Below are 72,089 nucleotides of genomic sequence, written 5' to 3'. Positions count from 1 at the left end.
AAACCATTTCCTTTTTCTTTGATATCTTTGAATTAGATCTGTCCACAGAATCGTCTTAAAAACCTTCCTCTGAATCTCTTAATTATCTGGATACCAGTGAAATCTTTGTGGTCCGTTATTCTTCATTATGTGAACAACTCAAATCTTTGAGGCTATTCATGTCTATTTACCTGATAAAATACTACCACCTGCTAGCAACCACTCTAAAATTTACATTGTCCTTTTAGCAAACCAGATATTGTAACCAACCTGAGTAGAGCTGCTTGTTCCTGACTGTTTTTTTCCTTGATCACACGCATTTGGCTTCTGAGCAGTTCAGAGCATAGCTGTACTTACCAATTGTTAACAAAGACAGGCAACTTTGTTTAGCTGAGGTTACCTTAAATATCTTAAGATATATTCTTTCAGTTCCTTATGGGCTGCAGCTGCCTAAGAATCAGAATTGATTGGGTTTTATCTTAAGGCATCTTATTATTTGTGCAACTTATCTAGATTCTTATCTCTAACTCCTCCCCCTACAATTTCAGCACGAGTCCTGGTTACACCCACTATAGACATCCATATGTCTGTAAATTTATATCAAATTTGTATTCCAAAAGAGGACCAACAAAATTACATCAAGTCAGATATCCTGTGTACTAAGAGAACTGTAATAAAAGGACCTTGATTTTTTTTCCTTTTTCATACTTTAGTGGATCTGAAATCTCATGAATTATACACATGCATATATATATATATATATATATATATATGTACACATAAACTCCCAGTGATGCAGCACAAACCCCATCTTTGCCAACTCCCCCTCTTTTCCATCTATGCCCTCCCTCTTCTCCATGCTTCCCACCCTTGGACAGGGCTGAGGGGCTTTCTTTGGATCTCCTGATAGGCGATGACTCCTTGGGTGGTCTTACGATCTGACTTTATATTCATACATTTCTCTAATGACATCCTTGACCCCCTCTGCCTGTCAGATCTAGATAGAGCTAGAAAGGACCACATAATTTAGCTATCGTTTTATAGAGGAAGGAACAGACAGAAAGATATAACAATATGTCCCTGAGGTTTCACAGATTCATGAGAACTCCAGGTTTTCTTTTTGTTGTTGTTGCTTTTTGATTTTTAATAACCCACTAGAACTTAATCTCCATCTAGATGAATACTAATTTTTCTTTTTTGAAGATTTTATTTTGAATTTTACAGTTTTTCCCCTAATCTTCCTTCCTTTCCCCCTCACCCCCACAGAAGGCAGTTTGCCAGTCTTTACATTGTTTCCATGTTGTACATTGATCTAAGTTGAATGTGATGAGAAATTATATCCTTAAGGAAGAAACATAAAGTAAAATAGATAGCAAGATCAGACAATAAGATATCAGTTTTTTTTCCTAAATTAAAGTTTATAGTCCTTGGTCTTTGTTCAAACTCCACAATTCTTTCTCTTATACAGATAGTATTCTCTATCGCAGACAACCCCAAATTGTCCTTGATTGTTGTGCAATTGGAATGAAAAAGTCCAGCAAGGTTGATCATCACCCCCATTTTGCTGTTAGGGTAGACAGTGTTTTTCTGGTTCTGCTCATCTCATTCAGCATCAGTTCATGCAAATTTCTCCAGGCTTCTCTGAATTCCCATCCCTACTGGTTTCTAATAGAACAATAGTGTTCCATGACATACCTGCACCACAGCTTGCTAAGCCATTCCCCAATTAAAGGACATTTACTTGATTTCCAATTCTTTGCCACCACAAACAGGGCTGCTATGAATATTTTTGTACAAATGATGTTTTTACCCCTTTTCATCATCACTTCAGAGTATAGACCCAGTAGTGATATTGCTGGATTGAAGGGTATGCACATTTTTGTTGCCCTTCGGGCATAGTTCCAGACTGCTCTCCAGAAAGGTTGAATGAGTTCACAGCTCCACCAACAATATATTAGTGTCCCAGATTTCCTACAACCCTTCCAACAATGATCATTGTCATATTGGCCAGTCGGGAGAGGTGAGGTGATACCCCAGAGATGCTTTAATTTCTATTTCTCTAATAAGTAGTGATTTAGAGCAATTTTTCATGACTATGGATATGGATCACTTTGATCTCCTCACCTTTGCCTTTGCATATCCTTTGAGCATTTGTCAATTGGGGAATGGCTTCTTTTTTAGGTTTTTGCAAGGCAATGGGGTTAAGTGACTTGCCCAAGGCCACACAGCTAGGTAATTATTAAGTGTCCGAGGCCGGATTTGAACTCAGGTACTCCTGACTCCAGGGCTAGTGTTCTGTCCACTGCGCCACCTAGCTGCCCCCAATGGCTTTTTTTTTATTTGACTCAGTTCTTTGTATATTTTAGAAATGAGTCCTTTGTCAGAAATACTAGTTGTAAAGATTGTTTCTCAGTTTACTACATTTATTTTGATCTTGATTATAGTGTTTTTTGTCTGCAAAATCTTTTTAATTTAATATAATCAAAATCATCTAGTTTGTGTTTAGTGATGTTCTCCATTTCTTCCTTAGTCATAAACTGCTTCCCTTTCCATAGATCTGACAGACTACACCTTGATCTTCTAGTTTGCTCATAATATTGTTTTTTATGTCTAAATCCTGTATCCATTTTGCTCTTCTCTTGATATAGGGCCAGGTAGGTTCTCTAAAGGTATGCTAACCTTACCTGTCCTCAGAGCTCTTCACTAGCCCTATGTGGCATCCATCACCTGCCTATATTTCCCTTTGGGTGACATCACTTTGACTTCTCCAGATATTCTGGTTCTTGATGATATGAAGCTATCTAGCATCTCTAGAAGAATTCGGATACTCTAAGCATGGGTCTTGATTTCAAGAAGCCTAGGAGCATTAAACATGTATGCAGTTTCCCTGAGATAATTCAGCCAATTCTGGTCAGTTTGGGGACAGCTACTGCCATCTGACAGTTAGGCAGTGTCTGCAACACTGGACCTAGAGTCAAGAAGATATGAGTTCAAATCCAGACTGAAACTTAGTAGCTCTGTGACTAGGAAAATCACGACTTCTAACTGTCTGCCTTAGTTTCCTTATCTGTAAAATGGGAATGATAGCAAAAACCCATACCCAGATAAGAATCTTCTTGGTGTATCTGAAATGTGCTTAAAAGACCTACAAATAAGAAAGTTGTGCACTTGATGTGTTTTGGTCAGGAAGACCTGAGTTTATATACTTTGAAGAAGTCACAATTTCTCTATGCCTTAGTTTCCTCATTTATAAATAAAAGAGCTGGTTTCAGTGGCCTCGAGGTTCCTTCTAGCTCTAAACCCAATCATCTGATTTTACTTCTTCCCAAGGTCATGCTTTTCACTTGGATACCTCTAATCTTTTTAAAATTTATTTATTTTCATCCCTATGCATATGTTTATTTTTAAGGTACATAATTTCCTTCCACTCTCCCTTCAGTGGCAAACAGTCAGGTTAGCATTGTACATATTTTGATAAACATGTTTACAAGTTAGTAATTTTCAGTATGAGGAATTAGGATTAAGGGAAAGATAATTTTTATAAAGTGTTATCAGATTCAGAAGGGTTTCTTTTTGTGTGTGTTTTGCTCTATTTTGTTTTTCTTCATCTGGATGGGAATAATATAGTCCATAGCTTATTCAAATACAGTTGTCCTAGCTCTCTGGACTGCTGAGAGGAGCTGCTTCCATCATGGTTATTCATCTCACAGTGTTAATATGTACATTGTTCTGTTGGTTCTGCTCCCTTTTCTCGGCATCAGATCCCATAAGTCATTCCATACTTCTCTGGAGTTCAACCATTTATGGTTTCTTATGGAAAAATAGTATTCGTGTGCCATAACTCGTTTAGCCATTCCCCAAATGATGAGGGATACCTCTAATATTTAGGAAATCTTTCTTTACATCAAGCCTAAATTTGCCTCTTTGTAACAACCCATTCCTCTCAGACCCAGAAGAACAGGGCTGATTAATCCTATTACTTGAAAGCCCAATCTGTACTTGGAGATAGCTGTCACATTCCTCAAACCTAAGCACTACCACTCCTTCTTCCATAACATGAATTCACAGTCAGGCCTTTTACCCTCCTGTTTGCCATATCAGTGTTTTTTTTTTTTTTCCTAAAATGAATGGTTCAGAACTTAGTCATTAAAGACTTGATACCCACTTTCAAGACTTGATACCATTTTCTATAGTGGGTGTAGCCAGGAGTTGTGCTAGCTGGCCACCAAGGTCCCATTCAACTCTGAAATTCTAGAAAATAACTTTGAATTTAACTATTTAGCCAGGTCCATAACCCTCCATGTTTTCAACAAGAATGATATGAGACACTGTCAAATGAGATAATGTCTGTAAAGAACCATATAAATATCAGTCAGATAAGTATAAGTGTACACACTTATAGTTAGATGAAAAAAGAAAATGAGGCCATCCAGTGTGACTCCCTCATTTTGTGGATAAGAAAACCAAGGTTGAAAAATACTAATATAGCCAAGGTCACATAAATAGTAAAGGAGGTAGGATTTGCTCCAGAGCTATCTAAATGGTTATTTCATTCCCTTCTGCTTTGCCCAAAGGTATATTAATCAGCATCATAGAGAGCCTATTTTAAGGGAAGGTTTGCAGATTATAGGGCAGGCATAAGTTTGTTGAAAATGACCTGTAGAAGGGATGCCTGGCTTTGTGAAAGGACCTGAAGATCATGTCAAATGAATGTTGAGGTAGCTGTTGATACATACCTTGGAGAAGAGAAGCCTTAAGTGGATGAGCTAACAATTGGAGTTGTGTAAAAGTAGAATGGATTGTATAGAAGTTGTTGACTTCCTCCTTTTAATGGAGATCTCCAAGCTCCTCTTGGGGATTCTCATTTGGGTATGTTGTAAGCTCTGTGGCCTCTGGTCCCTCCTCCAGTTCCGTAATTCTTCCAGTGCTGTCAATGGACAGGCAAAGAGGGGAAGAAGAAAAAGTATTCTATGTATTTGGTAATCCACTTTGGCTGGAGCAGAGATAGATGGAAGGAATGTGAGCCGAGCCCAGACAGAAAGATTGGGACAAACTAGAGAACTCTGACTACTGAGTTCAGTAGGGAGTCACTTAAAGAATTTTGAGCAGAAAAAAGACTTGACAAGATTTGTATATAAGAAAGGTCATTCTGGAGGTGTTATGCGGAATAGATTGAGGGATGGGAAGTTACTAGTAGGGTAGTAGCAGTGGGAACAAAGCTGAAGGGAAAGTATCCTATTTCTTTTTTGGGGGGCCTATTAAGTGATTTGCCCAAGGTCACACAGTATCAAGTATCTTATACTGAATTATAACTATTAAGGTTGCCTTTATTGTGCTGCAAATTTGATAAATCTAACAGGAATTATTACATGAAATTAAAGCTATCATACAGTGGCCAGGATCTCTCAAAATGGAGAAATTCAACCAAATTCTGGGCCCAAATTCTCTTCCTTCAAGGCCCAGAGTAGGTAACCACCTCCTGGTAGAAGCTTTCCCTGCTCCACCCTTTAAGATTATATGTCGCATTTTTTTCCCTTCTTTTTTTTCCCCCAATTAAATGTATAGTTTTCAATATTCATTTTAAGTTTCACATTTTTCTATCTCCCATTGGCATCAAGTAAGGTTATAGGTTATATATAATCATATTGAACATATTTCCATATTAGTCATATTGTGAAAGAAGAATTAGAACGAAAGGGGAAGAAAACCAAAGGAAGGGAAAAAAATTTTAAGTGAAAATAGTAAACTGTGGTCTACATTCAGACTCCGTATTCTTTCTCTGAATGCGAATGGCATTTTCCATTACAAGTCCCTCAGAATTTGTCTTGGATCATTGTACTACTGAGAAGAACTAAGTCTAATATAGTTGATCTTCACAGTGTTGATTTTAAGATATGTTGCTTTTAATGTTCACTTTGCATCAAAAGTCTCTAGGTTCTGAAATAATCTCATCATTTCTTACAGAACAGTAGTTCTCCATTACTTTCATATACTACAGTTTGTTCAGCCATTCCCCAATTGTCAACAATCCTCACATTTTTTTAAAATTTTATTTTTTATTTAAGGCAATGAAGTTAAGTGGCTTGCCCAAGGTCACACAGCTAGTAATTAAGTGTCTGAGGTCTGATTTGAACTCAGGTCCTCCTAACTCCAGGGCTGGCGCCACCTAGCTACCCTCCACATGTTTTTAAAGTATCTACAATTCCTTCTTGTCCCCCCCCCACACACACACACACTTTTTTGTAACATAACTATTTGTGCTTGCCCCATAGTGAGTCTTAAGAAGTTCTTTTACATTCATTCATTCATTCATTCATTCATTCATTGATATGGATCCCTTTAGATTTTAATTGAGGACAAGTATTATCATTTTTCATCTTTATATTCCCCACCCCAATGTCTTACACATTGCCAACATCTAATAAATGTTTGTTGGAAGTAATTGTAGAAAAAAATATATTTAAAAATTATTTTAATTAAAAAAATTTCTTTTGCAATATTATTTTAAAACATTAGCATAATCTTTCATTTATCCATAATTGTAAAAGTTACCCTTGAATTTAAAAAAATGGGTGTGTGGAGGTCTTTTTTGTTTGTTTGTTTAGGTTTTTGCAAGGCAAACAGGGTTAAGTGTCTTGCCCAAGGCCACACAGCTAGGTAATTATTAAGTGTCTGAGGCCGGATTTGAACCCAGGTGCTCCCGACTCCAGGGCCGGTGCTTTATCCACTACGCCACCTAGCCGCTCCTGGAGGTCTTTTTCTTTGAAGACAACAAGAAAACAAAAATTAATACTACCACTTCAGTGTTACTTAAAAATGTTAAAAAAAAAATTTTTTTTCATGAGTATTGAAGTACATGATAGAGGTGGGCCAAGCTTCAGTATCATTATAGAAGAGGGTGTTAAGATCCTTAAAGGCAAGGACCTCCTCCACCTGTCTTACCACTCCTTGGTCTTTCTTGGCTTTCCCCCTACCCTCCCTACCTACTCCCACCCCCCAGTGCTCTTCCAACAGTGTTTGTGGGGTATTGGTTTGAGCACCAACCTGAATCAGGAAACCCACAGCCCAAACCCTGCTACAAATCAGTGTGACCCTAGGCAAGTTATTTTTAATTTTAATTTCTACCTCTGAGGCCTCAATATCCTTCACTATAAAATTAAAAGGTTGACCTCCATGATCTCCAAAGTCGTGGTTTAGGGTTGGTGTTTGGACAAAATCAGGAGAAGAGTGTGAATGAAGCTGAGCCATAGAAATGAGAAAGTCACTTGATTTTTCTGCCACTAGAGGATATTTAAGCCCCAAGACCCCTTGTTCACCTTGGATACATTGGATTTTCTGATGTTAAGAAGAAAAAAAAAAGCAAACAAAAAAATCAAGAGACACAGTGTGTCAGAAGTTGAGGAATTGAATGGCACTGAGGTAGGGTAGCATGGTAGGGAGAGCCCTGAATTTGGAATCAGGAGACCTTGGGTTTAAGTTCTGCATCTGACATTTATTAGCTACATGACCATGGACCATCACTACTGTCCCCATCTATAAAATGAAAAAGTTGGACTAGTTGGACTACTTTTGTATCATGGATCCTTTTAGCAATCTGGTGAAGACTGAACTCTTTCTCAGCATAATTTTTTACATAATTGAATGAAAATTTTAAATTTTGGTTAGATGTTAGGAAAAATAAAGGTGTATTTCTTTCTCATTCAAGATCACAGATCCCTTAAAATCTATTCATGGAGTTCTAAGGGGTCTGTGGATCTCACATGGACTAAATGAGAACCAAAGTCTTTTCAAGCTCTTGCTATTCGATAATGTTGCAGTAATTTGACTCAGAAAATTCCAGATGGCCACAGAGATAACAGGGTAATTGCTGAAATTGTCCCTCCTCAGGGAAGAGCAGAAATTTCCATCTGTAGTCCAAGGGCTATTGGTGTGGTTTGCCATGGGTTGTGGGCTGATTAAGAATTAACAGTATGACAAAATCTCTACTTTTGTTGCTGGCTTTCCAGAAGCAGCCCACCTTCCCTTTTAATTCTGAAGATTATTTTTAATGTGTATGCATTTTTTCTTAGAGGACAGGCAAGAGGCAAATGATTACAAGGCCTCCATCTGGACTTGGTAGTCCTAGAGCAGGAGTCTGTTGACTGAAGGAGATTGAGGGTTACACTTTAATACCTTTTTAGGATTTTTACCTTTCAAGGAAAAGCTGTCTCTTATTTCATTCAAGGTTCAGAACAATCCTGGCTGGAGAGAGAAGTTGAAGAGGTATTTCTGCCCATTTGTCAGATGAATAAACCAAAATCTCCAGATGTATGAAAATTGTTTGCCCAGGATCATACAGGAGTGAACAGTGGGGTGACACTTGAGAACCCCCTCACCCCTCAACCTCGAGTTTAGTGTGATCACTAAGGATTCACTACTTCTAGGATGGAGCCCCAGCATCTAGGTCTTCAAAGAAGGAAAGTATGGCCAGAGAATGTTGGCTTCTTGAAAAGGGGGATGGATAGATCCATTTAATTAATAACTATTTTTTGATGTGTAGTAATTTCAGTCATGTCTGACTCTTTGTGGCTCCATTTGGGGTTTTCTTGGCAAAGATACCAGAGTGGTTTGCCATTTCCTTCTTCAGTTCAGATGAGGAAACTGAGGCAAAGAGAGTTAAGTGACTTGCCTCAGGTTTGAGGCCAGATTTAAACTCAGATGAGGTTTCCTGCCTCCAAACTGGGTGCTCCATTGCACCAACTAGCTGCCCCATTTATTAAACATTGATTAATTGCCTATGATGTACTAACTTCTGGGAATACAACTACAGAAAAGATATGCAAGGAGCTTAGAGTTTAGTGGGAGATAATAGGTAAATAAATACCAAATATATACAAAACAAGCTACATAAAGGATAAATGGGGAAATAAGAAAAGGGATAGCATTAGAATTAAGAAGCATTGGAAAAAGATTGGATGTTGGTCAGGACTTAGAGGATGCCAGAAAGGTCAGTAGTGGGAGCAGAGGAGAGAGAGCATTCTAAGCATGGGGGTGAGGGGCAACAGCCTCGGAAAATGCTAGCATTTGAGAGATGGTTTGTGGTATGAGCTGCTGGGGAACATCCTGGAGGAGGCCAATGACAATGCATCAAAGTTGGATTGTGAAGGAAGGTATAAGAAAGCTGGAAAGCTAGGAGGGGGTTAGCTTAGGAAGGACTTTAAATGCCAAACCAAAGTTTTTAATCCTGGAATCAGTGGAAGCTGCTGGAGTTTGTTGAGTGGAGTGTAACCTGGTTGGGCCTTCAGTTTCAGAAAATTGCTTTGGCCTCTAAATGGAGGAGGGATTGTAGTGAGGAGTCTTGAGATGAGCAGATCTGCCAGCAGGCTATTGCTGAGGTGATGAGGACCCACAGCCAAGGGGTGGCCAGGTCAGAGGTGAGATGTGACAAAGGTGCAATCAAGAGGTCTTGGCAATAGATTGGATAACTCAGTGAGGGCAGTGTTAAAAGGAAAGGTTAGATCAGTCTTTAGGGGGAAACGAGAATGAGTTTCATACTGAACGTAATGAGTTTAAGATGTCTAGTCTAGTGGAGATCCAGTTCAAGATGTCTAAGAGGCAGTTGGAGATGGAAGACTGTGTGTCAGAAGAGAGACTGGGGCAGGAAAGGTAGATTTGAAAATTATCAGCATAGAGATAAGATAAAACCCCATAGATGCTTGGTTGAAGTGAAGGGGTAGAGATGGAGAGGACCCAGGACAGAAACCCTAAGGGACGCCTTTGGTTGGAGGGCATGATTGGGAAGAGGATCTAGTGGTCAGAGAGGTAGGAGAAGACGTAGGAGACACTGGTGCCCTGCAGACCCAGGCAGAAGTCAGTATCCAAGAGGAGTAATAAACCTGCAGAAGGAGGCAGATATGAAATCATTGATACCTTTGGAGAGAGCAGTTTGGGAGGGATGATTAAATTGGAAGTTGGATTGTAAGGGGTTAAAAAGAGAGGGAGAGGAGAGAAAGTGGAGCTACCCAATCCTTTGACAGGACCCTCAAGGCCAAGGCTATGGTGTGAAAGTCTTGAATATCCTTGGGCTTGACAGGGATGGGGCCATGTTTGAAAGTATCTGTGCCTCAGCTTCCTCACCCATAAACTGAAGGATTAGTTTATCCTGTAATATAAGAGGTCAAAAATAACTAAGTGCTGGAATACTATGTTTCTGGAGAAATATCCCCATCTTGTGGAATATCGTGATATTGCCAGAGTGACTTTTACTAGCAAATATTTTTTTAGATATAGTTTTAAAAGCTACCTCCAAATTCCACTCAGGATAAGAAGGAGAAAGGTAGAAGCCTAAAAAGCAGTGGACCCCAGAGTCAGGACATTCTGCCATGCCCCTCTACTGTGTGTCTTTAGCCAAGTCACCTAACCTTTCTAAGTTTCCTCATCTCTGAAATGAAGAGATTAGACTTGATCTCAGGGCTCTTTCAGCTCTAACATTCTGGGTTCTATAATTTCTGTGATATGTGCAGAAAGATCCTAAGAACAGAAAGGCACTGTAGATTGTAAATTTGGATTTTTTGGCTGAAGAGTTCACTCAATCCCGCAGAAGGCTTTGGGAAAGGCATTAACATACAGAAGGTTAATAATGACAACATTATTATTACTAGATAGCCTCTATGTAATGCTTATTATGTTTTAGGAACTCTGGTAAGTGCTTTATAAATATGATCATATTTTGATCCTTATAACCCCTGGGAGGTAGGGATAATTTTTATTCCCCATTTTACAGTTGAGTTAAAGTAAACGGAGGTTAAGAGATTTACCCAGGATTACACAGCTAGTAAATGTCTGAGGATGGATTTGAACTTTGGTCTTCCTGAATCCAAGGACATCACTTAGGAATTGTGAGGCTGATACGTGGTGTAGATTGTGTTCCCTTCTAGAAGGGAGAATTTTGCAGAAGATAGTTGCCTGCCTTCTTAACTAACATGCCAGATGCAAAAGTTTCAGAGTGGAAGTGATTGGTGCTTAAGTTTTGATGATCCTATGGAAAAGAAATATTGAATTTTAGGTCTGAAGGGACCTGGGATTTTTGTTGTTGTTGTTATTCAATTGTTTCAGGCAAGTTAACCCCATTTTGGGGATTTCTTTGCAAAGATTCTAGAGTTCATGACATTTGAAGGAACCAAAGCAAACAGGGTTAAGTGACAAGTCCAGGATCACACAGCTAGTAAGTGACTGAGGCTGGATTGGAACTCGGGAGGAGGAGTCTTCCTAACCCCAGGCTGGGTGCTCTATCCATTGCATCACCAGCTGCCCCAGGGGTTAAAAAGACAGAAATCTGGGGTCCCTGGGGGGAGGGGGTTGAAAATGTAACTCTTATTATTGGTGTAAGGGTAAAAACTTGGTCTCCAGGGATAGTACAATATGGAAAGCTCCTGAAGGAACAAGACTTGCTGAGGTGGAGCAGAATCCTCCAAAAGAGGTTTAAACTAGGATTGTTATTCATCAGACAAATATGTATCAAGTGTCTACTGATAAACTCTCATCAAGTGCCTACTCTGTGCTGGGCACCAATACATGCTTATCAAGTGCCTACTGTATGTCAGGCACCAATACATGTTTATTGAGGGCCTTCTGTGTGCTGGGTACTGATAAACACTCATCAAGTGCCTACTCTGTATGCTGGGCACCAGAACACACTTATCAAGCACCTATAGTTCTGGACACACCATCCAAGCCCTCAAGGGGTTTACGCTCTAACAAGTTCACAGTTAAATGTACTGTATATACCTAACACAGAGAGATAAGGAACATTAACAAGGGAGGAAATCAAGATAAGTTGTCTTGAAGGAGGTGGCCCTAGAGCTGAGAAGGTGAAGCAGGAGAGCATTCCAGGCATGGGGAGCTTGTGGGAAGGTACCGGAGGTGGGGGGGGGGATGTCCTAGGAGGAAATGACTGGACCATAGAGGTAGTGACTTTTACATTCTTGTAACAGATGAACTGGAGTCAGATTTTTTTTTTAATTTTTGCAAGGCAATGGGGTTAAGTGATATGCCCAAGGTCACACAGCTTAAGTTATTATTAAGTGTCTGAGGTTGGATTTGAACTCAGGTCCTCCTGAGCCAGGGTTCTTTCCACTGGGCCACCTAGCTGCCCCTTGAAGTCAGATTTTGAATCACTTTTGATGCCAAAGAGACTTTTGTATTTTAACCTAAAACCAGAGAAGTTCCTAAGTAGAATACTGTATTCCTAGATGAAGACAAGCCCTTGCATGTAGGAAGCACACATCTGATCACGTCGCTCTTGTATTCTAAAAGTTTTCAGTGGTTCATTCCCCAATTGACAAATGGTCAAAGGGTATGCAAAGGCAATTTACAGATGAGATCAAAGCAACCCATAACCATATGAAAAATTGCTCTAAATCATTACTTATTAGAGAAATGCAAATTAAAGCATCTCTGAGGTACTGCCTCATACCTCTCAGACTGGCCAATATGACCAGAAAAGATAATGATCATTGTTGGAAGGGAAATCTGGGACACTACACTGTTGGTAGAGCTGTGAACTCATCCAACCTTTCTGGAGAGAAATTTGGATCTACGCCCAAAGGGCAACAAAACTGCGCATACCCTTTGACCCAGCAATACCACTACTAGGTCTATACCCTGAAGAGATGATGAAAAAGGGTAAAAACATCACTTGTACAAAAACATTTATAGCAGCCCTGTTTGTTGTGGCAAAGAATTGGAAATCAAGTAAATGTCCTTCAATTGGGGAATGGCTTAGCAAATTGTGGTATATGTATGTCATGGAACACTATTAGATTAGGGGAAAATGTAAAACTCAAAATAAATAAAATCTTTAATAAATAAAAAAGAAAATAAAAAGAAAAAAGTTTCAGTGACTCCCCCATTGCCTTTAGGTTAAAAATATAAATTCTTCTTTGACATTTAAAAGCCCTTCTCATTTCTGGAGCCAGCTCAGCTTTCTGGCATCTCGCATAAGTTTTAGCCAAACTGTTTGTTAAACAAGAAGAAAAAAGTCCATTGGAGGGACCTACCTTAAGTTCAAAAACAGAATGAAGTCAAGAAGACTAGAGGGAAGAGAAGGTGCAAGGCAGATTGTCCACTATGGGCAGAACATGGAAATTGTTAAGGGCAGTAGTAGGAATTAGGGTGGAAAAGGAAGTTGGTACCAGATTGTGGAAATCTTTAAAGCCAGTACTGGGAGTTTATGTTTGACTTAGAGGCTATAAGTGACCACTGAAGATCCTTGAGTTAAGAAGACCATGCTGAGAGGGCCCTCAGAAGGATGCTCAGTAAAGATTGCATAGAGGAGCAGAGTAGAGGCAGGGAGACCACCAAAAAGATGAGCACCAGAAAAAAAAGGTTTTAGTCAAGGTGGAGAGACTGGAAAGAATCTAAAGGATTCTTGAATACATAATGAGAAAAATCAAAACTATTAAACCTTGGTCCTGGAGAGGGAGAACATTGCTGTCAACAACCAAATCAGACAAGGAAGATTGGAGCTCCACTTGGGGCATGTTAAGTTTGAGATATAATGGGTATCCTGGAATCAGAGGGGTGATTTCAGAGGACCATGAGGTGATGAGTCTCTATTCTTCATTCTCTCAATATTTAGCAGCAAATGCTCTCTCCATGGCCACCATGACATTTACAGGGAAAGCAGATCAGGTGTATAATTTAGTCCCAGAGTTGGGGTTTATTGATGTTTAAAGATTATCTGGTTAAGGGACAGTGATGGCGCAGTGGATAGAGCACTGGCCCTGGAGTCAGGAGTACCTGAGTTCAAATCTGGTCTCAACACTTAATAATGACCTAGCTGTGTGGCCTTGGGCAAGCCATTTCACACCATTGCCTTTCAAAAACTAAAGAAAAAAAGAGAAAAAAGATTATCTGGTTAGGATCCAAGAGGAGGGACAAGGGTGCTGGAAGATGACAACCTCCAACGTTCCTCCTGGTTCTGGGTTGTGTTTTCATTTTTCACCTCTTGGATCTGTGGAGAGTAGGCAGCCATGGTCTTTGGCAGCTGTGTATTTTCTAGCCAGGTGTATTGTTAAGCAGTGTGATTTGAAGCTGATATAAAGGGAAAAAACCCTGTGCTTCTGATTTAAATATAATTTTTTTTCTTTGTTATAGTCTTAAACATCCACAAACATGGGTAATTCATATAAAAATAACAAAAACTAAAGATTGAATATGAAACTGAACTTAATTTCAATAGTTTTTAAGAATACATAAAATTTAACATAGTAACATTTGCTTGTAAGTTTCCTTCTGAATTTTATTCTGCTCTCTAATGTGTATTTTTAAAAAAATCAACACTCTTTATTTCCTTTTTTTTTCCTGATGACCCACCAATCCCATCACCCTCACAAGTATGAGCCTTCCCTATAAGAAATAAGAACAGTCAAGGAAAACAAATCAATACAATGGCCATGTCTGAAAATGTTTTATATCATCCTACTGTAGTAGTCCACCCTGTCTCTGCTAATGGGTGAGAAGCATGTTTCATCATTATCTTCTGAAATTAATATTGGTAATTGCATTGATCAGAGTTCTCAAGGCCTTCAGTTATTTTTTTCCTTTACTTTATTGCAGTCAATGTCAAAATTGTTCTTAGTTCTGCTCATTTCATTCTATATCAGTTCATACAAGTCTTCCCAGATTTCTCTGAAATCATTTAACTCATTTCTTACATGGTAATGTTCCATTAAATTCACATGAAATTTGTAGTTAGGAATAAACACTACTAAAAATTTCCATACATTGGTCTTTTCTGTCAGTAACATGTAAAATGGGTATCATATTGCTTGTCTTCTCAATGGGTAGAGAAGGGGCTAAGAGGAGAGAAAAAATTTGGAACTGAATTTTTTTCATGTTAAAATTTTTTAAAATGTTTAAGGGGATGATGGTTTCAGAGAAACTGGGAAGACTTGTAAAAAGTGATACCTTTAAATTTTTTGGGCGGGGTGGCTAGGTGGCATAGTGGATAAAGCACTGGCCTTGGAGTCAGGAGTACCTGGGTTCAAATCCAGTCTCAGACACTTAATAATTACCTAGCTGTGTGGCCTTGGGCAAGCCACTTAACCCCATTTGCCTTGCAAAAACCTAAAAAAAAACCCAAAACAAAACCAATCTTTTGGGGACAAGAAATGGGGGGGAGAATTGGAACTGAAAATAATAAAAAAATTTTAAAATATTAAACTAGTGTGACTTTTGACTCTAATATTCTCATCAAGATCATCAAATGTTTGGTGGCTGTGGTAGTTTTTCAGGAAACTTCTGATCTCAGTAGAAATTGCTCTCCATTATTCATCCTCCTGTAACAAATGCTGATTAAACAGTCTGAATGATTTTCTACTTATTTTTCATCTCCAGTAGCTTATCTGAATAGGTAAAGTTGTAACTGTGAAAATGATGTGGAGTCTTCTCATCTTTCTTCTAACTTGGTATTGATGTTGATCCTCACTTGAACACATTTGTTTGACTATACAGATACAGTTAAAAAAAAAGTGATATCTACCTAAGTAAGTAGTTGCTCTATGTTTGAGGCTTTCCATATCTAGCTTTCTGCATTTTCATTCTCCTCTTTAGGGCATGCATATATATTATATAGACCAAACTTTATGAAAGTTTACAAGTCTTTGGCCTTTCATTTCTTAATACAAAGTCATATTTTCCAACTTTTTGTTATTCTTTACATCAAGGTAAATGAGTATTATTGTAAATTTTAACTTTGATGTTTGAAGTTCTCAAGTTGTCAAAGTAATTCTTAATTTCTACTGTGTAGAATTTTTCTACTTCATCCTCTGTAGCATATACAATTATCTTTATAGGTTATCCTTTTACTTTTGCTCATCATTGAGCACCATAAAATAAGATGACCTAATTTCCCATGAAATGATGCTTTTTTTTCATTGTTTTTTGAGTTTTACAATTTTCCCCCCAAATCTTGCTTCCCTCTCCACCCCCCCAAGAAGGAAGTCTGATAGTCTTTACATTGTTTCCATGCTATACAATGATCAAAATTGAATGTGTTGAGAGAGAAATCTTATCCTTAAGGGGAAAAAAAACATAAGAGACAGCAAAATTACATGATACCTTTATTAAAAAAATTTAAATTAAAGGTAATCGTCTTTGGTCTTTGTTCAAACTACACAGTTCTTTCTCTGAATGCAGATGGTATTCTCCATTGCAGAGAGCCTCAAAATTGTCCCTGATTGTTGCATTGGAAATGATGCTTTTTTTGCTAGGGACATTATCAAGTCAACTCCACCAATTTCATTTGCCTAAGAAGGATCTGTAAGCCTCCCTTCATCTAACTACATCCTCCTCCTAATTTTGGTTTAGTTAATTATAAAAAATATCAATAATGAGAAAACTCATTTCCTTTAAGCATATGTCCATTTATTGGCTATTTAGAGTTCCCAGTATGAAAATAATGATTACAGACTGTCTAAAAACTGCAATTCCTATTCTTAGCTTCTCTTTTCCTTTTTCTACTCCTCTGCCACTATAACTACAAAAGTGAAAAAAGAATATGTGCCCTATAAACTGAACAGTGATGTGTCAATTTAATAGAACACCACCTAGTGTAAGGAATTATGAGGAAATGGGAGAGCTATAAAAAGATATGTATAATGTGATTCAGAATAAAAGAACAAAATACAGGACAATTACATTGTAAATAACTTAAAAGGCAATAAAACTGGTCAAATACAGCAGCTAAAGTTGGAACTTTTCTACCAAAGTTGAAGTACAAGTATGCAATTAGCAAACTGCAAAAGTAAAAAGTGAGATATATACTATCAATTACATCGTTTGATTTTTGTTTTAACACATTTGTGGAAAATCAGCTTTGTAAGAGTCATCAGAGTGATTCCTAGGAAGGGGAGGTTCAATTAAAACCACTTTTTTAAGTAGGAGGGAACCAGACAATACTGAAGCCCATTTTGCATTTTATTTCATAGGTTGCTATGACCAAAAAATATATAACCCAGTGGCCAACCTACTGAGTAATGCAAACCTCTCTTTATGTTTCTATGGTCTGGTACTCAAGTAACAGACAATAGATATTGCTGGACCACCTTTACAGCCCTTCTGTCCCAGTAGAACCTGACACAGCTGGCACTTCTCTAGCATTGCTTTCAAGGTCACCTCCATAAACATGAGACCCTAAGGTAGAACTTTTGTAGCAGTATTATTACCAGAAATTATGGATGGCATCTCTCTCCCAAAGACAATGGAGAACATCTCAACTCCTAATCTAAATACTTTCTCATGTAATCCATATGAAAACTATCTGGGGGAGGGGCGGAGCCAAGATTGCATGAAGATAGAAATGCTCTTCCAAAATACTCCAAAAATCTTATGACCCAAATATAATTTTAGAGAGGCAGAAACCACAGAAACACTCAGTGAAACAATTTTTCCAGTCCAAGATAACTTGGTGGGAAGGAACAGATGGGGGTGGGGCTGCTTGGTGGCAGGAGAAGTTTCTAGACCTCCCAACCCAGCACAGCCCCACCCTGGGAAATGGAAGCAGGGCTGTGGAATCACCCCACAGGGAGCTGCCACCCCCCTCACAGCTGCTTCCAATGTTCAGCCCACCAAAGATAAGGGTTGGGGGGGGGGGGATTTAGTCTCTCTGCTATCCCTGGGACAGAACTCTGGTGCTTTATCCATACTCAGACCCTTATTGCAGTCTGGGGACCCTCCTCACAGCTCCAGGGCAGAGGGGCATGCTTGTAGTCATCCACAATCCAGAGCACAGACCAGGAGAGCAGTCAGAGCCTCTCTTGGGACCTAGAAGAACCTGACCATAGGTAAATATTTTGGTCCTGTGGAAGATCAAAACACAGTCAGATGATGTCAAAGTCAAAGTTTCTGTATCCAAAGCCTCCAAGAAAAATAGGTTATAGAAGAGCTCAAAAAAGATTTTGAAAATCAAGTAAGGGAGGTAGAGGAAAAACTGGGAAGAGAAATGAGAGAGATGCAGGAAAAACATGAAAACCAAGTTGGCAGCTTGGTGAAGGAAATACAAAAAAAAAAAAAAGAAAATAACATGTTAAAAACCAGTTTAGGTGAACTGGAAAAAGCAGTCCAAAAAGCAGAATTGGTCAAATGGAAAAAGGGATAAGAAAGCTCTCTGAAGAAAACAAATCCTTCAAATGTAGAATGGAGCTAAAGGAAGCTGATGACTTTGCAGGGAATCAAGAATAAAACAAAACCAAAAGAATAAAAAATTAGAAGAAAATGTGAAATAATCTTACTGGAAAAATGAGGAGGGAAGGAGTTGTAGGTGATAGATTGGGAAGATTGTGGGAGAGAGTAGTCAGATACAACATACTTTTTGTTTTTTTGCAAGGTGGTGGGGTTGGGGGCCTGCTTGGGACCATGCAACTGGTGATTGTTGGGCATCTGGGGCAAAATTTTGGCTCAGGTCCTCCTGGTTTCAGGGTCAGGGCTCTGTCCAATACACAACTTGGCTGTCCCACAACACTTTTAAGGAGGGACAAAGTAAAAGAAGAGAGAATAGGATAAATGGAAGTGGGGAAGAATGAATGGATGGAAATACAATTAGCAGGGGGGCAGCTAGGTGGCACAGTGGATAGAGCACTGACCCTGGAGTCAGGAGGACTTGAGTTCAAAGCCAGACTCAGATATTTAAAAATTGCCTAGCTGTGTGACCTTAGGCAAGTCACTTAACCCCACTGCCTTGCAAAAACAAACAAAAAAAGTACAATTAGCAATAGCAACTATGGGGAAAAAATATTGAAGCAACTTCTCTGATGGACTTGTGATGAAGAATGTGATCCACCCCAGAGACGGAGCTGATGGTATTTGAACACAGACTGAACTACAATTTTTTTTCTCTTACTTTATTTATTTATTAAGCTTTTTCTATTTTTGTTGGGGAAGGGGGGATTATGTTTACTCTTATAACAAGACTATTTCAGTAATGTGTAAATAATAAATAAACAAATAAAGTTTTAAAAAAAGATTTACTATGAAATTAAATGGAAGAAAAAAATACACAAACTTTTACATGCCAGCTTGCCTGTACCCCCTTTGTAACTTTTGGTAGGATATGTTCAGAAATCATGGGAAGAGGGCTACAGAAGTCATATTCACCCCAATCATGAAAATAAAACTGGTATATAGAGGTCAATAAAATTCCGTACTATTTATTGGGTACACTTGTATGACAATTGCCACCTGAGGAAAAAAAAGAAAATGATCTACACATATGTCACAGATTATCCTTGAAAATAGAACAAAAGAGTTAGGCTTGTACAACTTTCTATAGCAGCCACAATGTTGACTGAAAGTTATCAAGACTTATATAAGATCTTCAGAAAAACCCAAGTTGAAATCTTACCTCCAACACTTTTTAACTGTGGAGCCCTGGAGGAGCCACTTAATCTCTCTCTCATTTTCCTCATCTATAAAATAGGGATAATATAATTGTCTACTTCAAAGGGCTGTGATGAGAATCAAGTGAGATAAAATATGCAGTGCTGTGAAAAACTTTGAAGTGCAATATAAATGCTAACTTATTTTTAAGAATGTATAAGATCCTGTGTACTTACTGTTTGTTAATTATAATAAAAGTTCTGACTTGGAAAAATGTAGTCTTAAAAGCTCTCTCTCCCAGTAAGTTGAAGGGATAGTCAATCAGTACATATATTGTGGACAGAAAATACAGATGGATGAGTTGGGCCCCAATTGAAGAGAGCAAACTGGTTTGCATTGGAGAAACTACACAATGTTTTTGACCCTAAGTTGCTCCCTAAAACAAAAACCCAACTTATTAGCATCAATGTTCTCCTGCAAAACTAAATGTTAAGTGATAACAATCAACATTTTTGTGGTGCTTTAGAGGTTTCAATGCACTATATTACTCTCATTTGAACTTTACAATCATCCCTTCAGGTATTATTCCAGAGGGACAATTAGGACTCTGAGGTTAAGGGACTCGTTCATGGTTCTACAGTTGATACCTGTTAGGGGTAGAACTTGGAATCCAAGTTTCTTCTAGCTCCAAGTCTAGAACTCTCCATTAGACAATACTGCTTTGAAAAAAAGAAAATGAAATGAGCCTAGCATAAGGCCCAACTTCCTTGAGTGCTAACAAGCCATTGATTAGGATAATAATACAGTTGAAAATCTAAGTCAGGCTCGGCAGCCAAGCGTATAAAGAATCCATCGTTCTGAAATTGGGATATTTGGCAGGCTTTAGTTTCTGGCACACCTCTTATTTGCAACTATTTCTAAAAAAGATTAATCAAGAAATCAAATCCAAAAACTTGTACAATAAACTGGGATACTGTTGGTCAGGACCAGAAGATCTGAACTCATTCAAATACCAAAGTCCTCTTTCACTAGTTTCTTTTTTTCAACTGCCTTAGGTTTCAATTCAATATAAGCCGAGTGTGTTTTTTTGCCTTTCAGTTAATCATCAAACACTTATAGTGTCAGGACACATCCTGGAAATACAAGGACAAAAAGGACACCCTCTACTATTGAGAAGTTTACATTCTATCTCAGTGTAAATTGAGCAAGAACAAAGAGATTCTAAGAGGTAGAGAAGAGGCGTGGGAGGTCATTCCTAGCATGGGAGGCAGTCAAGGCAATGGCAAGGTTATCCATGTTAGATATTGCCACGGTGCTTTAGGCAGGCAGGGTGTTTGGGGTCAAACAACTCCAGAAGAAATGCCTGGAGCAGAAGAGAGGTCTGCATGCAATGTTCATGGCCCAGATGCTGCTAGTCGGGAGGGCTTGTGGAAGATCAAGCACCAAATTGAATTGCCTGGTATCATACACTCATATTGAATGCCCATTTCATGACCCCAGGATTTCACAGGTCCAGGTTTTGGATAAAGGATGATGATTCCCCACTTATTGGACACTGAGGTCCTCCCTTGGGCTGAACAGTCAAATCATTCAAACTACAACAGAGAGTGCAACTCTGATGGGCCAACCAGAGAACTCATGTCATACACATATTTACCTAAAAGATTATTTCAGAGATCCCACCCAAGAAGTCAGAAGCAACAGTACAAGGGTACTTCCCAGTTTTCTCTGAAAAACTTTATCAGTTATGAGACATGGGAGATGGTTGGCAAAGGACTGCCCAACAAGGCATGCCTGCATCAAAGAAGACTCTGGGAGTCTTGAGTAAAGCAGTTTTGTGCAGTTGCACAAAGGAAACGTGAGATGTGGAAATCTAGAGAGCTCTCCATCACGAAGTTCAAACAGATTCTTTGTTTCAGACCTATTAGAGCATACACTATACCTTGACCCCCCCTAAGATCTTGATATCAAGTACAAAAGATGAACAAGAACATATTTCACAGTAAACCATCCACTTCAAGCAATGGACTTATCTTTTTATTGTTCTTGCTTGTGACTTTTATGAATCTCTTTCTTATATGATGTCAATATACCTGAATTTTTTCTTTTGATGATGCTGCTTTAAGTCGTAGGAGAAAGAAAGCTAAATGTATAATCAAGGATTTTAAAATTAAGTCCCTCTATCAACTTGCTTGTATTTTACCTCTTCCTCTATAGATGGAAAAATGTAGAAACAATTCCAGCTGAGTGTTTTTCATTTAATTAGGACTTGCCTAATTGCTTTGTTTTCCCCTCAAAGATTTATTTCCTCAAATAGATCTAACTTGAATTATAATAATTAAAGTTAATTTGCATTTTCTACAAGACCAACTTTCAGATATGTAAGGAAACCAATGTGTGAGTTAAAAATTACTACAGTTATTGAGAGCCCAAAGAGAAGATGACAATTGAAGTTGGCTTGCCATGTATCACTTTACATTTCTGGTTTAGAAGGTCTTCACTAAAAAAGATAAATGATAGTCTTGTTCCTCTTGATGTGTAATAGATTTAAAAATCATGCTAAAGGATTTTATGTTATTCATAAGTACATAGAGAGAAATGATGATGCTTTATATAAATACCTTCTCATCTTTATAGGTTTTTAAATAAAACCAATCTTAGTAAAGAAAAGGCTGATAAATGTGGTTCACACAAATTAATCTATAAAACTGAACAGTAAAAATAAATTTTCCTTTGATTCTAAAAAGATTAATTAGGTAAGACTATAATATAACCCATGTGCCAGGAAGGAAGGCACTAGCAATACCTTATAATAATGTTACCCTATAATCCAAGAGTTTTTTAAATAAAAAATTTATTTCTGTGCATTTTTCTAAAAACATATCAGATGGGCCATTACAATGAACAACTCTTTTTCATTCAATTTTATGAAATACAAACCCACCACTGATTAATACCATAAAAATCTAATTGCTGGGCTGCAGGCCTTTCACTGTTTCACTGTGATGCTAATATTGCTTTTGTGGTGCTGAATGTTGAGAACAATCTCTTGTCCAATTTCAGCTGGGATGGGATTATCTAATACAACCGCAGCTTGTTTCCAGTGTGAGGTTTCACTTGATGTGTCCAGGCTAATCTCTTCATCAAGATAGACATGATACCAAAATGGAATGGCAGTCACTTGTCCAGATTTACAAATCTGCACCTAAAAACATTAATTAATTAATAAATTTTAATAGTTTAAAAAATGAAAATTCCTAATATATAATTCTCAGGATACTGACAATAATTTTAAATTGGCATACTTTGATTTTTTTGTTAGTTATCAACTTAAAAAAATACAAAAGTCATTGAAGGGCTTACAGTTTTAATGTGAGTTACAAGACAGAAAAGAACTAAAGCAGGGCTATAGTTAGGTAAGGCAAGCAATGAGCTATGGGGAAATGGAGAGAGACTGCAATGAAAGCAAGAATTTTACTTTTTAAAAAATTAATACATATTTTTAATCAAGAACATTCTCTCTTCAGGGCATATTAGAAATTTATTTTGTATAAATTTTCACCAGTCATAGTGAAAGTTCAAAGTCTTTAATGGACAAGTGAACAATAAACATACTAAGGAGACACCTCCAAAATCAACTGGCATGAGATGAGGATAAGAGAAGAGGGTACAATTTTCAGACCTTGACTAAATGTATACAAATTCCTCTGATAAAAAAACAATACTATATCATTCATTAAGATTAATATTACTGTAAACTGCTATGTACATAATTGTATTTTCTATTAAGCTTTTAACAGAAGAAATAACAATCACCTGTAAAACATATAAAATTTATATTCTTTCTCTTGACGGGAAAGCTAGAATAAGAGAGGATAAAGGGAACTCAATTCTCCTAGCTCACCTGGACCAGAAGTGTGACAGCTCTTAACATGTCCAATCTCAATGCTGATCATTAAGGAAGATTTAATTAATTTTCACCATTTTCCCGCCCTTGACAGTTTGGTGACCTTCAATGCCTGGGTATCAGTGGTTTTAGCATGGATATCCAATTGGCTTTAGCCCTACTCTAGTTCAAGAATGGAGTTCAATGACTCTCCAGCCTCAGCTTTCTCTAGTGACAAAGATTAGCATTAGGTGCCACCACACTCAGCAAAAGGGAAATTTTTTTTTCCCCACAGAAAGCAAGACTACCTGATAGGAAACTTTTCAAAATATCATTCTGCAAAACAACTTAACCTAAACCTGGAGAAAGAATTCAAATTTCTGAACAAAACAAGCAGTGACTACTTAGTCATTTTGCCCTTACCTTCACTTCTCTGCTAGAATTGTTCAAATACGGATTCATCAAATCTAATCTTAGCAGTTCAGTTGGCTTGCTTAAAGGAATACAGGGCAAAGTGGAAAGGTCCAAAAATACCCGTACAGGAACCTATAGAAAGAACAGAGAAATTCCAAGAAATGAATGTAATAACCTTCAATATGAAAAGATTTACTATTACCTTAAGGAAACTTAAAAACTTGGAAAAAAAACATTGGGGGAGGGGGAACTTCAGCAATTAACAGGACCAAAGGTATCCATAAACTCTGTCAGTCTTGTATACAATTTGTAGAGAAAGCTTACTTTATGATTAGAAAGCCAAGCAAAGAGAATATTATTTTATGCCAGTAAGAAATATTACCACATGTTCATCTATCAATTATCAATCAGAAAGTAAAAAATCAATAGGCAGCTATGGCTAGGATTAGCCTCTTTCTTTAAAAAAAATATTTTTTCTAAAAATTTAATAGCCTTGGAAATCTCCTATATAAGAAAAGTAACAGATGGATTAAAAAGAAAATTTTCTAACAATCTCCTATGCAACCTTTAGCCAAGTAATTTAGAATTATTTCCCAAAAACTAAATATCAAACTGTAAATTAATGACTTTTCTGACTTCTTACAGATTTTATTTAGAGTTTTATATTTTCCCCCTCAATCTTATTCCCCCCCCCCACAGAAGGCAATTTGCCAGTCTTTACATTGTTTCCATGGTATACATTGATCCAAATTGAATGTGAGGAGAAAGAAATCATATCCTTAAGGAAGAAACATAAAGTATAAGAGATAATAGCAAGACCAGAAAATAAGATATCAGGTTTTTCCCCCCTAAAGTTAATAGTCCTTGGGTCTTTGTTCAAACTCCACAATTCTATCTCTGGATACAGATGGTATTCTCCATCACAGAGAGCCCCAAATTGTCCCTGATTGTTGCACTGATGGAATGAGCAAGTCCATCAAGGTTGATCATCACCCCCATGCTGCTGTTAGGGTGTACAGTGTTTTTCTGGTTCTGCTCATCTCACTCAGCATCAGTTCATGCAAATCCCTCCAGGCTTCCCTGAATTCCCATCCCTCCTGGTTTCTAATAGAACATTGTTCCATGACATACATATACCACAGTTAAGCCATTCCCCAAATGAAGGACATTTACTTGATTTCCAATTCTTTGCCACCACAAACAGGGCTGCTATGAATATTTTTGTACAATGTTTTTACCCTTTTTCATTATCTCTTCAGGGTATAGACCCAGTAGTGGTATTGCTGGGTCAAAGGGTATGCACATTTTTGTTGCCCTTTGGGCGTAGTTCCAAACTGCTCTCCAGAAAGGTTGGATGAGTTCACAGCTCCACCAACAATTTAATAGTATCCCAGGATTTCCCACAACCCTTCCAACAAGGATCATTATCCTTTCTAGTCATATTGCCAGTCTGAGAGGTATAAGGTAGTACCTCAGAGATGCTTTAATTTGCATTTCTCCAATAAGTAATTATTTGGAGCATGACTATGGACTGGTTTGATTTCCTCATCTGTAATTTGCATATCCTTTGACCATTTGTTATTGAAGCTTTTTTAAGCAGTGTTGGATTGGAGATTGAGAAGGAAATCTCATTAGTTTATCTTGAAGAAACAGCAAATATATTATTTCTTTATTAGTAATTTAGCCATTATAACCTCCTTTATTCTCACCCAACTATGAAGTACCATAAACATTTATTAGGGAACCAGTTAAAGTGCCCCATGAAATGCAAAGATAAGGAATACACTGGGAATGCATACCACCAAAACTAATCCCCAGATCTGACCCCAAAACTTCCTTACGCTAATAGTCCTTCTCCTTCAGAGAGCCTCATGCCTTCCTTCTCTATATCAGCTTACTTGCACTACAAGGAATCCTCCCTCTTTCACCATTTCTTCCCTTTCTTGTAACCCTAGCTTAGTTGCTTGAAGAGAATCATATAACTTCCTTCACTTCATCTTTTCCATGAGGCCGCAAAAGATCATGGTAAATGAAGAAAGCCTTAAGAGTGTGCAGAAGTGCTACTTGGAATCAAAGTCTGCATCTTCTTTCTTTTTATTCTCCTGATTAATCATTTCTCCCCACTTAAGTATTAATAATGTGATAGCATTGTCTTCTGTTATTTTTCCCGAAACTATATTTTCAGGGGCTGATATGGGACTCTTATGATCCATAGATTTTTTTTAAGGGTTCCTGATTTATTTTTAAAAGTATTTTATTTTTTCCAATTACATTCTTTAAAAAAAATTTTGAGTTCCAAATTTTCTTTCTTCTCTCCTTCCATTCCCCTCCCTAAAAAAAAAACGTTTAAATAAACATTCTAATACATTCATATAACACAACTTGTTCAGCCAATCCCCTCAATTTCCAGTTCTTTGCCACCACAAAAAGAACTGCTATAAATATTTTGGTCCTTTTCCCTTTGTAATCTCTTTAGGATATAGATCTAGTAGTGGTATTTCTGATCAAAGGGTATGCAGTTTTATTGCCCTTTAGCCATGGTTCTAAATTGTTCTCCAAAATACTTGAGTCAATTCATAACTCCACCAATAATGCATTAGTGTTCAGCTTTCCCACAACCCCTTCAACACATCATTTTCTTTTTCTGTCTGATAGGTGTGAGGTGAGCCCTCTGAGTTGTTTTAATTTCCATTTCTCTAAATAATAGTGATTTAGAGTTTTTTCATATGATTATAGATAGCTTTAATTTCTTCAACTGAAACCTGCCTATTCATCTCTTTGACCAATTATCAAGTGGGGAATGACTTACCATCTTATAAATGTGACTCAGTTCTCTACATATTTTAGAAATGAGGTCTTTATCAGAGACAGTAAAAATTATTTCACAGCTTTCTGCTTTTCTTCTAATTTTGGCTGCATGGGTTTTGTGAAAAACTTTTCAATTTAATGTAATCAAAATTATTCATTTTGCATTTTGTAATATATCTCTTCTTTGGTCATAAATTCTTCCTTCCATAGATGTGATAAACTATTCCCTGTTCTCCTAATTGGCTTATGGCATTGCCATTTATGTCCAAATCATTTCAATTTTATCTTGGTAAAGGGTATGAGATGATAGTCTATGCCTAATTTCTGCCATATTGTTTTCCAGTTTTCCCAGCAGTTTTTGTCAAACAGTGAGCTCTTATCCCAGAAGCTGGAGTCTTTAAACAATAGAGTATCTGCTACATTTCTTGATCTTCACTGATCCACTACTCTATTTTTAAGGCAGTATCAAACAGTTCTGATGACTGCTGCTGATACAACTAGGTCACCTTCCATTCCATTTTTCCCCCCATTAATTCCCTATGTGCTTGACTTTTCATTTCTCCAGAAGTTTGATTGTTATAGCACTGAATAAGTACAGTAATTTAGGTAGAATTGCCATTTTTATTAATATTAGCTCAGCTACTCATAAGCAATTGGCATTTTTCCAATTTTTTAATCTGACTTTGTATAAAATGTGTTTTGTAATTATGTTCCTATAGTTCCTGGATTTGCTTTGGCAGGTAGACTCTCAAGGATTTTATTCTGTCCATAGTTATTTTATTTATTGTTTTTTCAATTACATGCAAAGGTAGTTTTCAATATTCATCCATTTTACAAACTTATGAGTTCCACATTTTTCTATCCCTCTCCCTTCCCCAAAGTCAGCAATAAATCAAATCTAGCTTTCCACAGTAGTCATGTGAAAAGGAATTAGAATGGGGGGGGCAGAGCCATGAGAAAGAAAAAAACATAAATTAAGTTTTAAAAGTGAAAATAGTGTGCTTTGGTCTGCATTCAGACTCCATAGTTTTACCTCTAGATACAGATGGTATTCTTCCATAAAAGGTCTCTTAGGATTTTCCTTGATCACTGAATTGTTGAGAAGAGCTGCATTCATCATAGTTGATCATCTCACAATGTTGCTTCTAAAGCTGTTTTAAAAGAAATTTCTCTTTCCATCTCTTGCTGCTGGGTTTGTAGGTAATACCTTGAAATGCTAATAATTTATGTGAGTTTATTTTTTATCTTACAGCTTTGCTGAATTTGTTAATTATTTCACGTAATTTTTTAGTTAATTCACTGGAATTTTCCAAATAAATCATCATATCATCTGCAAAGAAAATTTGTTTTGTTTCTTCAGTACCTCTTCTAATTCTTTCCATTTTTTTTCTTCTCTTATTGCTATTAGCTAACATTTCTGGTCGATTGGTTCTTTGTTACTGAAGACCATCAAAATGACACCACTATGTTTGAGATAAAATAGTGTATCCAACTGTCGCAGATCAGACCAATACAAGCTTGGAATGCCCATTGGGCACACAGGTTGGGCACACCTGGGATGGGTACTCTAAACTTAGGTATGTAACATGTCCTTTGAACTGCTTCAATTCTGCCTCTCTCATAGAGCGCAATACCCTCACTTATTAGGGCACACCATGCTGGGTGGTCCTGTGCCAGTGTCTCCCATGCTGCACAATCAATTCTAAAGTTCTTCAATGGGGCCTTCAGGGCGTCTCAGTTATCTCTTCTTCTGACCCCCATGAGTGCTTGCCCTGTGTGAGTTCTCCATAAAATAGTCTTTTTGACAAATGCATGTCTGGCATTCTGACAATGTGCCCAATCCATCGTAGTTACACTCTCTGTAGTAATGTTGGAATGCTAGGTAGCTGAGCTCCAGAAAGGACCTCAGTGTCTGGTATCTTCTCCTGCTAGGTGATCTTCAGGATCTTCCTAAGACAAATTAAATGGAAGCGATTCCATTTCCTGACATAGCGCTGGTAGACTGTCCAGGTTTCACAGGCATATATAGCAATGTGGTCAGCACAACAGCACTATAGACCTTCAATTTGGTAGTCAGTCTAATACCTCTTCTCCCCCACACTTTCTTTTGGAGATTCCCAAATACCAAGTTAGCTCTGGCAATGAGTGTGTCAATCTCATTGTCAATGTGTACTTCCCTGGAGAGGTCACTACCAAGGTAAGTGAACTTGTCCACAGTACTCCAAACTTCTCCATTTGTTGTAATTGATGGTTCCACATATGGATAGAGTACTGCTGACTGATGGAGCACCTGTGTTTTCTTGTTGTTCAATGTCACACCAAAATGAGCACAAGCAGCAGAGAACTGATCAATACTTTATTGCATCTTAGCTTCAGGGGCTGCATTGAATTCACAATCATCTGCAAACAGAAGATTAGGCACCAACACTCCCTCCTGGTCTTGGTTCATAGCTTTTTAAAGTTGAAGGATTTGCCATCAGTGAGGTAGCTGATCTTGAGGCCATGTTCATCCTCAGTGAAGTTTGATAACATGGCTGAAAACATCATGCTAACATTTCTGGTACAATATTGAATAAAAGTGGTGATGATAGGCATCCTTGTGTCATGCATTATCTTACTGGGAAGGTTTGTAGCTTATCCCCATCACAAATTATGCTTCCTAATGGTTCAAAATAGATACTACTTAACAATTTAGGAAAATTTCCATTTAGTCTTAAGTTTTCCAAATTTTTAGGTTTTTGGTTTGTTTTTGTTTTTTTTGCAAGTCAATGGGGTTAAGTGGCTTGCCCAAGGACACACAGCTAGGTATTTATTAAGTGTCTGGGGCCGGATTTGAACTCAGGGACTCCTGACTTCAGGGCTGGTTGCTCTATTCAGTGCATCACCTAGCTGCCCCCCCAAGTTCTCTAATTTTTTAATAGAAATGGTACTATATTTTGCCAAAAGCTTTTTTAGCATCTTTTGAGATAAATATATGATTTCTGGTGGTTTTGTTATGGATATTGTCAATCAGGCTGATACTTTTCCTAATATTGAACCAACCTTGCATTCCTAGCAAATTCTACCTGATCAGGGGTATATATGGTCCTGGTGATATACTGCTGTAATCTCACTGCTAGTATTTTATTTAAAATTTCCCACTGCTTTGGCTGCATCCCAGGAATTTTGATATGTTATCTAATTATGCCAATTCTCTTTGATGAAATTACTGTTTTTATGATTTGTTGTTTTACCCAATCATTCTTTAGGATTAGATTATTTAGTTTCCAATTAATTTTTAACTGATTTTTTCATGGCCATTTATCGAATACAATTTTTATTGCATCATAATCAGAAAAGGATGAATTTAACATTTTTGCCTTTCCGCATTTGATTTTTGAGGTTTTTAATGCCCATTAGGGCATGATCAGTTTTTGTGTAGGTGCCATGTACTTTTGAGAAAAGTTATATTCTTTTCCATCCCCATTCAATTTTCTCCAGAGGTCTAACATAACTAACTTTTCTAAAATTCCAACTCAGCTCTTTAACTTCTTTTTTTGTTTCTTTTGTGGTTAGATTTATCTAGTTCTGAGAAGGTGAAGTTGAGATTCCCCAATCAATTTAGGTTGACTGTCTATTTTCTCACATCTCCTTTAGAAATTTGGATGCTATCACGTGTACAAAAATATTCATAACAGCCCTGTTTGTGGTAGCAAAGGATTGGAAATTGAATGAATGTCTATCGACTGGGTAATGGCTTAATAAACTGTGGTATATGTTTGTGATGGAGCACCATTGTTCTATTAGAAACCAGGAGGGATGAGAATTCAGGAAAGCCTGGAAGGATTTGCATGAACTGATGCTGAGCGAGATGAGCAGAATCAGAAGAACATTGTACACCCTAACAGCAACATGGGGGTGATGACCAACCTTAATGGACCTGCTCATTCCATCAGTGCATCAATCAGGCACAATTTGAGGCTATCTGCAATGGAGAATACCATCTGTATCCAGAGAAAGAATTGTGGAATTTGAACAAAGACCAAAGACTATTACCTTTAAATTAAAAAAAAAAAATTTTTATTTGCTATCTCTTATGTTTTATTTTTTTCCTTTAAGGATTTGATTTCTCTCTCATCACATTCAACTTAGATCAATGTATACCATGGAAACAATGTAAAGACTAACAGACTGCCTTCTGAGGGGGTGGGGGAGGGAAGTGAGATTAGGGGAAAAATTGTAAAATACAAAGTAAATATTTTTTTTAAAAAGAAATTTGACTGGTATATATTTAATGCATATATATTTAGTCTTGTTATTACTTCTCTATGGCATGTTTTAGCCTGGGTTGCTTTTGAAAGTGTGTAAATTAAGTTTTTATTGAAGGACAGCTGTATTCAACCCATGTTAATTAACTGAGACTTTAAATATTCTCTTGAGTCTAGAAAAATGTAGCTAATTGTTGTCTTATTGTTTCATTTGTCCTGGAAATAAATGCTAAATTATTTTGGTAATCCTGCCCTCAAGATGCTTTAGGCTTTTGATAGGAAAGGTCTTCCCCTTGGGGTTAAAAAAAGAAAACTGCTGGGGTTTACCTAGCTGTGTGGCCTTGGGCAAGCCACTTAACCCTATTGCCTTGCAAAAAAAAAAAAAATCTAAAAAAACCCTACTAAATTGGAGAGTATTTCTTTTGGGGAAGAGGAATAGTGTTCTAAATTCTGTAATATTTGTTCTGATGTTAAAGTAATATTGATAACATATTATCAACACTCTCACAAGACCTTTTGTTAATAAAAAAATCAGTACACATGTTTATGGAAGGCAATATAAAAATGTATATATATATATATATATATATAATATATATATATATATATGACTAAAAGTAAAATTTGCTTAACATCTGTTATTTGAAAATAAGAAAATTGGTCAGTTTGAAATCTCATTTGAGGTCAGTGTAACACTGCCTAGCATCCATAGCATAAGAATTAATTGGGGGTTTAAAATTATCACATATATTAAGATTGAATTGAAATATTACTAAATAATGTATAATAAAATAATAGAAATATTATTTTTATAAAATTTGATAATTCATGTGTTAATTGACTTGATACTTCGTTGTTCTTATTACTGTTTTATTACACTGGAATTAATAACACATGTTGGAAATTTAAGTCACCTAAGATGTTCTAATGATTTTAAAGAATTCTGAAAGTAATAATTTGCATTTTGCATATGGCTAGTAATTAAACAGGATTAATGTGAAGTTGTCTTTACAGAAGTTTCTAGTTTATATAAAATAACTATTTTGAATACATACATATATATATATATATGTATATATCCCAAAACATTAGATGTTTGCTTTGATGTAAAAGCACCTATATTAATATGAGAATGATAAAATAATAGGATAATTTGAGATTTCTCTGTGACAGTCTCTAGTTAATTGTTATGTGAGAAGTCTGGGAATGATGGGCAATCTCCTAAACAAAGGAGATGTTTAGTTATGTTAAACAGTTAAACAGTTAACTAAATTGACTCAAAGCAAAAAAGTTACTTTTATAAAAAAAAGTTCTAATTGTGAATTAGGATTATTGTATTTTTACATCTCAAATTCTGCTTATTGTATTTCATTTACAGCACTGTCCTTATGTACATGAGCAACAACTGAATTATGATTTTTCTCTAAATCTCTTCTTACTAAACTATGGCCTGGCACACTCTAATTCCTTAGTAGACAAGTTACCTGAAGCTCTGATTATAGGTATAATTGCTATCTTAAAATATACTGAAAATTAGTCTGTCTGACATCAGGTATGTTAAAATAGAAAGACATCAATATGCCAGTGAAGCCTATGAGGTTTGGCATTAATACTGAGGTGGAGTGAATGGCCTTTGAAAGAATGATCTCAGCCTCAGTTGCGGTAGGATTCTCTTAAAGGAAGCCGTATCCTGGTAGACCTGGAAACTGAAAAGGATTGTCTGGAACCTCTGCCTGTAACTGGACATCTTATACATAAGGGAACATGTTATTCTGTCCCTCTCTGCTTTTTAATAGCAAATTGCCATAATCATGCTAAGTGGTATGAGAGTGAGTGAGCCATTGGAACTCAATTATCTTCTACATCTTTAATAATTGACAAGTATTTAGTCTTAGCACTCTTTTTAACATAGGATGTGACTCTTTGTCACAAGTTTCCTTAAGGAAAAGAAATATCAGCATGGCTGCTTATATCAGGAAAAAATCTATTAGTCTGTTTTTGTTTTTGTTGTTGTTGTTTTAGTTTTTACAAGGCAATGGGGTTAAGTGGCTTGCGCAAGGCCACGTGGCTAGGTAATTATTAAGTGTCTGAGGCCAGATCTGAACTCCTGACTCCAAGGCCAGTGTTCTATCCACTGCGCCACCTAGCAGCCCCCAGTCTGTTCTTTTTAACTGCTTTAAAGGAGAGATTAAATCTTCAACTAGAATTTTTGTTCATTCTAAACATGGCTAAAGTCAAGACAGAAAATTTTTGATGCAAATTACTTACTGGCCACATGCAGTTCTAAAATGATTATTCAGTACATTTGTTTATACTATTCTTGAACTCTCTTGGGTTCAACCTAATATGGCATCCACTAATAAATCTGTGTTATATAGGAACCCATATTCTTATGAAAGTATTCTGATGCTGACTTAAAATTATAAAGTATAATTTTTGCTCTTTATAGACTTCTAATTTTTTTAATGATTGGGCCTCTATTAAATAGCTCTGTTAAAATCTCTCTCTCTGATCTTGCCTGCATAAATTTTTTTCCTAAGTTTCATTTCTCTAGGCTACCAGCTGTATATCTTCAATAGCAGCCTCTGCAGGATGCCAGTCAGCTGTGCCAGTCCCTATAGCAATCATTCTCTGGACCCTGCCTCAATGGAGTTCTCACTGCAATGCATTCATTTCCAAATGGACCTTGAAAGGCCCAGAAGAATCTAGATCTTGAATAATTTTGAGGAAGGAAATGCTGCAGAGAATTTTTAATGCTGTTAAAACTGGTAATCTTGGTTAAGGGTGTGGAAGGCTCTTTGCTCTTGAGGCATAAATTGACTCCTACTGTTTCATTGTTTAATATACAATTTGTATCCTGTCTCTTCATTCCCAACCCCCAGCCTTCAACCTTCTACCTGGTTTGGTCATGTTCCCTTTTGCCCTCAGTGAGTGCCCAGCTAAGGGGCAAGGTCATAAAACCTGGGCTGGACCTCCACTGGGGTGGTCCACTCTCTCTGGCCCAGTCAGCATTCCCTGTCTTGCTTCCTCTCTTTTTCTTTCTCTATCTCTGTCTCCCAAGCAACCATGCCTAGCCTTTTGTTATTCACCCCGAGCTAAAGTGCTTGTTGACCCTTTGGGAGGAGGAAAGGTTTTTTAACCTGCTTACTTTGCTTTATTTTATAATAAAATCCTGAGCAGTTTTAAAATCTCAGAGAGCACACAAGTTCTTTCGTTATTTAGTATTCCAAATATCCCAGCGGCAACACAAATACCAACAAAAATTCTTTCCTGTAGGAGGCATACTATTTTCCTAAAACAGAAGATCAGTAGAGTGCCTAAATGGTTTCCAAGGAATACCGATGTGGATAAATGGAAATTGATAGTATCTTGTTCTCTACTGTCCTTGTTTATGAGAAGCCTAGGTTTTAAAATAAAAAAAAAATAAGAAACCTACCTGGAACTGGTTAATGAAAGGTGCTATATTCAGTCCAAGAGTTGGCTCAGTCCCTTGAACAGCATTCTCTTCCACCAGTGACTGTGATTCCACAAGCATCCCCAACATTAGGACATACTGAGGAAAGATTTTACCTCCAGACTGTAATAAACATCTGTAAAAGATAGAAATTTTTAAAGAAAAATTGAACTATTGAGATATATATATATATATTTCTAAATACCAACAGGAAGAATAAACATGTGAATTTAAGAGCTATTTGTTGTTCAAAGGTGAAAACAACAATTCAAATAAACACTATCTACATCTAAAAACATATATGAAGAATTATGCAACCTTTCTGCCATCTATAGGACCATCATCTCTATGACCATGGAACTAAATTGTAATTTTGCTCAATAAACTCAGGGCAAATGACAAGAGATATTCAACTAGATATTCCAATGTGAACCAAATTGTGGGAATAATAAATTTGCATTAGGGGGAGGGAGAGGCCTGCCCTAGGTTCCTAGGCCCACCCACAAAGATGAAAGAGGATTATGAAATTGAGACAGGTAAAAAAAACTGAGAGTAAAAACTGAAGATATACTTACTAAATGCTAGAATAATGAAAATAATTCATTTCTTTAATTCAGAATTATCTAATTTAAATGAAAACGTTTCCCTCAATCTCTTTAATTTCTTATGTACCAAATTTCTTCTGAAAGAAAAATTGCCAGTGACAAAAGTCTATGATTACTGAGATACAGACAAACAAAAAAATTAAATAACATTTATAAACAGTCTAACAGGACTATCACTTAACTGCTATTGGCTAGCAATCTAATCCAAAAATATTCATTTCACCATTTGTATGAAACAAACAGCATGAAAGTCATTCTGAGTTTCCTAAAGCTATGCCAGCAGGTCCTTTACCAAACTAAAAAGACTTCAAGTACAGACTTGGCCAAAGTGTGGTGTCTCTGTCAACTCCTGAAAAATTTAGCAGTATTTTAGTGAGACTCATCACCGAAATCTGTACTACTGGGTAATGAATTTTATATTTGTTACAACTCATAAAGATCACTGGCTAGAGAAAATCAGTCTGATGAAATCAAATATTAAATTATTCTGAGGACATCGGTAGAAAGAAAATGCTCCAATCTTCACGTCATTATGAACTGATTAAACTTATATATGCATTAACAAGATTGGTGATGGTTCATGGAATGAAGATGGAAATTTGATTAAAAAAACTTGAACAAAGGTCTTTTTTTTTAAATAAAAAAAGAAGACGAGGCAAGGAAACAGAACCCTGAAGAACAAAGTAAGAAAGTGATGGATACAGAGAACTAAGGAAAGATTTGTATGAATTAATGAAGAGTCAGGGGAATAATTTATATGATGACTACAATATTATAAACCTCAACAACTGGATGACTTAAAAACTATAATGAATGTAATGACCAACCATGACTCTAGAAGATAGTTGATAAAGCATTCTACACAACTCCTGAAAGGAAGATGATGAAAGAGTGGTGCAAAATAATATAGACATTTTTAGATAAGGCCAACTGGGGATTTGTTTTGTTTGACTAGGATTAGCAAATTTACAAAGGAAGGTCTTGGTAGTTTTATCTTTTCAGTAAATAGTGAAGGGGTAAATAATAAGGTAGGAAATGGAGACAAGTGATAGAGCTGTTAAAAAATATTCAAATTACAAAAAAGTTAAAATGATAAAAAATAAAATCTTTTCCCTTGCCCCAATCAGTCTTACATATAGATATATATATGTGTGTGTGTGTGTGTATATATATATATATATATATATATATACATATATATATAAAAAAAGGCTGGATAAGTTCTCATTTTCATTAGTATTCTCAAGTTTTTACATATATATATATATATATATATATATATATATATATATATATATATATACACACACACACACACATATATAAAGTCACATCCCAGTTAATAGATATATTTATCTAGGCAATGATTCCTCAAACAGCTAGTCTGGGGAAGTTCTAACCAAAGTAAAATCAAAATCTGCCAATTCTAACCAGAAGTCAAATCAAAATTTGCCAACCAATCATCAGATATAAGAAAATATTTAGGTAAATTTGAAATAAATAAACACACACACACACACACACACACACACACACGCACACAGACACACATAAATTGACAAACAGGGTGTTACTACTCTACTAAGGAATTTTGTTGCTAATAATTACACTGTTTTTCAACTAAATGTCTAATTCCAGGTGACTTTGAAGCTTTTTACCTTTTGGATATTATTGCAAAAGTTGTTCTCAAAGCCAACTTAACATCTTATTATGAAAGATCTCTTTCAAAATGTGTGGACACTGCTAATATTAAAGATGTACTTTTCATAAAATTCCCAGATTCTAAAAATGCCGAATTGGAAGAGTAAATAAAACACCTCAAGAAAACTGACCCAAGGGTCTAGAAATTTGCTTTTGAGCAGTTTCACATTAAAAAATATTTTAATTCTTGATTAATTAGAAAAAATTTATTAATTTTATTAAATTAAATGTTGTATTTCCCTAAACAGGCATTTTCATGCAAATATAGATGCTAATTTTCAATGATTAATTTACAAAACTGAGCATTTTACCGTCTTACCCACTAAATAAGCAGAAGCAAAAAACGTCTTTCATCTGAGTATTTTTCTGAACTAAGTTGACAAAAGCTTTGAATCTCTAAATATGTAGCATTTAAGATGTAATTTTAATACCCTCATAAATAACTGGCATGGTCAAATTCATTTATTGTTAAAGGATAATTATAAGTTTTTATTAACTATTCCTAGTCAAAGGTCCATGTATCTTAGCTATTGTGAGGAATGAAATGTGTTCTTAAGAGTTTGAAAGGAAGATTAGTCCTACCCTCCTTAGTCTAGAAAAGAATTGCTTCCTCCTTTATAATTTGAACAGAGTACTTGCCCTGCCTTCCAGTTACTTAAACTCAAAAAAATGCTACTTCTCTCTGGCAAAATAGAATTGTAGAAGGATGATTCTCTTTGGTATCAAATAACAGAATGGTCTCCAGTCAAGCTGAAGGTTTTTTCCTACTCTCCTTATGTAGATTCTGTTCCCCTCCCCTTGTTGTTGTATAAATTTTCTGATCTCCCTCAGCTTGGTGTGGTCATTGCTAGAATGGCCTCCACCTAACAGTAATGGTAAATCTCTGAGAATAAAACTTAATGTCTAATCTATTTTTGTTGTTGCTGTTATTATATTATTTTAATCCTATGTTTTAAGGTTCTTAATTTTAGAGTTCACAATGTATAATACAACATTATAAAATTTCATTAAATGCATCAGAACAGATAAAATTATCTGTGAAAAAAATATTCATTTTAAAAGAAAAAAATTAATCTAATTTTCTTAAAAGTACAGATATCTCAGAAATAGACTATCCTCTGTTTGCTATTTTTATCTACATTCAAAGATATAATTTATGGTTGCCACAAGAGGGTGCCATTCCATGAATATAAGGGAAACATTAACTAGGTTAAAAAAGCAAGTACAAAACGGTGAGTGACCCACTAAAATTTGCAGTAACAAGAAAGAGAATTGTAAATCAGTTACTCCACAAACAACTGGGTGAACAGGTTATCAAAAACTGAATTGTCATTAAAAATCTCTAGGCACTGAGACAAAAAAATAGAAGAACTAGTAAATATGATTAGATAGTGGATGGAAAATCTTGTGTATTCCATGTTATTTTCAAGCTAAAATATCCCAGAAATCATTCATGGTCTCAGTATTCTATTAAGCAAAATAATATTCTTCAGCTGTGTTCGGAAGATAAAATTTAAAAAAACCCTTTCATATCTGTTTAGATTTGCTGGCATTAAGAGTGTTTTGTTGCTGTTCATACCACTGCTGTTGCCAGACTTCTCAAAGGAATCCTTTGCAAGGCCAAATGTTACTTCAGAGCCATCTGTGCCTTTGATGGTGAAAATATGTTCTAATTCCAAAGACTAGCCAAAAAAGGCAAAAGTTCTAAAATGGCGAAACTCTTTTTTGGAAATAGAGGGAGATTGGATTTATACCATCTCTTCTCCCTAAATTTATGTCATTCTTCCCCTTTCCTTTTTTTTTTGGAAGACTTAAAGTATAGCAACAGAGAATCTTAAGTAAGAAAAGCTTTCATGCACACTGCACAAACAAAATCCATGGGAAAATAAGGAGGCATGGGGGGGGGGGAATGACAGGCCTTAGCAAGTGATCAGGACACTCAGAAAAGAATGCAGTGGACAATGGATATGAAATATACCCCTGAGGATGGTTGGCTCTGAACTACCTTGTTCCTCATACATTCATTCCCTTTTATCTAGTTTCTCCCATATGCCAATCTCTGATCTCTATAAAATCTTTATGAGAATGATATATACCCATATCAAGGGTATTCTAGATGAACATATGAGATGAGAATAAAAGGCCTTTCACAATTTTCTACAACAGACTGTAGGTTTACAAATCTAATAATGCAAAATCTCACTGTGTTTATTGTTGGTTGATTATGAAAAAACATTTTTACTAAGTCAACTCTTAAATGTTCTCCAGCAAATATCTCCCAGGTGTAGCTTAAGATCATACAAGATTGCTGATACATCCAGAGAAATAACTTTATTCAACTATACCCTGATCTTCAATATCAAGCAAGGCATCAAACAGGAAGATGTAAACTTGCCAAAAGATATTTTCACAATAATGGAGAATAATACCCTATGCAGAGTCCAAGTGGAAGATGGGTTCCACAGAGGTAGTTAGTCCTCCAGATGCTTCTGTTTGCCATGTGGATCGCTCCAAGACAGAATACTACAGAACCTTCTCAATGAGATCCACAACCTTTCAAAAGAGATTGATCTAATGATCCATAAAAAAAAATAAAAATGGATAAAGAATATATATATATATATTATTCATACTAAGATAAGCAGTTAAGACTACAACCCATTTAGACAGCCAATGTGATAATTATATATCTTGTACAGACACTGACAATTAGCTAAGCCCATAACTGAACAGGTAAAAGAGAGCAGGCTGTGTTGAACTTTCAAAATTGCAAAGCATTCTCAACATTCCCGTGCTGTTCCCTTTTTAGCACTGTTATTCTTTCAGTGATGCTTCACAGCGATAAATCATGCAATTTCACAAGATCAAGAACTGAAACTGTGGATGACCCCAAAAGTGGTGAAGGAACATATACTGAATCATATCAACAAAGATGATATAAATATGTAAATATGCATGTTAAATAGGGTTAAAAGTATCCCCTAGAAAAGGTCTGATCAGAAGATGAAAAGAGGGCCAGTTGTACAAAAAGAGCAAGAGGTAAGAGACAGGCAGCCAAGTGCTGTACTTTTACCCAGAAAACGTGAGAAGACTTGGAGGTAGGCTTCCACCATTTGGGGTACATCTTCGTAGGATTTATAGGAGAACAAGAATCATATAGAATGAAAAGCAGGGATGTGCTGTGATCTGTCTGTATTACTAGAAAAAATACCCACATCAATGGAATCCTGAATCTAGTAAATGAATGAAATATCTTGTTTCATGACAATTACTGTTTATGGTAATTTCACAATTTTACAATTACAATTTACTTGTTTCATTACAATTCTTTTTATTAAGGCACAATTTTCAAACAACATCTATGAATACTCATTCAATCTGACAAGCATTTAGTGAGCACCTAAGGGGTATAAAACTGTGAGGCATTTTGAGGACTACCCTTGAGGAACAGTTTTGGGAAATAAGACAGGTAACTGAAAGTTAAAATATGGCAAATGAAAAGGAGAACTACACACCCTATACCATAACAGTTCAGAGAAGAATCCTCAAACTTTGGTCCTTAATTAAGGAAAACATTAACTTTACTAACATCTGGTAGATTAAACTTTTTTTCTCTTTAATAGTCCCCCCATACCTCTGAGGCCCAGAAGCAAATATTTATTCCCTAACACCCTACATTGAAAAATGTACGTGGTTAAAAAATAACAATTGCAATTAGCAGATAAAGTCATTGAATTGTATTTTATCTACTGTAGCTAACTATCCAAACTATACTTCCTTTTAATATGATCATTCACCTACAAAGGACAACCTGCCTGCCTCATAATCCTCCCTCTATCTCCATCCCACCACCCAAATATCTAACCTGTAGCAATTCCTTTCAAAAACTTCTTATCATAACTTATACTTAATGCAAGAAGATACAGACTAATAAATATAATGGAATTTATATATTCCAATAAGTATTATGCTAGCAAAGTTGTCAACTTGAAGACTAATAAAAATAATAAAATTATTGTTCAGAAACATTTTGGGAGCTACCTTCAATGCTGCATTTATGGGGCACCAAAAAAAATCAGTCTCATATATTCAGAACTTATTAAGCTCCTTCAATCCACTAAGAGATAAGTGGTACAACCAAACTACCTAGTTTGACTATTTTCATTGGTCTTCTATATGAATGACTTTTGGCTACTTCCAAAAATCAAACTCATGAAATTTGCCACCACCAATATTCATTACAAGACTATGCTGTAGTGGATAGAGCACAGACCCTGGAGTCAGAAGGATCTGAGTTCAAATGCAACCTCAGACACTTAATAATTACCTAGCTGTATGACATTCAGCAAGTCACTTAACCCAATTGCATTGCAAAAACTAAAGACTATGTTGCAATCTTCTCAAGGCAAGTACAAAAGGGGAGTTCCATTATGTCTCTGATCAATAAGAGCATCACAGAAGTAAGCTTATAGCTTGTTAAGGCAACTACAATGAAGGTTACAATGTTTTTTGGGGGGGGTTTCTGACACTTTCACCATGATTTTCTTCCTTCAATTCATTTGTCTTTTACTAATCAAGGTCATTTTTTCACAACTCTACATTTCCTGTAAAATAGCCCCAATTGACTGTAAAATTCTTAAATTTTTAACATTTTTCCCTTCCATATCTTGTCCAAAAGAATCCAAAATTGAGTATTCCAGTTCTTTCAAAGCCAACTAAAACAATTGTTAAGACCTAAAGGAATACTATACTCAACTTTCTATTTTGAAGGCCAGAAAGAAAAGTCAAGTTTTCATTAAATGACCATCCCCAATCCCCTCATAAGACAGATCAAGGTCAGAACAGATGAGACCTTAAGATCTTGTACTGGAGTCTAGCAAAGAAGGATTTTTACTCCTTAAATAGAGCTTTAAGTGATTTTGCACATCCAAAGTATAGAGGAAAATTAAATCATCTCTACACACTCTGAACCTACATTCCAACTCTTCTATGGACTTCCCCATATACCAAAATGGAGTTTCCTTCAAAACAGCATTCCTGGTTAACAAAAGGTATTATCTTAGGGAAAGAAAGATAAGAACCCTGTCAAAGAGAAGAACATGAATTAGAGTCTGTTATTTTCCATGCACACAAACACTAAAACTTATTTTCATGGTCAACAAATATATGTACTGTGTTAATTATTAAGGATCAAATGAGCAGACAAAAGTACTTTCTCAAGAAAATGTTGTAGGTTACCTGGATATTGCTGCTTTTTCCATCATCTCCTGTTGGATGAGGCCCGACGTCTCAATGACATCCAAGATGATAATACTCCAGAGTTTGTCTGATTTTGGTCTCTGTAAAACTGCACAGTCATCTTCCACATGTCTCAACCAAAACTCGAGAGTATCTCTAGGAAAGTGATTAGCTTCAGAAATGAGGTCAAGAATGAGTCGGTGTTGTTCTTTCTCCACAGAACTGTATGGTTTTACCAGCCCCAGTGTCCCAGCAATTATGGGCAGAATGGAAAAGCCCTCAGACACATCTAACACATAGAAAGGGTCAGAGGTGATATGTGGGGAATTTTCAGAGTTCATTTCACCACCAAGACCTTCAACATCCATGATCTGCAACTGTTTATTTGGGGTCAATGATGTCAGCACTTTGCTCATGGCAGCTTTAAATCCTTCATGATATGGAACGTTGTTAAGCAAAGCTATTTCTGTGGATTCCAATGTGCATGTCTGCCTGATTTCATCAGGTTTACTGGTCTGAAGACTAGCCAGGGCACTACAGAGTTCAGCCTCACTGCCTAAAACAAGAGACTCTTCCTCATCTTTGTTGGAACCTCTTTCAACATCCATTCCATGATCAGCATTTAAAATCTGAATATTCTGGATTCTCAGGTAACAGTCTTGGCAGGAAACTTCCATCATCACATGGTCTCCAGGCTTCACAAAATAATCTTCAATAGGATTGGGAATTGGGGGAAGGGGAAATTCAAGAGATAAGTGTAATAATTAATTTAAATAAAAAAGTATGTTGGGTTGAATAGATTTTGGGAAAAAATTAAAAGCTATCAGGCAGTATTATATTACTTTAAAACAGAATAAAATATACATTTTTCTTGAAGGTACTTGTAATTTACCTGGGAAATGTGCTTTATAAATTGTAAAGCATTAATCACATGAGATTTTAATGATGAAAGATGAAAATAGAAAAGAGTTAAACAATAAGAATAGAAGAAGTTAAGTGTCTGGAAATGTTTCTTGGAGAAGGTAAAAATCTGAAATGAATCTGCAATTTAATAAATATTAAGATCTAATAAGTACAAGGCACTGACCTCAAAGAGCTTACATTGCATTGGGAGGGTACAATAGATAAATGGATAAATATTAGATGTCTACAAAGGATATGAGTGTGTGTGTGTGTGTGTGTGTGTGTGTGTGTATACACACACTTGTACTTATTTATTCATTTGTTTATTTAACAGCTATATTGCAAAGATACTTTTCAACATTAATTTTTTGGTAAGATTTTAAGTTCCATATTTTTTTCTCTTCCTCCATTCCCTCCTCCCTCTCCTGACAATGAGTAATTTGATGAAGATTATATATGTATATGTCATTTTTTAAAATGTAATTTATTGTAATACCTTATTTATAGACTAGACAGTATATTAATTCAAAAAGATTATTTTATTCTTAAATATGTTTACTGTGTAAACAACGGAACATAATAATTAACAATTTATAAGAAAAAAGGACAATGTTAGTACAAATGAAATAAATTGATATAGAAACTGAATTCCCAAAAAAGTTTGCAACTCGCAGAAATATTATTACCGAAGTTTAAGGGGATCATCTTTTCATTGGGGAAACATTTAAGAACTAAAAGGAAGCCAACATGTGTATTTTTCTCTATCAGATTTTAGAATTCTGTCTTTTGTCAAGAAACAGAGAAATACCAATTATTTAGAATACTGCCTTTTTCCTTTTTTTTTTTTTAAAAGACTTTAGTTATCTTAGGGGAATAGGAGATGAAATTAAAGTAAGCCATTCACTTTACATCTTAGGTCCTAAACTCTTGTCCTGGGAACACACAAATCAAGATACAAAAAAGGTTCATCTCTGCTTGAATTCTTTGGCTATGACAATACATAAAACAAAATAAGAAAATACAAGAGATTTTTCCACAAATAAGTCCAAGAGGATCCAAGTCCTTTAGACTAGGATACAACCTCAATAAATATGAATATATTTGGGAAATACAAAAGATTTCAGGTAAAGAAAATAAAAGCAACCATTAAAAGATTTCTTACTGAGTCTTAAAATGTCTTTTCCCTAAGACTGAAAAGATTAGGAAAATAGAAAAAGGAGCCTATATCATTTATCAATTTATCTTTTACTATGATCAAGGTCTTTAGCTATGTCCAATAGCCTTTATTTGTCTTTCTCCACTTTTCTACACCTTTCTATGTTTTTGCCTATTATTTTTTAAAAAACTTTTTTCTTTATTCTTCTCCAGTCACAAAATGTATGTGGGGTGGGGTGAGAGAGGAAGAGGACATCTCACCAAAGCCCTCTTCCACTTTTGTACCTGACCATACCTCCTTCTACTCTAGCATCATCCCTCAATCATTCCCATTGACAATCTCTTCTGCTTAAAATCATGTGCAGATCTCCCTTATTTGCCCCCCAACCCCAAATTAAAAAGGGGGGGAACCTAGAGAAAAGGTAGGTAAACTGGAGAAGTGAAAAAAAAAGGGGGGCTATAGGAAAAGAGTAGCATCAAAGGAATTTATGCAAAACTACCAGCAAGAACAAAGTACTGAATGAAAAGCATTTTTAAAGCAATATTAAAGAAAGAAGTGGAAGAAAAGTCTAAAACTCATAAATTTACAGGTAAATAGACTATAAAGAACCCAATAAAACAACAGAGAAGACAGAACTCCACCATCATTGATACAAAGAAGCATATGTAGGAAGCAAAATGTCAAAATAAAAGACTAAAATACAATTCATACGCATCAGGTGAATTTTTTTTAAAAACCTCTTAATATAGATATTCCTGTCTTTGAGGATGATTCTCTGTCTTCTGTGCCACATTCCTTCTCAAGAAAGCACAGACTGTTCTTTAAGGATCTTAATGCACTGAGGGTCAGAGCTCCCAATTCTGAGTGAGTCAACAATCAGCAAATCATTTCAGGAAAACAGGTGTCACTAAGAGTTCTATGAGGTAAAATATTTCAGATACCAAATGGTATGAAATGAACTGATAGGAGGTAAGTTATAGGTTCAGTGAACTTGTCCTTGATTTCCATACAGTTGCTGACAGTATACTAGATCAGTGAATTCTTTCCCACAATTGATAATGAAAATAGAAACTAGGCTTTCCCAATCCTTCTAAATCAGAATTCAAGTGACCAGCATATAGAAAAAGCACCAGTGTAATGGAGTGAATTAGCATGGTGGTTTCATAACTATCACAGAGCATATTGGGATCCTAAGATTATGATCACAGGATCAACAATTTGGGCTGAATTCAAGCAATCCAACTGATGCAGGACACAGGAAATGACTTATGTTGGACTTAAAGGTCAAACCCTTTGGAACAGGAAATACTAGTCTTAGCCACTCCTTGGAGGGCTGTCCTGTGGCATCCCATGTTGGAGAATACCTGGATCCTGACACCAAGCGTCACCCTTGAATTCTTTGGCTATGACAATACAAGCGTCACCCTTGTCCGACCCATTATGGAATTGTATTTAAGTGAGGACTCCTGAAAGTGAAGGCCCTTTCTTTCTTTCCTTTCTGTGCAGGATGCCACTTTCTCTCTCCAAGCTAGACCCTTGTACTCCCTGCCTAGGCCACTGAAGAACTATGGCCTCTACTCTGTGGAGCAGGACACGCTAGAGTCCAAGCCGTCCTTCCTTTCTCTCTCCTTGAGGCAACACAGGACTCACTTGAGCTCAGCCCAACCAGATCTTATGGCTGTTTTCCTTTCATTCTTTCCTTTAGTACCTCCCCTAGACCTTTGTTATTCACCCTATCCTCAAGCTGCTTGTAGTCTCTCCAGAAAAAAAAAAAAAAGTTTTAATCTGTGAACTTTGCAGGCTTGTGAAATAAAAATCCTGGGCTTTCCTGACTCCAGGGCTACCGTGAGTTTTTCACTTCAAGAGCTCTCAGTCTTTATGGGGACATTAATTTCTCCTAAAACACAACCTCTTGTCTCAGAGGTGAGGACACTCAGGCCAAGTTGGGAAGTGACATGCCCAAGGTCACATCAAGTAACAGAGGTATGACCTGAATCCAGGTCTTCTCATTCTAAATTCAGCACATAACATTGTTTCTCAAAAACCTCCATTTGATTACATTCCTTTAAACAAGTTACACATATCCTCACCCCAATGTACGTATGCGAGTATGTATATGTGTGCACCCACACATGTATGGACACAAAGTTTGTTCTAAAATTGTGATTTCATTGGAATATAGGACACCTAGATGGAAATTCCCTCTACTAATGATTAGTAACTATTATGAGACTGTTTTGAAAAAAGCTGCCTGAAGACAGTGAGAGGCTGAGTGATTTGCCTAGAGTTACAAGGTCAGTAGGTTTCAGACAAAATTTGAACCCAGGTCTTCCTGTCCTTGCAGCCAATAACTTATTTGCTAATCTATGCTGTCTGTCCTCAAAATAAAAGCTGTTCCTCAAATGTAAAGGTCATAGTTCATTTAGAGTCAGTGTCTCAATTTTACTTTTAGAGTACAGGTGAAAATAAAATTGTATAAACCCCTGAAAGTTAAAACAAGCTCCCCTCTCCTGAGTGAGGTTACATTAAACTATGACTTCTCTCTTCTTCCCCCTCCTTGTTTCCTTTCCACCATCACTAAATGATCAGGACTAAAGCTAAATAGTCATAAAATAAATCAAACACATACTTGGAAGGTTCTGCACAGGGTAGACAGCTTGTTCCCAACATGTCTCTTCATGAGGACTTGTTGATAAGCTATGTTCATCATCAAGCTGAAGCACAAACCAGACTATAATGGCATCCAGCACTCCTTCCTGAATGACAGGAACACTTATCTGATGAGGCTTTTTAGTTGCAAGACTCTTTAGTTCCTAATTAAGAGGAATAAAAAAGCTATCAGATTTAATATTCCCATAAATTTATGGGAGTATACATATATGCACACTGTATATAACTAAGTCCACCCAAGTTTATTAGAATGTGTTATCTTCACCCCCATTTCTCAGCAAAGGCATGTCTTGATGAAGCATTAATTCTCCAAATTAAAAAGTGGCTTAATTCAGTAAATGCAAAGATAACCTGGTTCTAGGATTCTGTCAGCATGGAAAACTCCCATGATAGAACATTTTTTCCCCCAGTACCCATTACAACCCATTTGTGACCTAGTATAGAGTTGCCTAATATATACAAAGCTTAAGACAAGCACATAGTCATATAGCTACTAATGTCTCAGAATGTGAAAACAAGGCTCCCTAATTAAGATCAGTATTTTTATCTACTACATTATGATGCTTCACCAAAACACAGCATAAAGCAAAAGAAAGTACTGGATTAGGAATCAAGAGACTCAGGTTCTTAGTCTTAAAATTCTTTTATATATACTATTTTCAGCCTACAGTGAGTTAACATTCAAATAAATCATTAAAATAATGCTTGATTTATATAAAATACAATAATATATATAGACTATAAATCAATAGTGAGCAAATAAATATATATGTGAATGTGTGTGAGTATATATATGAATATATATATATGTTTGTATGTATGGTTATATACTGATCCTTAGTTATGGAGTTATTTACACACACACACACACACGTTACAGTAAGAGGAAATAGGAAATGAGAAAAATTGATATAATAACAAGAACATATTTTTTTCATCTCTACCCCTGAATCAGGATCAAATATGATACAAATCTGGTACTATTTAATCACAAAATTATCTTAAATGGATCAAATTTTAAAAGACCACACTATATATATTTATTTTTGTTTTGATTTGGTTTGGTTTTTGCAAGGTAATGGGGTTAAGTGACAGCAACACAACTAGGTAATTTATTAAGTGTCTGAGGTCGGATTTGAACTCAGGTCCTCCTGACTCCAGAACCAGTGCTCTAACCACTGCACAACCCAGCTACCACCTATATATTTATTATTTGATAGCTTCTAGAACTTTAGATGATAACACAAAATTGTTAGTGATTGTAAACCAAGGAGTTTTTACCTGAAGATTGTTGAAATCTACTGTCATAGTTTCAAAAGACCCTGTTAGAGGTAAATAGCCCCCAGGAACTCGACTCATTTTTTCAGTTGTATAAGGTTCAATTGTTTCTTCAGAATCTACAGAAGAATATGCTGGACTCTGAAATTTCACAGATGCTGGTAAATGAATACCAGCAACATCCTGAATACTCAGCCTAGTAAGGAGGAGGAAAAACAAAAGATAACATTTGTATTTTTATAATACATCAGGGCAAATCCAACACCAAGACTTTTAGGAAATAACTGTTGAACACCATTCCCAATGCTCCTTGGTAACATCAGATGATGAAATAAATTAAAAAACTTTTTAAAAGTAGATTCCTTGATATTTGGGTTAGCCTCCTGAAGAAACTCTAATAGTGGATCAACTTGGAGTTCCAGAGAGTCAAGATACCTCCTCCTCTTTACAAAGGTGGTAACTTGACTCTTGGGTTACTTCGTTATTCTCTCAGAAATGTTGACGAGAGTGTCAAGTCACCTAAAAACCTACAACCCTTTTAATCTAAGGATACCATGCAACGTGTAAATCTGGGGAAATTTATCTTCAGTAACAATGGTCTCAGTAACAAATTTCTGAGTATTTCAGAATTGAGCAGCCCTCAGCTCCTTTTCCCCCAAACTCTTGCATTTTTAACAGATTTTTATCTTGAACTTTTGTAAGAATTAGAGGATCTCACAAAGATAAAAAAAAACCTCTACTTTTGAGAAATTATGTTCACAAGAATTAAAGTTTAAAAATCTATAAATGGCAAGGTATATCAAAGAAATCACTTCTGCATTTACCAAAGAAGGGTAAAAAAATAGAAGTAAATGAAATTATGTTTTAAGTGCTAGCCTGAATATTATAATATTAAGGTATAGTATTAAATTTAGGACAAGAATTAATTCTTTGCTGGTCAGCAGTAAAGAAAGATGACTGATTTCTGGATTTTATTAACAAGGCACAACTAGGCAAATATAAAACTACCAAAGGCAAATCCTATCTGACACCATTAATTGGTGTCACAAAAATATAACATTAAGCAAAATGACTTTACCATTATAAATAACATTATAAATATACCATTGGTCAAAAGATTTTATAATACTTTTCAATGGAATTTGACTGTAATATAATACATAAGCCCAAATATAGACCATAAATTGTTCTACTACATTCATGAAGTTTGTCTTTTCTCATCCTTACTACAAGTTTTCCAGTCAAACTTGTCATTTATAATTAATTTTATGTAATCTCTTGATGATTAGTAACTGGTGGCAACATACATGAGTCTTTTCATTGCCCTTGGTGTTCATTTTAATTTGGATTCTTACAAAAATAAGGATGGTCCATTAGGCAGCAAAAAGCACAATAAAGGAATACTGGTTTTTAAAAATGGGACATCATGAACATATAGAGTAGATCAGGACTATCCAAAATACAGCCAGAGGATCCACCCCCCCCCCCACCGTGGGTTTACGAAATGCTTTAGAAAATGAAACCAAGCTACCACAGAGCTCTCACTAAAAATGGCAAATCAAAATATATTGCACCTTGTTTCAATAAAAACTTCCAAAAGTAAGGTTGGACAGCCCTAGACTCTAGATCATTGAAAGCACTGTAAAATTTCCTTAATGCAATGCAGCCTTATTTCTTCCTCTTGCTTAATTCTGACCAAATTGGAAACTAAGGGGATTTCCATAAATTGGGAAAAGACTGAACAAATTAAGGTATATGAATAGGATAGAATACTATTGTTCTATAAGAAATCCTAAGTAGATGGATTTTCAAAAAACCTGGAAAGATCTAGATGATGTGATGCTGAGAGAAATAAGCAGAACCAGGGGAATATTGTATACAACAGTAGCAACACTGTGTGATGATCCAACTATAACAGATGTAACTCCTCTAAGTAGTCAATGATCAAAGATAATTCTGAAAAATTGTGATGGAAAATGCCATCCTCATCCAGAGGAAAAAACTATGGCATTTGAATGCAGATCAAAGCATACTATTTTCACTTTTTAAACTTTGTTTCATATTTTTTTCTTTCTCATCTGATTATAGAAATACGTTAAATATGATTATACATGTATAATCTATATCAGATTACTCATTGTCATGGGAAGGAGGGAGGGAAGAGGAGGTAAAAAAACATGGAACTCAAAATTTTACAAAAAGTGAATATTAAAACCTGTCTTTATATTTAATTGGAAAAAATATAATTTTTTTTTTTAAATAGGACCCATCCAAGGTAATACAGGTAGTAAGCAGTTAAAGCTAAGATTTGAACAGCTTCAGTTCCTCTTAACATCCAATGTCCCACTTCTGGGGAAAAGTTTTTTCTTCTTTTTTTTTTCCAGAGTGAATAGTTGAGCCATCTCTTTTAAATTACTATGGAAACCTGATAATAGCCCCAAGACTTAATATATGTATATAATACAATGAACAAGAACTAAGAGAACCTCATTCTTGAAATCATTCTTTTATTTGAAATATGAACAGGGAATTTTCAATATTAGTAAATGTATATGCATATGTATGTGAATGTGTTAAGTATTCCTACTGGATGCCTTGTTATATCTGTAGTTGCATTTGTCAATCTTTTTTTTTTAAGTTTTTGCAAAGCAATGCAAATGGTCTTGGCTTGCCCAAGACCACACAGCTAGGTAATTATGAAGTGCCTGAAGCCAGATTTGAACTCAGGTACTCCTGACTCCAGGGCTGGTGCTCTCTCCACTGCACCACCTAGCCACCCCTTACATTTGTCAGTCTTAAATTACTTTAATGTTTATGTGAGACAGATCTTTGAGGAGAGATTTTTTTAAGTCTTAATTTTATGAAGTCAAAAATCTTTGAAAGAGTAATAAACAACAAAAAATATTATTTTTATATTCCCTACATAATTCAGTTTTGTGACTATAAAAAGATAGCATTTATAATAATCTTCCTTTACATTTGTTCATTAAAGGACATTCTGGATGTACACACAGTTCATTTTCATAAACATTTAGAGAATGAGAAAGTTGCAATAGAGACCAATCATGAAAAAGCATGAGAATCACAGACCCCAATGAGAACACTGGATCTTGAGTTAAAAGTCTTAAATTCAAATCCTAGCTCTGATATTTACCATGAGAATGGCCTTGGGTAAGTCATTTCCCTCAGAGTCTGAGCATCTGTACAATGAAGGACTTGTGTCAGATAATCTGTAAGGGCCAACTCAGATCCAAACCTAGGATTCTATGGATACTTCTTGATTTTTTTTTTTGATAGAAGCATATGGGGCCATTTCTAGCCTTTCTGTATTTTGGAACCTTTCTCTTTTTAAAGTACCTTGAAAATCTATCTTTTGTGTCTATAAAAATAGTGTTTTCTCAGCAGACTTCATTTTTATACCAGATCCAATGGATTGCCCAAAGGTCACACAGCTAGAAAGTACTGAGTGTCTGAGAGTGGATTTGAACTCAGGTCTCCCAGACTATAAGGCCAGTGATCTATCCACTATGCCACCTAGTTGCTTCTCTTCCATACTTCTTAACAACCACAGATACCACTTTATATCAGGTGCTAATTCTCAAAATGTGGTGTTTTCCACTACTGTTTATGATTAAAATATATTAATTCTGATGTGTTGCATCTAACAAGCTAGAAATACTTTTCATTTTTATTCCTTCCTAACTTCTTCCATCACTTTCTAGATGAGACCTATTTAGTGTTAGCACCTGCTATTCTGAAAATCATTTTTTACTTACTTTGTATACATCTTATATTTATTAACTTGTATACAATTTTCTTTCCCCAACTGCATGTAAGCTTTTTGAGGTCAAGGTCTATTTTACTTTTGTTTTAATATTCTCAGTGGCTGGAATACAGTTGGCATTTAATAAAGGCTTGTTGAGGGGCAGCTAGGTGGCGCAGTGGATAAAGCACCGGCCCTGGAGTCAGGAGTACCTGGGTTCAAATCCGGTCTCAGACACTTAATAGTTACCTAGCTGTGTGGCCTTGGGCAAGCCACTTAACCCCATTTGCCTCGGAAAAAAAAACCAAACAAACTAAATCAAGGCTTGTTGAATGAATGAATCTACAAAGGCCCTTGATCTGATCTGTCTTAGCTAAATTTTACATGAAGCTCTCTTCAAGCTTTGTCTCAATTACTTTTCCACATGCTGTGAAGTGACATTGCTTAGCCTTTCATTTCCATCCCCACCCCTAGCCCCATAATCTTTTGTAAGAGTTTGTTCTGTAAACTGACATTGCCTTGGTTTTCCAAATTTCCCCATATGACAGGAGATGCAATGTCTGTTGCCTGAGGCAGCTGTGAACTCTTTCAACTTTTTCATGTTCTGCATTGGTTAAACTTCTCTAAAAAAAAAAAATAGTGTCTTCACTTTTATCTTTTTTTCCATTTTTCCCCCTAGAGTTAACAGCTTGTTTCCATAAAATGCTCTTTCATGTGTCTCCTTTTTAGCCTTTATTCTTATTAATGGCCTGTGTCTGTACACAACCAACTCTGAAGTAACTATTAAGTTAATAACCAACTATTTGCTTCATATTTTTTAAAAAAGGCAATTAGTATGGTGTTTTTGGTACTTACAACATCTAGCATCTTCAGATTCCAGTCTTGAAAAAGAAATATTCTCCTTATGCAGGTATGAAATTTTGAAGTAGCCTATAAGCCTTTGGCTTCTTCTATTTTTTGTTTTTTTGCAAAGCAATGGGGTTAAATGACTTGCTCAAGGCCACACAGCTAGGTATTATTAAGTGTCTAAGGTCAAATTTGAATTCAGGTTCTCCTGACTCCAGGGCCAGTGTTCTATTCACTGTGCCACCTAGCTACCCCAGCTTCTTCTATTTCTTAATCTGGATCCACACATTTCATTTTAATATAACTACCATGAAAAGGCCATGAACCAAACATACCCAAAGTTAACACAGAAAGGTGAAAAAAAGGGTTTGAATCTTTAGTTCATTTTAAAAAATACTTTAAAGTTTACAGTGAAATTATGTTAAGAGGCTTCATCTAAGAGAGGTGAGGTAACTTCCACAGTGTCACACAAATAGCATGGGACTGAAAGAATAAAAACCAGATCTTTCTGATTCCTATCCCAACTACCTCTAAAAAAGAAGTTAGAACTTTATCCTAAAAATATCATTAAAAAATATATCCTAAAAATATCATATAAAATATCAAAAATATATAACCAACCATTCAAAAAATATTCATATAGTTACACTATTTTCAATGACAAAAATCTGAAAATCACTTGTATTCTGACAACTGGAGAATGGCTAAATAAAGGATGATGTACTGATGACACACAACAGCATGATGCTGCAGAAAACAAGAAATATGAAATAAGATGTGGAAACTAATATTAGGTGGTATAAAATTGAGAACCCAAACCATATAACTTCAAAGAAAACAGCCAAAACTCACACGAGAACTTCTCTCAGGGCTTGGGGCCTTCTTGCACTTCCTTTCTAGGGTCCTTTCCTTATGGGTTGGTTCTATTTTTTTGGGGGGGGGGGGGTCATCCTTTATGCCTCTGTAGGCTCTGCTTCCCATTCTCTAGACTTTGCCACATGTGTTGTCTTCCTGAGCCAGAGCATAAGCTCCTACAGGGCAAGGAATGACTTTCCTTTAATCCTTGCCACACAGTGCTTAGCACATAATTCTAACTGCTTAATAGATCTTTGTTGCCTACCTGCTGGCCTGCTTGAAACAAAACACATAAAAAGTTCATGTCTTCAAGTCTTTATTTTATTCTATCCTAATAAACTAGAATTTTAAGTAAGTCTAATCTTCATTTTATATGCTTAGAGGACTTTATCTTTGTTGAATATTATTTATCATAATTTTTTTAAATATAAGATAAAGCAACCATGGAAGCTAGAAATCTGCATAACAATTATATTCACAGTTACAGGGATCACCAATATTTAAAACATATTTTTAAATGTTTCATTTTTTTTTTCTATAGCAACTCAAAAAAATCCCCAAACATTCACCTGTGATGTCTTCGTATCTCTGTACACTCTACTGCCATTCCAAATACAACAGCACCTGCAGGTATGACTTGTCCATATTCTTCACAATTAACATCTTTACCTTTGGGCTGAAAATATAAATAAATTTTTAGTACATATGCGTCTGTGTGTGCATGTGCGTGTGTGTGTGTGTGTGTGTGTGTACCAGAACAGGGGTTTTTCTTGACTATTATGTGAAATTTCTTAGCTCCTTCTTCCTCTCTTTTCTCTTCCTATTTCCCTTTATCACCCATTGACTCCATCTTTTTACTATATTATACCATTATATGCCACTTCTTCCTATGTCCTGTCTATAAAATTAGAACATCTTAATATTTTATGAAAATAGTTTTGACCTTATGGATTCCCTAAAACGGTCTTGGGTGTCCTCCCCAGGTTCTCCAGATCACCTTTGGATAATTGCTGATTTAGAGCATTAAAACCAATATCTAAAAAACATCCATGACTCTTTTGCAACCTGATGTCGAATATACAATATCCTGCATGCTGTTGATCTGACTGATGCTATTTCATATTGTTAACATCACAAACACATTCTAATCAAACTCCATATTGTCACAATTTCATTTAGTCAATCAATTAAGATAGCAATCAGATAAGTGGTGACTATCAAACTACCAAGTGACTGATAATATTCCATATATAACACTGTTTCAATGAGAATAACTTCTCTCTACTAACAATTTTTTGCCTAATGCATTGCTCTTCTGGAACCAATTAAAGATTAGGCAATATATTCCTATAATGGCGTTTAATAAGCAATTATCATTGCTTAATCAAGATCATAGCATGGAATTTTTCTAGCCATTCCAAAACATAAGAGATAATAGTATCATTAATATAACAATATAAATTAATGGCTATAAAAGTAAATACTAAGTGTTTAAACAATCAACAAACATTTATGAACTGCCTACTATGTGCCAGGCACTCTGAGAGCCTTTGTAGGCTTTTAAACAAAATATTTTTAAATTACAGTGTTCTCTCATTCAAGTTTTTAGACTAATTACTTATTCTTTCACAAGTCTTTTAAAATATGGAATTCCTACATTTATCTGTGTGCTTAGATATAGATGAGTATGAATATGAATATACATGCACACACACACACACACATAAAAATAAACATTTAAAATAGTATTTTGAAGTACCTATCCACTTTGTTTTAACAAAACAATGTGAACACATTAAGAAAAAAATGATTTGAATTTAAAATTAAATTTATAAAAATTTTCACCATAAATTAGAAAAATATCAATATGTATACATATAAATTTTATACACACATATATTATATAAATATCTATATGTTAAATATATCATTTCTAACCTATTCTAGAGTTTTAATTTTGCTTACCTTTGGTTGTAAAAGTAAATGTTCCCATGCATGAATCAAGCTCTCCACAATTCCTTCTCCAAACAAACCTGCATCGACAGTTTCTGTTACAACTAGGGAAACTCTATAGAATGATTTTTTAAAGATATATGTAAGTTTTTTAAATGAAACATTTAAATGACTTATTATTATTGTTGTTGTTATGACCAGAATTTTTTAAATTCTTGAGAAATGTGCTAAGTTCTATTCCTATCTTAGGATACACATTTTTCTGAAATTCAGAATAATCATAATAGCTATTTATAAAAGAACTTTTAAGATTTATTTTTCCCACAACAATCCTGTGAGGTAGATAATTAACATTTTCAATATTCCATTTTTAACAATTATACAGTCAGCAATGGCCAGTGCCAAGATTCAAATAAATAAATTTATATTTATAGATGTTGTTTTCCCCTCAGAAGAGTTCTTTCAGAGCTTGTATCTCCTCTTGTACCTCCAGATCCTGGACACAGGTCTAACACACAGTAGACATTTAATCAATGGTTTTCTTGGGCTTTTCCAATCTTATTTCACATGACTCTCCTTGGTACACACTTAAGTACAGCTGCACTGGCTTTCTCTCTGTTCCTCATGCAAGCACTCATTATCCTCCACCCGGTCTCTTAGAGGCCCTTGCAAGGTTCAGCACCAGAACCACCTGCTGTACAAACCAGGAGCTAGGGGATCTCTCTTGTACTGATAATATAAACACCCATGTACATGTTATGCCATTTTCTTTGTATTCTTGAGACCTAACAGAGTGCCAAACACATAGCTGACATTTAACAAATGCCTGACTGATCACATGCCCCAAAGTAGCATTTCATAGGCACTGGGCTATGGCATACTGAATTGTTTATAACGCATATTCACAAAAATGCTACATGAAAAATAGTTGCAGCTTATGTACCAAAATTTGTTGCAGAGAATGAAAAGGTAGAAAAATTCTATGAAGAAATTGCAAAGACCTTCCAAATTACAGAGATATGTTTGACATTGAGTTATGTTATCACCAAGATAGGAACAGTTTATGGGTTATAATAAAGATACTGGAAAACATAGAACAGGAATAAGGGATGAAAGAGAGAGAGAGAGCCATTCCACAACTGATGATGATCAAAGGATATGACAGGAAGTTTTCAAAGAAACTAAAGCTCTCACCAGTCATATGAAATTTCCTCCCCAACTCACTAAGAATTATAGAAATGCATGCCAAAGCAACTCCAAGATTTCACCTCACCCTCAGATTGGCAATGGTGACAAAATTGGGAAAATTAAAAATATTAGAGAAGCTGTGGGAAAACAGACCCATTGTTGCAGTTTTGTTGGAACTGTGAATTGATATAGGCATTTAGGAAAGCAATTTAGAACTATGCCCTCAAATCACTCAACTATACATATCCTTAAATCTAGCAATGCACACACAGAGCTGCTATTCTGTTAATAAGAAAAACTGAAATTAAGGAGATGCTTTTCAATTGAGGGATCGTCTCTCTTACCCTGATCCACAAGTTGCCATCTGTCACCTCAAGCAACCTGTAAGAACTCAAGAGTTAGAAGTGGAAAAGACCTTAGAAGTTAGAGGATCCAACACTCTCCTTTTAAAGAAGAGGAAACTGAGGGAGAAAGCAGTAAAAAGACTTGCTCACACAGTTAGTGACTAAGATGAGATCTGAACTCAGATCTTCCTGATTCCAGGTCCAGTGTCCTATCTATTTCACCAGTGGTTTTCATATATTTTGGTTCAGGACTCAGTCAGATTCTTAAATATTGAAGACTCATCCCCACCCCCAAAGAGCTTTTGTTTATATGGATTATAGCTAAGGATATTTACCACATTAACAACTAAAATGTTTTCATATTATTGTATTTATTATATAGGTTTTCTTGAAATGTAAATGTAGTGCTTTATATTTTGAATCCTTTCATGTTCTGTGTACATGGCAATGTTTTTTCTTTTCTTATTTTGTTTTTAAGTTTAAAACATAGAGAAAAACTATTAAAAAAAGAAAACTTTAAAAAAGAAAAGAAAAAAAGGGGGGAAAAAATCTTCAAATTGTTATGAAAAAAATTCTAACCTCAAAGAATCCCCAAGAGGGTCTCGAGGAGCCTAAGGAGGCCCCAAGTCACCCTTTGAAAATTCCTGCGTGGCACTATGCTACCTCTCTCAGTTGCAGCCTTGTTTAAAGAATCCCAAAAGAGAAGGGCATCGAGATGGTGCAGTGGGTAAAACACTCATGGTTCCTACCACTTCTTAGCTGGGTAGCCCTTGGCAAGTCATTCAACCATGTTTGCCTCAATTTCCTCATCTATAAAATGAACTGGGGAAGAAAATGGCAAGCCATTCTAGTCTATTTACCAAAAAAACCCTGAACTGGGTCACAGACTGAATAACAACAACAAAAAGAGAAATAATATCCATCTCCACATACATAGGTAATAATTTAAGGATCTGAGAACTATGTTCCAGCGGAGAGAGGGACTATCTTAAAGACCTGGGTTTAAGTTCTGCCTCAGAATCATATAACCTCAGTTACCTTCTGTAAGTCCTCTGAGTATTCCAGTTTACTCTAAGGCTATCAGTTAACAGATGAGTTAGTCTGAATTATTAATGGAGGTAATTTTCAAATGGGGAATTATCTCAAAAGAACCATGGACCTGGACCCTTCTCTAGTCCCCAACCTTCCCCCTGCAAATTAAGGTTCTAAAACTACATTAAAAGTCACAACATACTACAACCTACCTTTCCAAGTTTATTACAAGTTACTCCCCTTCACATTTTAAAAAGACTTCTTTCTTTTCCTCACACATCTTCCAATTCTGGACATTCATGCAACCTGTCGCTCACATTAGAATGAATGCTCCCTCTCTTAGGATCCTATTATAAATATCTCTTCATATACAACCCATTCCCTGATCTCCCTAGTTGCTGCTTCCTCATTTTTTTAGTGCACTTATTTTTTACATGTTTTGCACATATATACCCATGAACAATAGAATTTAAGCTCCTTGAAGGGGTTATTTCCTAATTGTCTTTGTCTCATCCAACACTAGGCCCAGCTCCTAATTATACCAGATACTCAACAAATGCTTAAGGATTGATTAAACGAAACACATTTCTCTTTTACTTCCACAACTATCCAATCCAATACATGTTTTTAAATGTTCTTAAGGAATAATAATTGACAATGTAAGGACAATGATGGACATTTATTAGTAACAGTGACAAAGGATTTAAGTAATTTTACTAATATAATCTCCAAAAACTATTACTTTTAGGAAAAATATTTTTAATAAAAAAATTGGAATATGCTCAATCAGAATATATAAAAATTAAAGCCAAGTCAAATAAAAATATCTGAATGAATGTAAATTCCTCAAAGGCTGAGTCTTAGTGTTCCAGCAACAATAAGAAGAATGGACCAATTAGCCAAAAATGCACTTGGTTTCTTCTATGGATTAAAGAAGAGGTACAGCTAAGGTTGCAGTTTAAAACCCTTACTAGATAGCCCTGACAGGCTCCCTAGACCCTCAGCTCCAGCAGTTGTACAGTGCTTGGCACACAGGAGGCACTTAATAAATGCTTATGGAGTGACTCATCTGAGAGATGTGGAGGCAGGAAGTTCCAGGAGGAATCACAGTAGATGCACAATCCTAGCAATCATCTAGTCTACTGCCCTCATCTTCCAAAAGAAAAAAATTGCTGTGAGAAATGTTTTTAGTTCACATTTATAAAACAATCATCTCATAATAATCTTGCAATGGAGGTAAAACTCATGAGGACATAGCAAAGTAAAAAAAATTAAGGATTGAAAAACTCAACATCTTGGCTTTTCCATCAAAGCTCTAATAGGTGGTACTAAGTTCATAGGTAAGGAAGAGCTCAGAGCAAGTTAACACATGACTAGTTTAAGAGCGAAATAAACAGTTAAGCTTAACCAGCTATTTTCAAAGTAGCCAGAAGTCCTGGATCAGAAAGTGAACCTGTAATCAGGTCTCCCTTGAAGGTCACTCTGGAAGGTGTAGAAATTTACAGCAATATTTGATCAATTTTTCCTGCCCTCCCATTCAGAGCTTTTTTTTTTTTAAATTCATGAGAGGGGTAGGTGCTAATTCACACAACTTAAAAGGTATATTTCTCCTCAAGACTTTTTCAAAATAATGCAATGAATTTCCTCTTATGAAGAGCTTTCTACCTACATTGTTCTTTCTTTTTTTAAATAGTTATTTCCTTTTGGGTGAAACTTAAACCTAGATTATTTTCACATACTTAACTTTTAAAAATCAGATACAGACTTCAAAGATGCTAAAGAAAATAAATGACAATACCTCTCAGGAATGTGCTTAGGAACATCTATATCCAGAGACTTCATATGTAATATTTTGATTCCTGTTTCCATCTTGTTTGCTGCCACTATGTCACAAGCGAGTTCATACATGGTCTTGGATAGCTCACATGCATAGACACGGTGTGCACCAGCATTTTTAGCAAACATGCTGTAGAGAAAAATCATCAGGGGAAAAAACATCAAGCAGCAAAAAATCCCATTTTCTTTTCAAACTAAGGGAGTTATTTAAAAAAAGGACACAATTCTTTCCTAAATTTGGGCTCATTTTATAAATTTGGCTTTATTTCAAATTTTTAAAGTAACATAATTAAAATTTCTGACCATCAATGTTTTGTTTGTTTCTTTTTTTTGGGGGGGGTTGCAAGGCAATGGGGCTAAGTGACTTGCACAAGGTCACACAGCTAGGCAATTATTAAGTGACTGAGGCCACATTTGAACTCAGGTACTCCTGATGCCAGGGCTGGTGCTCTATCCACTGTGACACCCAGCCACCCCAAAACAATGCTAATAAATAAACTAGGTCAGTTTAAAACCTCGAAAGTTAGAATAGCTATAAATCAGATAACTAGGTTTAAAAAAAAGAAACATTCTTAAGGTAGTAATTACTATTTTTCTAAAGAAAAAATAGATTTCATTCTTAATTGAACATAAAATTTAAACCATAAAAGAATCTACATGTATTATTGCAATAATGACAAACCTTAATATTCCAGTTCCTGCTCCAATATCCAAAACAGTTTTGCACCCCAATCGAACCACCTTCTGGATTGCTGAATGGTAAGTCATATTCCTCTTGATGTCATTAAGCATGATAAAGTGCCAGCGTTCCACCAGCCAGTTTGCAACACGATAAAAATTCTCCCTTGCATCAGTGTAGTCAGGATTTAGCTTTACTGCTTTGTGGAAATAGCCAGCTGCTTCATCTCTAAAGCCCATTCTATCAGTAAAAAGTGATAAACAGAAACTGTTCAGTTATCCTCCTTTTAATTCTATACCCATATCTCTTCGGTCTCTGCATTGAAAAGCCCTCGCCACTCCATTCTAAATCCTACCCTTCACATCCTCCAAGAAACTTTCCCCAGCTTCTACAACTCCTAGAAATCCATCCCTTACGAATTAAAATTAGATTTTGTGTTATTATTTGCTGCTATTTCACAAGTTAATCTGGTTTCTACAAGTAGTCAGTCACTAATATCGGGGCAACATTGTGATCTTTCATGCTGTTCTCAGTACTTAAGCACAATTTAAGAAAGCAATTTTGTACAATTGAATAATCAATTCTCACTGATTGTCTAATAAGGCAAACAATATGATTAAATACCACTCCCAAATATGTTTAGTCTTTTGAATTGGAAGTGATTCTTATCTTAAAAACTTCACAGTTCTCTGCTTCAAATAGACTTGGTAAATAAAATGACCAAATAATCACTCAGTCTTCTGATGTAGCTATAAAATTAATTTTTTTAAAAAAGGGAACCTATGTAAGAGCTATAACATTAAATTGTTAGTTTTAGTAAATTCTATATGTGGCCCTTAACAAGTTTTTGTTGGGTAATACAGCCCAGAAAAACTAAAAGGTTGGATACCCATGCTTAGATAATAATTTAAATTGGCATACAACTTGCACATGAGTAAACTAAATACTTTTAAACTGTTTTAAAATATATTTCCCTTCAAATTGTCTTTGCACTCTTAATTTCCTGGCTTAACACAACCTTTTCTCCTGGAAAGAAACTAAGGCAAACTTCAGCCATGACCAATTTCAATTATTACCAATTCTAAAGTAGAGGGCAGCCAGGTAGCACAGCAGATAGAGCACCCGCCCTGAAGTTAAGAGGACTTGAATTCAAATTTGGCCCCAGGCACTTAATTGCCAGGTTTGTGACCTTGGATAAATCACTTAATCCCATTTCCTTAAATAAAAATAATTTTTTTTTTAAATTCTAAAGTAGTGAAATATAACTAATGTATTTTCTGAAAGAAACAAAGCCACAATAAAATTTTTAAATCACCACAAAGTCTACTTTTATCCTTTTTTAATTTTTTAGTGACAGCTGTGACAGTTCACACTAACAAAAACTGACCTGTCAGGAGTCTGTGCTTCATGTGCCTCATTATATGTTTACAATCTAAAATATCTTTAAAACTGAAACTTTTAAGTAAAGTCAAAAGAGCAAAAATATAATTTTAAATAATTTAAAATGAATCCAATTTGACAATTTAAATGTGTATTTAAAACTTAAATAATTCAATCTCATCTAAATAGAAAACTGGTATAGAGAAAGGCATCATTTATTGATGCATAAATTATTTACTTAGTTGCTTGTTTCTACCAACAATTCACATTTTTACTTAATGATTCATTCATAATAAGAGATTCTCCTCACAGTTCTTATCCCTTTGCATCCTACCCTCAACACTGTGACAATAGCCCACTCTCTCATCTTTTAATAATCTTTCTACCACCCTACTCCCAATATAACCAAATATGAACACATTTTGTCAGACCTGTCAATATTAAGAGTACCAAAAACTGCACCTCAAATATTTTTTGAAATTGTACACCCATATATATATATATATATACACACACACACACACAAAATAGACTAGGAATTCAAGGTTCTGTGGCTGAGTCACAGGTCTGCTACAAACTATGTGATTTCAGAAAACACTTCAACTACCCAAACCTAGCTGGTCTTTTCATCCATTACATGAGGGTCTTCATCTAAAGGATTAGTAAGGTCCCTTCTAGGTATGAAACTAATTTTAAAACTCACATAGAAAGGTTTCCTACAAAAGAAAAATCTTTCATTCATAGCCATGTTAAATATGCTGAAAAGAAGTCTAGACAGAAAATATCCCAGAAGCAAAGGATAATTTTGCCATTATTCTAGTAAAGTCAATCTATGCATTTTTCAGGGTTTCAATTAGCATTTACTAAGCAAGTACTTTGTACTAGGAACTGTATTAAACATTAAGGATACAAAAAGAGATTTGTTTTAATAACTGGTTAATAGAAATTTAGTTGTATGTAATAATTATTAACAATTTTTTCCTCTTTGTTCATTTTGCTTCTTATTTATTTATTGCCTGGTTCATATATAGATATTATATATTAAAAATTAAAGGTAAAATTAAGGTATATTTTTTCTATTCTAGCAGTTTTTTTAAAGGAAAACAAGTATAGGAAAATAGGTAATTATAGAATAAAAATATATTATAAGGGAGCATTTTTATCTAGGCAAATGCTTTCTTAATAAAAATTATTTTGCACAATATGAACATTACTATTTAAAATATTTTGCCATTCAATTATTATTTATTAAGTGGTTAATATACTGATATTGTTAAGGTTGGATTATAAAGGTTTACTTATATGCAGATATATATATATGCAAAATATCCTCCTATTACTAATGAACCAAAAAACCCCTAGCTTTCCCTCTCATTTTGGAATGGAAAACTTCCCATTAAATCCATAAATCCCAAGTATCATCCTGAAGAGAAATGCAAGTCTTCTTGGCCAAGGAAGTCATAAAGAAATCATAGTAACCAATGTAAAGTTTTTTTCTTCAGAATAAATAGTTCAATTTACTTATCATTTCAATAGTGATAAAGTTTCCATCTTCTCAACTGCAATGACCATCTTAACCTTATTCCAACTATGCCTCACTTTCTAGTCAAAGTTCTTTCTCACATTGGACTACTCTCTACAATTTTCTATAATCCAGTGACCTCCTTGTCATTCATCAAACAAGACTCCTTGCACTTTCAACAAGTCTTTCTTGCTGGGAAAGCTCTCCTCTGGCTCCAGGCTTTCCTCACATCTGCTACAAGTCAAACTTCTACAAGAACCCTTTCCTAATCCTCCTTTTAGATGGTGCTTTTCAGTTAAGATCACCTTCTATCTGCCCTGTATAATTTTTGAGTACACAACTGTTGCCTTGTTGCCTCTCCTGATTAGAATGTGAACCCTTTGAAGGGCTGTCTTCTTCAATGGACAGCAGGCAGGCACCTAAAACATAAATCAGCATTCTAGTTAACAAAAAAAAAAAAAAATAACAGGAAAATTATTCTTCACAATGGAACTGGAACCATACCTGTGTCATGCAGGAAGGATTCTAGGTTCAAATAGCACAATATTAGTATTAATCCCAAAGATAGACAGACAGAAGTGTGTGCGTACATATGCACACACACACACAAACACACACACAGAATAGAAATAAGGCTCAAGAAAAAAAAAGGTAAAAATACAATGGAGTTAAAGAGGCTTCATTTAAAAAAGAAAAAAAATCATCTTAAAAAGATGCTGTTCTTCAGTTGTTTTCAGTCTTGTGTGATTCTTCATGACCCCATTTGGAGTTTTCTTGATAATGACACTGGAATGGTTGGCCTTTTTTTTAGAAATGAAGAAACCAAGGTAAAGATGGGTGAAGTGTCATACCTAGGGTTACAGTTAGGAGGGGTCTGATGTCTGATTTGAACTTTGGAAGATGAGCCTTCCTGTCTCCAGACCAGAATGTACTAACAAGCAGAGTTATTTAAAAGTGTTTTGTGCTTCCAGAGAGATAAAGGAAGGTCTTCCCTTCCTTGGAAGCCTTCAAGCATTGTGGGGTATGGTTACTTTGATTCCTTCCTGCTCTCATCATGTGATTCTGGGAAATGCAGTCTCTGGATTCTCATCCTTCTCCCATTTTCCATCAAGGGAATTGGGAAATTACTTTCCCATTCCTCCATGCTCCCATGAACTTTTAATCTTTCAAATTCAAAAAAAGTAGTAAGTTAACAAAAAGTTAAAGGTCTCAGTAAAACCACAAGGGGAAAAAACCAATCATTATACTATATTCAAAGTATTCTCTTCTTCAATTATTTTAACTACATAAATAATTAACAATACTTCTATATAGTCTAACTCTGAACAAAGTCATGCTTTTGAAAAAACAAACCTGAAGAGGTGTTCCCCTATACTGTTACAAATCACTTCATCATCAGGAAAAAGTTCCAAGGCCTGCTCATAGCAACCAAACAAGTCTTGTACTCGACTCAGAGAATCCAGTTCTTCTGCCCACTTGAGGAGGGTATACTGAAAGGTTTCCTTTTCAAAAGAAGAAAAATATTCATCAGTAAAACAAAGATCATGTAGTGTCAAATCTAGGATTTCAGAGAATTAAATATACATAATAAAAGCATGACATTAAATTCTACTCCCTTAAAAAGTTTCTCATAATTAAATGTAAACATAATATGGTTCTCTTAACTACAGTTATGAGTGTATACCCCCACAAAGACTTCATCAGAAACTGGAAAATTTGTGCAAAAGTACAAGAATTTTGAATGCATTTCATTTTATCTCATATATTTACTTATGACAGTATGATCACAGATTTAGAGCTTACTTTCTCACTTTAGTGAGGCTGAATTCGAATTCCAATCCTCCATAGTTCGAATTCAGCCTCAGACACTTGACTTCCAATAGCTGTGTGACCATTTAACCCTGATTGCCTGGAATCCAGGACCTTCTCTAGTCATCCTGATTCATATCTGGCCACTGGACCCAGATGGATCTGTCGGAGAAAGTGAGGTTGGTGACTTAGCACAACACCCCCTCACTCAAATCCAATTGAGTACCTGTCATGGTATCACTTCCCTGATGTGGTGGTCTTCTTCAAGAATGAAGGACAAACATTATTATTATAACATTCATCACTTCTCTTTCAAATGGCAATTAACCTGCATCACCAATGGTCCTCTAGGGAAGGGGTATTATTGATGAGAGTTCTTAATCTTTTTTTTTAAGGTTTTTCAAGGCATATGGGGTTAAGTGGCTTGCCCAAGGCCATACAGCTAGGTAATTATTAAGTGTCTGAGACCAGATTTGAACCCAGGTACTCCTGACTCCAAGGCCAGTGCTTTATCCACTATGCCACCTAGCCGCCCCTGTTCTTAATCTTTCAAAGTTGTTTTTATTTATATTAAAAGTTACTGTATAAATTATTCCCCTAGTTCAGTTCATATAATTGCATTGATTTATACCATTCTTCCAATGTTTCTCTTAACCCATCCCTTCTATAATTTCTTATGGTTAAATAATATTGTATTACATTCATATACTTTAATTTGTTGAGTCACTCTGCAATTGATGAGCAACCCTTTACTTTCCCTTGAAGATTACCACATTAATGAAATCAGTGTTTCATTTTTATACTTCAGTTGTCTTTACATAATCATTTGTATTTTAAGACATGGAAAATGATTTTGCCTGTTTGGTATTTATCTCTTATGTGTTTTCCTCAGGCAAAGTGTAATCAACCTTGGAGAATACCACCTGTATCCAGAGAAACTGGAGTTTGAACAAAGACCAATGACTATTACATTTAATTTAGAAAAAAAAACCTGATATCTTATTGTCTGATCTTGCTATCGCTTATACTTTGTTTCTTCCTTAAGGATATGATTTCTCTCTCATCACATTAAATTTGGATCAATGTATACCATGGAAACAATGTAAAGATTGGCAAATTGCCTTCTGAGTGGGTGGGTGGAGGAAAGTAAGATTGGGGGGAAAAAACCTGCAAAACTCAAAATAAATAAAATCTTTTTAAAAAATGTAATCAACCTCAGAATTGGGACTCTCATTTTTGTCTTTGTATATCTTATTACCTGGCATATAACAGACATTTATTTTTTTAATTTTATGTTTAATTTAAATTTATTTATAATTTAATAAAATGTTTAATTAAAAATTAAAAGATGAAACTTTACTTAAGATATTTAAATTTTATACATATAAAGACATTTGCTTTTACATTCATTATGATGTACCAGATATATTTTAGAGAGAAATTTCTGTTTTTGCCTTTGTTTTGTCTCATGTACTCAAGGTAGATTTTTTTTAATAGATTTTTTTTTGCAAGGCAATGGGGTTAAGTGGTTTGCCCAAGGCCACACAGCCAGGTAATTATTAAGTGTCTGAGGCCGGATCTGAACTCAGGTCCTCCTGACTCCAGGGCCGGTGCCCTATCCACTGTGCCACCTAGCCACCCCTCAAGGCAGATTTTTCACTGTAGATGTGAAAAAAATTTAACCAGATCTTATTAAATCAATTGAATTTTTTTAGCTTTTATTAGAAATATGAAGAGAGGTCTTTCAGACTCCACCTAGCCGCCCATGAGTTTGCTTTTTGATGTGAATTCTCTCAAAATTTATAACGTGGATACATATTTTGCTTAGCTGCCAGTTTCAAAACTGATGTGTAAATGTATTAGCAATGGGAATCAATCATTAGAAAAATGTATTTTTAGTTTTTTAAGTAAGCTTGGTCTAATAGAGGACAGTCTTGGGTTCAAGTCTTGCTTCACACACACACTGGTTGTGTTAAAGGGTCTTTTGTGTTTTATATACCAGCTAGACCTAAATTCAAGACTGGAAGTGGGCATGGAGGGGGGCGCGGCTAGATGGCGTAGTGGATAGGGCACCGACCCTGGAGTCAGGAGGACCTGAGTTCAGATCCGGCCTCAGACACTTAATCACTACCTGGCTGTGTGGCCTTGGGCAAGTCACTTAACCCCATTGCCTTGAAAAATCTAAAAAATATATAATAATAATAATAATAATAATAAAGTTGTGTGGCCTGGAGCAAGCCACTTAACCCCACTGCCTTGAAAAATCTTAAAATAAATAAATAGTGATAATAATAATATGATAATAATAATAATAATAATAATAATAATAATAATAACCTAGCTGTGTGGCTTTGGGCAAGCCACTTAACCCCATTGCCTTGAAAAATCTAAAAGAAAAATAAAAATAATAATAATAACCTAGTTGTGTGGCCTAGGGCAAGCCACTTAACCCCATTGACTTGAAAAATCTAAAAATAATAATAATAATAATAATAATAAAAATAACCTAGCTATGTGGCCTTAGGCAAGCCACTTAACCCCACTGCCTTGAAAAATCTAAAAAATAAAATTAATAATAATAATAACTTAGTTGTGTGGCCTAGGGCAAGCCAGTTGACCCCATTGACTTGAAAAATCTAAAAAAATAAAATAAATAGATAAACAAATGATAATAATAATAATAACAATAACCTAGCTGTGTGGCCTTGGGCAAGCCATTTAACCCCGTTGCCTTGAAAACACTAAAAGAAAAGAACAGAAAAAAACCCACTGAAATGAACCTCCTCCTCTGGGGGCTCAGCTTCCGAGCCGAAAAGAGCCTGGATACAGTCTGCTACAATCTAACCCAGGAGCCCGGGCCGGCGGTGCGGAGCCCTGTCCGGGGTCCCACAGCTGCGAGCCTGACTCTGAAGCCAGGACTCTTTAGGCCGCAGTCAGAGAGCCCGCCCGAGAACTGGGGCGCCCCGGGGAGCTCCCTGAGGGCAGGGCCGGGGGCGGGGTCACGGCGAAGGGCGCGGAGCGGCCGGGCCCGGCGCTCACCTTGACGTCGTCCCGCAGCTCGGGCGCCAGGCTGAGCACGAGCAGGTAGTGCGCGTAGGCCGTGCCGAAGTCCTGGCCGGCCAGGCAGTGCTGCGCGCTCTGGAGCGAGCGCGACACCAGCTCGGCTCGGCCGGCCTCCTGCCCGCCCCGGCCCCGGCCCCCGCCCCGCGAGCGCGGCATGCTCGGAGGTTCACGGAGAGGAAGACGCCGGGGTCAAGGTCAAGGCCGTCCTCGTCTTTTGGGAAGACCTTTTCGACTTCCGGGTGGGACGGCTTCGACTCCTTCGGCCCAGAGAGAAGGGACGCTGCGATCGAAGCCGGAAAAAGCGGAAAACCTCAAAACGAGGTACTTCCGGCGTCGGCGCCAACGCCCGCCTCTTTTACGTAACGCGCACGCTCCGTTTCCCACGGCCTGGAGGAGGCCGCCGGTACTTCCCCACCTCCGGCTCCCCGCTGCTGCGCATGCGGCTCTTCTCCCCTTCCTCCAATCCGCAGGCGCCGCTCGAGAGCGTCTCGGGTTTCCCTCCTTCTTTGCCCCTCCCCCGCCTTTTCCTGGTCTCAGAGCCTCCGCACTGCGCAGGCTCCGCTCCCGCCTCTCCGGGCGGCACGCGCCTCTGCTTCTTCGCGCCGCCCTATGGTGTTGTCCCCAAGGGCTTTAAAAGTGATAAGGATCGGCACATTCTAGGAGGATCCACATTGTCTTCTGGGGTGGGGGTGGGGAGTAAGATTAGGGGAAAATTGTAAAACTCAAAATAAATAAAATCTTTAAAAAAATAAAAAAGTGATAAGGAAAAATATTAATAATGAAAATGAGACCGGGAGTTCACTTCTCCGCTAAGCGGTTGCTTTTTGAAATTTGGAGTTTGGGGCTTGAACAGAGGTAAAGAAGACTATAACTAATGAAGTCCTCTTTTAAGCTGGTTTCATAAAACCTGGAAAGACTTGGCTGAACTGAGAGACGTAAGCAGAGCCAGGAGAAGCTTTCTACATTATCAAGACAACAATAAAAACAAAAAACCTTAAGAACCCCCGAAATTCCTCATTAGCCTATACCCTGAAGAGCTCAAAGAAAGGAAAATGGCAAATACATAGAAAAAAATCCATAAAACCTTTTTGAGATTTGTAAAGGACTGGAAACAAAGGAGGTGCCCATCAAGGGGGGAAGTCTTGATATACAATGGTGATGCTTGTGTGCTGCAAGAAATGATGAGGGAGATGGTTTCAGAGAAGCCAAGAAGACTTGTATAAACTGATATAAAGTGAAGTGAGCAGAACCAGGAAAACAATGTATATAATAACAATATTGTAAAGACTTGGGAGTTATGACCAAGACAAGACTCATGTTGAAAAGCAAGCTGAGTGAGATGAGCAGAACCAGAAAAACACTGTACACCCTAACAGCAACATGGGGCGATATCAACCTTGATGGACTCGCTCGTTCCAACAGTGCAACAATCAGGAACAATTTGGGGCTCTCTACAAGGGGGAATAGCATCTCTATCCAGAGAAAAACCATGGAGTTTGAACAGAGACCATTACCTTTAATTTAGGGAAAAAATGATATCTTATTGTCTGATTTTGCTATCTCTTACACTTTATGTTTCTTCCTTAAGGATATGATTTCTCTCTCATCACATTCAATTTGGATCAATGTATACCATGGAAACAATGTAAAGACTGTGGGGGTTGGGGGGAGGGAAGTAAGATTAGGGGAGAAATTGTAAAATTCAAAATAAATAAAATCTTTAAGTACCAAAAAGAAAAAAAAAAGAAAAGCATGCTGCCCTATCTCCTGACAGAGATGATGCTCTCAGATGCAGGGATAGGAAAATTTGTGATAAAGCAGATTCAGAGCAGCATTCATCTAGTGACATAAAAAAAAATTATTATCACTGTGTCTTTCTCATCTCTATAGAATCATTATAAGAATAATATATGCATGTACACTCAAGAGAATCAATGAAAATATTAAAGAAAAGCAGACAGTCTTGAAAATATATGGTAGAGCACATTTTTATGGTCACAGGATTGACTGAAAGACAAAAATCCAAGATTCCTGTGCCTATGTGTTGATTATTTGAAAGCATTTGATTCTACAAACCAAAATATATATTCAAAGGATGACTGAATAAATAATTTTATATCCTTGAGCTTCACTTGCCTCATCTTGGGAGCATATTTTCCAAGATTCACAGTGAAATTTTATGATCCAGACTTCCGGCCAAGATGGTGGAGAGAAGACAGGCACAGTTAAAAACACCTGAATCTTCTTCTCATCAGACTTGGCTTAAAGTCAACCTACACATACTCAGTTAACTTATAAAACATCTAACCTTTCAAGTATTAAAGAGTCTTGGTTTTGAATACTGACCTAGAGAGACATATTCACTGTGTGATCCTGTTATTAAATCTCTATGAATCCTAGTTTCCTCATCTATAACATGAGAATAACAATACTTGCCCTAACAATACCTACCCCACATGGTTATTGTAAGGAAGGCATTTCATAAAGCTTATAAAAAGCTATCCAAATGGGTTACTAACACTGTCATTAATGTTTTTGCAAAAGTTCCCCTTGTACAGAGCTGAAAGAATGTCAGGAGTACTGTAAGAAGATAGGAAAGGTAGGCTAAACCTAATATTGAGAGGTCTTGAATGTTTGACCATGAATGTTGCATTTTCTTCTGTAGATATTTGCTGAACTATTGTGCGCAAGGGACTTAAGGCTAATACTGACTCCCCTTTCCTACTCTCACTTTTAAACACAAGAAATTAAGAAAAGTTACAGCATTTTTGTCTTCTGACACATGTTGGGAATTCTACCATAGTGATCAATTTAATACTGGGTTATTGGATTTCTCAGTGAGGTCAATCTTGTTTACATCTACCTTTCCTCTAGACAAGAAGTATGCTTGTGGCTAGGAGATTAGGTCTAAGCCTGCCCATGCCTCAGGAGTCAGGGATCCCTGTGTCCTGATCTGTTATAGGTCCTGGTTTAGATTGTAGAATGATTCCTATATTATAAAAATGTCAAATCAATAAAGGCTTAGCATTCAGAATATTGGACTATAGAAATTAGAATTAGAAAATCTTTTTAGAGATCAGCTAGACTAACTTTCCTTCCTATCCTCCCCCCCACACCCCTTAACAGATAAACAAATTGAGCCCTAGAGAAAGGAACAGATTTACCCATGGTCATAAAGAATGTTAGTGGCAGAACTAGGTTACTCATTTTTAGAAAAATTACTGCTTCACTTTGCTGAAAAATGGATTTGGGTATTCCTACTTCTTTGGTTTTGTTGTTTTTGTTCAGTCTTTCTTCAGTCATATCTGATTCTTTGTGTCCTCATTTAAAGAATTCTTGGCAGAGACACTGGAGTGATTTGCCATTTCCTTCTCCAGCTCATTTCACAGATGAGGAACTGAGGCAAACAGGGTTATGTGACTTGCCCAGAGTCACAGAGCTACTAAGTGTCTAAGACAAGATTTAAATTCATGAGTCTTCCTGACCCTAGACCCTGGCACTCTATCCACCATGCCATCTAGCCACCTCACCTCTTCAAATGGAAGTTTATCAAATGTTTAAATGCTGAAAGTTCAATTAAGGCATGACACAACTTTTAGGAGTCCTCCTTCCCTGCCTGTACAACTGAGCTCCCTGTCCTGCTTATGTTAATCCAAGTCTGGGTTTTAAGACTATGTTATCTTAAGTTTTCTTTGTAGGATCTAAATCTTTGTATTTGACCACTATCTTTCCTCAAACATGAAGTGGTCCAGGGTTTTCACAAGGAATCTGACATTCCTTGCCTAACTGAAGAGTTCAGAGCTGAAAGGGATCTGAGAAGTCATCTAAAACAATTTCCACATTTTACCAATGGAGCAACTGAGGTCCAGAAAGATTTAGTGACACAGGAAATTAGTGTCAGAGCTAGAGATTCTCTGCTTGAGAATCACAGACCTCTAGAATCCTGGATCTCCTGATCTTTGAGTTATAAAACTACTAACTAGATCCCAGGTACTGACTTTAGGCTGTGAGACTTAGTTGGCAGCTGAAGACCCCTAGAAGTATTTTAATATCTTTAATAAAAATAAATTTTAAAAAAAGAAATTTTATGAATCCAAGTATAAAACATTTTTTGAAGAAATAGA

General features: G+C 36.1%; 1 protein-coding gene across 8 annotated transcripts; it reads right to left on the bottom strand.

Annotated features, from left to right (window-relative positions):
- Positions 1-18,830: 18,830 nt before the first annotated feature.
- PRMT9 (protein arginine methyltransferase 9) lies at positions 18,831-68,283 on the bottom strand. Of its 8 annotated transcripts, none has more exons than XM_074229166.1 (12): positions 67,942-68,282; positions 64,447-64,595; positions 60,195-60,431; positions 59,475-59,642; positions 55,125-55,227; positions 53,729-53,835; positions 47,699-47,891; positions 46,377-46,560; positions 41,689-42,397; positions 34,127-34,280; positions 23,645-23,767; positions 18,837-22,540 (listed from the first exon to the last, which is right to left on the bottom strand). In XM_074229166.1, exons 1-12 carry the CDS (start codon positions 68,119-68,121, stop codon positions 22,325-22,327), a joined length of 2,523 nt encoding a protein of 840 aa, XP_074085267.1. In that variant the 5' UTR covers positions 68,122-68,282; the 3' UTR covers positions 18,837-22,324. The 8 variants fall into 8 exon arrangements, 7 of the variants coding, with proteins under 7 accessions (XP_074085273.1, XP_074085267.1, XP_074085268.1 ...); XM_074229167.1 differs by lacking the exon at positions 67,942-68,282 and adding an exon at positions 67,673-67,842; XM_074229169.1 differs by lacking the exons at positions 18,837-22,540; positions 23,645-23,767 and adding an exon at positions 38,880-39,021 and having other exon boundaries at positions 34,191-34,280; positions 67,942-68,283.
- Between the last annotated feature and the right edge of the window lie 3,806 nt (positions 68,284-72,089).

This window comes from Macrotis lagotis, chromosome 3, assembly GCF_037893015.1.
Source record: "Macrotis lagotis isolate mMagLag1 chromosome 3, bilby.v1.9.chrom.fasta, whole genome shotgun sequence".
Classification (NCBI taxonomy): Eukaryota; Metazoa; Chordata; class Mammalia; order Peramelemorphia; family Peramelidae; genus Macrotis; species Macrotis lagotis.
Note: the sequence above shows the minus strand (reverse complement) of the source record. Positions and strands in the feature narration are given on the sequence as shown.

What these genes read in the sequence shown, in the direction of transcription:
- PRMT9 (XM_074229166.1), bottom strand. Translation starts at nt 68,121, where the DNA reads ATGCCGCGCTCGCGGGGCGGGGGCCGGGGCCGGGGCGGGCAGGAGGCC. An exon ending in GCAGGAACTGGAATATTAAG is followed by an intron (nt 59,643 to 60,194) that starts GTTTGTCATTAT and finishes TTTTCTCTACAG; the next exon opens with CATGTTTGCTAAAAATGCTG. An exon ending in ATTCTAGCAGAGAAGTGAAG is followed by an intron (nt 22,541 to 23,644) that starts GTAAGGGCAAAA and finishes TAATGTTTTTAG; the next exon opens with GTGCAGATTTGTAAATCTGG.